Raw genomic sequence first — 72089 nt, forward strand, 5'->3', positions numbered from 1 at the left:
AAAAAGGAGGAGAAGCTGGTGTTGATTTCAGCCTAGTATTCGGAAATTGCACAGGTGCGAATTCTTAGCGCAGTCTCAGGAAATGAAAGGAGAGGGACAACGACGGCGAATCTTGATGACTGGCCATTTACTTGGACAATTTGCACGACGGAATTTGCACGGACTCAATAGGATCCATATGGAAGCAGAGGCAGAAAACAGTTCGTGGCTTTGATAAGGAGTCTTACGGAGAGGAAAGGCAATACCAGATGGCTTAATCTTTAGATGCGTTGAGCAGCAGGAATTCTTAGTGTAACGGAGTTCTTGGTAATCAGTGGCTCAGAGTATCAGCCCACTAAAAAGGGCTTCTTTTCCCTGGATACTTTAAAAAAAGGAGGACGGGGAGGTTTCAACAAGGCTAAAGAGATATGCCTGTTTCTGGCCTCAATGCATACCTGCCAAGTCCCGGACTGCAGAATCCGGGACGGGAAGCCGCGTGACACCGGAAGTTGCGTCTACGCATGTCTGGAAGTGCGTAGAAGCAACTTCCGGTGTCACTCTGCCCATCTATGGGCACCAAAAATGGCTGCCGCCGACACAGGAAGACGCATATATGCACTTCTGGACATGCGTAGACGCGACTTTCGACACCATTTTTGGTGCCTATAGATGGGCAAAGCAGGAAAAAATGGCCGCCGGCAGGAGAATATAAGGGAGAAAAACGGGAGACGAAGAGATACGGGGGACCGCCGGGAAACGGTATGAAAAACCGGGGGTTTCCCGGGAGCAACAGGGTACTTGGCAGCTATGCCTCAATGGCAGGATCCAACAGAGGTAGGAAGGAAGGGCAATAGAGTGACCAGGTGCAAATGGAAGATGGCACAGATGGGGATAGGAGAGAGACTCAATTTCAGTTCACATCTAAAGGCTAACCTACCCCAGTGTTTCCCAACCTTGTGCCTCCAGATGTTTTGGGACTACAACTCCCATCATCCCTAGCTAGCAAGACCAGTGGTCAGGAATGATGGGAATTGTAGTCTGAAAACAGCTGGAGGCACAAGGTTGGGAAACACTGACCTACCCAGTTCACATTTTGTGAAACAGAATGTGATCAGAAACACGGGCACAGTTAGTTCAAAACGTGCACTTCTCTACATTTTGCAATGCAAAATTCTCCAGCCAAGTAAGTGGTGTGCAAAAGTGCATATACTAGGGCAAAGAGTACATAAAAATTCATATCTTAGTGAAAAATGATGTAGAAAATATTTTGGGAAATCAGTTTGCAAATGTGTGCATTTCAAAAATACATTCAGAGACATTTGCACCAAAATGTGGAAGACTTTTAACTGGGGCCTGCTCCAAGTGGGCTGTCAGAAAGGTGGCATATAAATGCAATAAAGGGAAAGATAACTAGATCAGATAGATGTTGATGTTGTTGTTGTTGTTGATGATGATGATGATGATGAAAGATAGCTAGATGACAGATAGCTAGATGATAGATAGATAGATAGATAGATAGATAGATAGATAGATAGATAGATATAGATAGATAGATATAGATAGATATAGATAGATAGATAGATAGATAGATAGATAGATAGATAGATAGACAGACACTTCCTGCTCCGAACAATACACAAACATACAAAATGAGAACCCAAAACACATAACAAAAACAAACCAATATATCCCACCCCACCCCGCATGAACACAGCATTTATCTTTCAAAATCTGCATTCCTCCAAATTTGATACGCAGCTCTTTTTTTAAAAAAAAGGGTGCAAACATTCATAACTTAGAGGACAGTGTGCATAAATTCCATATATTTACAAAAATAACATACAATCATGCATTATATTAGGGAACATTATTTGTAAAAACGTGTATATTAAAGCAGAGTTGCATACAAAAAATATGTACATATATTTGGGGAAAAGCGCAGCAAAATGCTGGTGCATTTTTGTGGAGACTGTTTTTTAAAAAAACAACGACAACAACCCAACAATAACTAATCGATGCAGAAACGTGGTGAGCTAAGATGGAAAACAAAGAAATCAAATCTGACAATGAATCCTGTCTTCCTGTACGCTAAGTTACTCTTGAAAAGCTCCAAGTGCAAATAGAATTGTAGAATCATAGAACTGTAGAGTTGGAAGGGACCCTGAAAGTTATCTAGTCAAACCCCCTGCGATGCAGGAATCTCAGCTAAAGCATCCATGACAGATGGCCATCCAAAATCTGCTTAAAAACCTCCAAGGAACCTCCTGAGAGAGACCATTCCACTGTCAAACAGAAATAGACTACAGTACAGTTAAATTCACTGCTGTTGACGTCAACCTTATAGAGAGTTGGGTGGGTGGGGGGCTTCAGTAGTGAAACCATTTAAATTACTGCCTGGGTTCAATATTCCCTGAAGGCCTAGTAAGCCACATACTAAATAATTTTCTTGGTAGGTAGCTGGAAGAACAGCCTTGGTGAGTTAGATCTTTTCTCTAAGCCCAGATCTGCTGGGCAAGCATGTAGACACATGAAGGAGCTATGATGGGAAGCCGGAACTGCCTGCAACTTCCTGGAGCACAAAGTCCCCTCTCGCTCATGGAATTGACCCCCAGAACTAGATGTGAACCTCCACCCCACATCCACAAATATAAATTTCCCCAAAGCCTATGGGAAATAACACTGGACAACTTTGGCAGCCATTATGTGGTTTGACGGAAAGCAGAGATGCCCCGAGCTGTGAAGGCTGGAACCGGGACAGGTCCTCCCAATGAGTTCAGCTCTGCTCTTTCAACGGAGGTTTGCTTCTAATTGGATGTGACACGTCATCTTCCAACGGCCGGCGGATGTACGGTTCACACAACAGAGGGGCCCCCTACCTCGCTCTCGTACACAGCACACGCAAAAATCACCCAATTATCCTAAGTGTTTTTTGAACTCCATAGGGCTGTGCGGATGGGATTTGTTTGGGGTACTTTGTCTCGGGCCAGACACACCGTTGCAAATAACTTTTTGGAGGGTTTCAGTTCGCTCTGCTTCCAGGGGAAAGAATTCTAGAAACTGGCCTGAAGCAAGCAAAGGAGAGCATCATGCGCAGCACACATGGATGTGCATGCAGGTGTGGACGTGAATCTGCACTGTGAGGTGCTTAATTGGCGTCCATTTAATTTGATGGAGGAGGCATGTGATGATGGACCTTGATAGGGATGTCTCTCTCTCCCATCCAGGGCCATAAGCTACAGGCAACGTAACACCTTGAACTGAAGCAAAGAGAAAAACCATAGCTCAGTAGCAGAGCAGCTGCCTTGCATGTAGAAGGTCCCCTGCCGTCTCACGCATCCATTTCCTTCCTTCCTCTCGTATTCTAGACTGTATGCCTTTCCAGACAGGAACTGCACAGGCACACATTAATTGCAGCTTCAGCTGGGTGTGGAGAAATAACCTTTTGAAATGTGTTTCAATTTAGGTGCTTATTATACATATATATGCAATGTATATGAGATGACCTTACATGTGTAACAAAGACTTAATTTAACACACAGAGTATCCATCCGTGGCCGGCTGTTGGGTGTTACTTAGGTCTGGTGTTGGGAAAGCAAAGTTCTTTTTATACTGAGCTAGAGGATTGTAAAATTACACTTCTGATTGGCTTGTTGGATAGAAATTATTTGCCACTCATTGACCAATGGGGCAGTTTGATTTTCTGACAAAATGTGTCTGGCTGGTTCTGCACTGCGTCTAAAGTGCCTCAGCTACTGGGTTATAGTTAAATGTGCTGGTGAGCAGTATAGTGCAGATATTTGGTGGCTGCAGTTAGAAAGGGAATCAGCAGCAATTAAAAAAAAACCTAAATCTCCATATACTAAAGAGCAGAATGACACATGGGTTGAAAGTTTGAATGCTCCTTCCCTGCATGTAGAAAAACAGTGCACAAAAATAAGCTGAACGTTTCCCGCTGACATGCTCCTTTTTATATGCACACGCACAAACACACTGTGCCAGCTTGGACTGAGGAAAGGCATAGTCATGTCTTGATTCTGCCAAATGCATCTTTATTTACCTATAACATTTATACCCCACCTTTTGGCCAAGGTATCCTCACAACATCCCTATGAGGTAGGTTAGATTGAGAATGAGCCACTGGCCCAAGGTCACACAGCATGGCGATTGGAGCATTGGTCTTCCAGGTTCTAGTCCAACACTCTGACCCTTATGCTACCTACACACACACACCCGTCGCACTATACTGGCTTTGCAAGGATTGTCTATCTTTTTCTGTGTGTGTGGATGCAGAATGCATACAAATAGCATCACGGGGGAAAGAGAGCTCTACTAAACGTTAGTATTTAGGAGACATTTGCCCACCCCTCCAGGTGGCTCACAAACAATTAGACCATTTAAAAACAACAAGATATTCCTTGTCAGCCTGGAAAGAAATCTGCTAAAGACATGGCCGAACCATACAGTCTTTATTTAGCCCAAAGCTTATAGTTTGTTCTGCTTAATTACAGGATATTTAGTTCCCTCTTATAATTTATTAGCAAGGCAGGCAATGATAAATTCAAGCTAGCTTTTTCATATATATCTATTTGGGTTTCGGCACTAACTGTCTCCAGATTGTCAGGCATTATCTATGGAAGTGGAGAGCAGCAATTTATAGCTATTTATTTGTAAGTTGTAGCCATTGTAAATAAACGAGTGAGTGAAGGCAGAATCGCAGGGGAGAAAATAGCTTGAGGAAAGCCAAGGGAATTTGGGATGGATTATATTGAAGATGGGAAGCAGGTGGTCTTTGATTTAGATAAGCAAGGATGGAGGATGCAAACACAGTGAGTTTCCATCTTGTCTCACTGTTCCCAAGCCTTAAAGGGGCCTCCTTAGGGAAGCACTGGCAATTGCCTTTCCAAATTCTTCCACCCACTATCTTGGGTGTTGTTTGTCTTTTACACACATCATGATTGGCCATTGCCCATTCTACAAGTTGCCATGTATAGAAGAAAAAAAACCCTACTCCTGCGGTTTCAGAGTTATTGCATGCCTGGGTACTGGGTGGCTGCTTATGCATGCCTAAAGAGTGACCTGTTAAGTATAATTGTTTAATTGACACTGAAATGGACAATGCCTGTGTGTATTGCTGGAAGGGTTTAACTGGGAAATTCCACTGAAGCTGAAGCAGAGCAAGAACTGCTCTCTAAGCACCTAGATGGGTTGGTAATTAACTGTTATTGTTCTCTGCTAGCTAGTACGTGAGTGTTTAACCTTAGATCACATGAGAGGTATTGAATGGCAAATCGCCATCTTGGGTAATTGGTCTTTGGTCTTTTGTTCCCAGGCTCCATGGGAAAAGGATGTGATAAAGATGCCTCTCCAGGAAACACACAGACTTGAGGCTGCACTGCAGGCTAATGGGGGGGGGGGGAGGAGATGTGTCTGTCAGCTCTGTTTATAAGTTATTTCAAAGAGAAGACTATCCCCTGCAAAGTAGGGTAGTAATGGTTGAAGGCAGTAATAAGGTAAAGGAACCCCTGACCATTAGGTCCAGTCGTGACTGACTCTGGGGTTGCGGTGCTCATCTTGAGTTATTGGCCAAGGGAGCCGGTGTACAACTTCCAGGTCATGTGGCCAGCATGACAAAGCCGCTTCTGGTGAACCAGAGCAGCGCACGGAAACGCTGTTTACCTTCCCGCCAGAGCGGTACCTATTTATCTACCTGCACTTTGATGTGCTTTTGAACTGCTAGGTTGGCAGGAGCTAGGACCGAGCAACGGGAGCTCACCCCGTCGTGGGGATACGAACCGCCAACCTTCTGATCGGCAAACCCTAGGCTCTGTGGTTTAACCCACAGCGCCACCCACGTCCCGAAGGCAGTAATAGTTGCTTCCAAATATCAGTTGCTGGAAACTGCAGAAGGGGAGAGAACTTCTGTGCTTGTAGGATTCCTACAGGCATTGGTTTGGGCCTTATGAATCACAGAATAATAGAATTGGAAGGGACCCTATGGATTATCTAATCCAACCCCCTGCAATGCAGGTAAATGCAGCTGTCCCATATGGGGCTCAAACCTGCAACCTTGGTGTTATCAGCACCCCACTCTAATTAACTGAGCTATCCAGTTAGTTATAACATTCTTAGCACCTGTGAGTTCTTTGTTAGCCAACTGAACTTTGCATCTTGTCTTGCCTGGTAAGTCAAATGCCAGATCAAAGCAGCACATGCACAGAACAGGATGCTGAACTAGATGGGTCCTACTCCTGCTGCAGCAGCAGCCTCTTCTTATGTTCTCTAAGCAAAATCTTGTGGAAGAAGCACATAGTTCAACTATGGAACTTGCTTCCACAGGAGACATTGATGGCCACTAACTCGAACGCCTCTAAAAGAAGATTAGACAAATTCATGGAGGAGAAGTCTACCAGTGGCTAGTAGCCATAACGGCTATGTTCTCCCTCCATTGTCAGAGGCACTAGGCCTCTGAATACCAGTGCTGTGGCACTCAGGTCCTCTCCTTTTGGGCTTCTCATGGGCATCTGGTTGGCCACTGTGAGAACAGGACGCTGGACCAGATGGGCTCCTGACCTAATCCAACAGGCTCTTCTTATTATTCAAAGGCACACAGCCACCCCAGCTGGGCAGGTTTTTCATCATGCAATGGTTTAAGGACTTTTAATTGATGAAAGAATGGAAAGAAGGAGTATCCCAGGCCAAGAGCCTGGGGAAAGAGTTTCCAAGTTTCAAATCCTGAGGCTAAGAGCTGGTCTAGACAAACAGCTCATTGTGTGGTAAGCTGGAATCTGCCACTTCAGACCACAGGTTGGGGGAAACTGCATTTCTTGAATGTTTCTCCCGCATAGAAAGAAAAGAAATTTGCTGCATAGGAAACCAGGACATCAGGGAGAAAGCTTCTCTAGAATCATACTCCCTGGTATCTAGCTTTCGCTTCACAGTGCAGTTTTTCTAAAGGGGAGCACCAACTACATAATTCCCCATGACTGCTTCCAGCCAGCTGTTTATGATGGGATTGGTACCCCTCATGCTTGGAAATAGACTGTAGCAACCATACAACATCATTGGCATCAAAATGCCAGCCCATATTCCCTCCCATCACCAAGGAAAAAAATATGGAAAGCAAAGAAACAATAGCCCCACTGGAGGGCAGTGAAAGATTTTACTTTCTTGGGCTCCATGATCACTGCAGATGGTGACATCAGTCATGAAATTAAAAGATGCCTGCTTCCTGGGAGAAAAGCAATGGCAAATCTAGGACAGCATCTTAAAAAGCAGAGGCATCACCTTGCCTACAAAGGTCTGTATAGTTAAAGCTATGGTTTCCCCAGTAGTGATGTATGTAAGTGAGAGCTGGACCACAAAGAAGGCTGATCGCCGAAGAATTGATGCTTTTGAATTATGGTGCTGGAGGAGACTCTTGAGAGTCCCATGGACTGCAAGAAGATCAAACCTATCCATTCTTAAGGAAATCAGCCCTGAGTGCTCACTGGAAGGACAGATCCTGAAGCTGAGGCTCCAATACTTTGGCCACATCATGAGAAAACTCCCTGGAAAAGACCCGGATGTTGGGAAAGATTGAGGTCACAAGGATAAGAGGACGACAGAGGACGAGATGGTTGGACAGTGTTCTCCAAACTACGGACATGAGTTTGACAAAGCTGCGGGAGGCAGTGCAAGACAGGAGTGCCTGGTGTGCTCTGGTCCATGCGGTCACGAAGAGTCGGACACCACTAAACACCAACAACAAATTATCCATTTGCAGTATTAAGCCCCTGTCTGAAAGCATCTGTAGCTCAAGAATAGGCTCACCACATTATGAGCTATGACCTTGGCCATGAGCCTTGCTTGCAGCAACCTAAAAGCTACTGATCTCCAGATCAGCCCAAGCACTGGTTTAAGAAATGAGCCATGCATGGAAGCACTGGGTGCAACAGCCTTATCAAACAATGTCTGCTTGGTTTCCCGTGTGTGTGTGTTCTTGTCTTGTCATTTAATTTTTACAGCACCCTTGATCTCTGCTTGTGGGTACCACCATGGCTTACCCCTGTGCAGTAAAGTTGGCTGTCTCACAAGATCACTTCATCCTCAGCCACATGAAAGGCACGGCAGAGGCTTCCAGGCTCCTGGAGCCAGCTGGAACGCCCGGATGGGGCTGCTGAGTTCAGCATCACGTAGACATACTTTTGTGCAATCCGTTTACACAAAGGGCTTCTTCTTTGGCATGGCAGATGAAGTCAGCACTTTCAGGGGGAGGGCAGAGATCTGCTTACTTCTGAAAACAAGATGCACTCTGTCCGTTTACTGTCCTGGGTGTTCTAAGTATCAGCAGGAGTCTTCTTTTCAGCGACCAAATGTGAACTTCGTATAGCAGCCACCTATTTCGGTTGAAAGTAAGTCCCACACTGAACTAAATTAAACCTAGGCTCCATCTGCACTATATATTGAACACAGTCATTGAACCATCATGGCTCCCCCCAATGAATCCTGGGAACTGCAGTTTGCTAAGTGTGCTGAGAGACCCCTATTCCTTTCACAGAGCTACAATTTCCAGAGTGGTTTAACAATTACTCTCTCTTCTCAGGGGGGTCCTGAGTCTCTTAGCAACTCTCAGCCCCCTTAACAAACCACAGTTCCCATAATTCAGGGGTGGCCAACTCCCAAGAGACTGCAATCTACTAACAGAGTTAAAAACTGGCAGTGATCTACCCCCTTTGGGGGGGGGGGTTCAGGTCAAAGTTGGTGAGCTTTTTTTAGGGAGGAGGAAAGCCCCGTTTATAAGGGGTTCAGGTATTCAGGTAAAAGTTGCTGTGCTTCTTTAGGAGGGAAAGCCCTTTGGTACAAGTCCAGGTACAAGTTGTTGAGCTTTTAATAGGGGAGCAAAAGTTGTTGAGCTGCTTTGGGGGGAGCCTGTGATCTACCAGTGATCTACCACAGATGTCCAGTGATCTACCAGTAGATCACGATCTACCTGTTGGACTTGCCTGCCATAATTCTTTGGGGGAAGCCCTGACTGTTCAGAGTGGCATGACCTTGCTTTATGTGCATTGTGCAGATGGCCTTACTTCAGAGCAGATATGGCTGTCCTGCGCCACATGGTCAAAGAATAATAGAACTGTAGAGTTGGAAGGGACTGTGAGGGTCACCTAGGCTACTTCGGGAATCTTTTGCCCAACGTGAGGCTTGAACCCACGGCCCTTAGATTAAGAGTCTCATGCTCTACCGACTGAGCTATCTTGAATGTGCTGAAGGAAGCGAGCCTCTTGCCAGAAACCTCCAGTCCGCTTTTGCTACTCTGTGTGAAATGGAAGTAGGAGTGCCAGCCCACCTTCTCCTCATGCAGCAAAATATGTTGGGCTGCCCTCAACTGCTAGACCAAATCATCTCCTTCTTGATACACAGAAAAAGCACCACACAATTATCGAAAGACTCTTTGTTGGAAAGGCTAAGTTGTTGGTTTCTTTCAACGTAATTCCCCGCCGCAAAAATTATATTTGCATACAGTTGCACACACCCTCAGTCTTGGGGGGGGGGCAGAGGAACCTAGAATTAGTTCTCTATTATTATTTTGTTTAGATCAGTTTTTTTTATTGCATTATGAAAAGTCTTTAAAGTATTTTATTACACACACAAAAAAAGAATAAATGCTTTAGTACTCGTTTGGCCTGGGGAGAAAACCTGCCCTGGTTCATACATAAACTTTTCTTCTACAGCGGTAAAGAACTATGCTTTTAGATGAAGGCAGTCTTATTTTATACCACTTAATTAAAAACAACAATATGAGTAATGCTCACATACAGATGTGCCACAGTTCAAACCGCTGGTGAAAAACATTTTCAAAAAACCAACCCTGTGAAAAAAAAACCCCACAAAAGTTCCACTAGATGGAGGATCACTTTGAAATATCTCTTTTATATTCTCCCTCTTTAAAGCAGAGGTAAGGAACCTCTGCCCCTCCAAATGTTGCTGGACTACAACTCCCATCATGCCATGCAAGATGGGGCTGATGGAAGTTGGGACTCCAGCTACATCTCGAGAGCCGCAGACTCCCCACCACTGCTTCAAATAAATATTTAACTTTATAACCATATTTTGAACTTAATATGATTACCAAAGTCCAAAGGATGCAGGGTGTTTGTTTAAATGAAACTCTAGTCCCCTCTACCAAACAAATCACAAAATATGGCTTAGGGTTGGTGATTCTGTTCATTTTGGTTTCTCTTCGTTTTCCATGTTCCACATTTCTAAATTGGCTTGCTATTATTATTTTTAAGTCCTTGTGAAAGTTCGCCAGCATTTCAGCACACATTTACCCTAACAGTCACAATTTCGCACATACTTTTGCCTGAAAGACACACTTTTGCAAATCAATTTACCTTCAAATAAGTGCAGTTTTCTGTGTAGCTTTCGCCAATATATGCATTCTGATGCACACCTAGTTTGCCCTGAAATGTCCTCCCTCAAATGGACTAGATAAAAAACCCCCGAAATGAAACAAAGAAAAAAAATAAGCTCTAATTCAAACCTCATGTTTCCCACCCCCATTAGCTTTTAGAACATGCAGTGTTCAAAATACATACATTAAAATGAGCTAAGTGCAAATGAGGAAGGGCTCAGTTAGTTCCTTTCCCTTTGCTTGGTTGGAGATTACGATCCTGACTCATGGACTTGGAGAAAGAGGAAAAACAGGACCAAGCTGAACTGTTGTGGTCAAACTGTGACATCTGGCAGGCCTAATTATCCTCCAGGTGTTTTGGTCACAGTTAATTAAGTCCTAGACTGGTGAGTATATCCACACTAACAGACCTTGCCATGGAGGGTCATTTGCAAATTACATTCACAGCCCTTTTGTGCTGGATACTTAGGAGATTGAGGAGGGGCAAAGGGGGGTGGAGAAAGGAGAGGACTGGGCTTTGCAAATTTGCAAGCACCAAAAAAGGAGAGAAAAATGCAAAGTGTTTACAAACACAGGGATGGAGAGAAACAGTTTTTGTTACATGCCTTAGGGGTTGGTTCACAGATTGCCTATGAGAACAGCCTCAGGTCAAACACCATCAACTCAACAGAGTTTTCTTATTGCTCCCCATTACCTGGGCTAACAGCAATGTGTGGTGTTTGCTGGTGCAAGGGAAAAAAATATAGAAAGGGGAATTCCTTGAAGCCAAGATCCAAATTTGGGGAAGGTACTCTTTGGTGACGGGGTGCAGGTGGCGCTGTGGTCTAAAGCACTGAGGTTACCGATTGGAAGGTCGGCGGTTCGAATCCCCGCGATGGGGTGAGCTCCCGTGGCTCGGTCCCAGCTCCTGCCAACCTAGCAGTTTGAAACCACGTCAAAGTGCAAGTAGATAAATAGGTACTGCTCCGGCGGGAAGGTAAACGGTGTTTCTGTGCGCTGCTCTGGTTCGCCAGAAGCAGCTTAGTCATGCTGGCCACATGACCTGGAAGCTGTCTGCGGACAAATGCTGGCTCCCTCGGCCTGTAAAGGGAGATGAGCACTGGACTTAACTGTCAAGAGTTCCCTTTACCCTTACCTTTACTCTTTGGTGAGAAAACTCCAGCAGAGATTTAAAATCATGAAATATCCAGCAAATTAAAGCATAGAAATATCCAGCAAATTAAAGCATAGAAATATAGGCTATTAGATGTTTAAAGTAGATGCCCTTTAAAGTGAGTTCCAAAATGTCCCCTTTAAAAGTTTCTTCCCAAAGCTCCCCACTCTCCCCAGCATAGCAAGACATCTGGCAAGTTAAAAAATGGTTTACTTACAAACTCTCCAAAGGTCAGATGCATGTGCTTCAGAAAGTTGCACAGGCCGTAAAACTTGTTTTAGTTACAAAATTGTGAAGGTTCTTAGATTATTGGTATAGGAACTTGAGAGGCTCAAAAGAGTCGTGTGGTTTGAGTGCAGCAAGCAGCTCAAACATCTTCACATCATTGCATTCACATGTAGAGGGGGTGGGGGAGAAAACAAAGACTAGTTCCTCCCAAGGTGAGGGGAAGTGGATATAGCTAAGCCTAGGACAGCTTGCTCTATGGTATTAACCCCTTCAGGTATTGATTGGACTTAAGCATGTTGGTTAAATGAGGCTGGTTACCTCACAACATCCCCCTTCCCTTCTCTAAGTGGCACCAGTGTGAAGGACACAAATATGTGATTAAACTCTTTCCAGGAAACCCCCTACAGTATAGCTATGTTAGACTGCTCCTTTAGGATAGCTTCTCCAGGTGATTGCAATACAAAATTCCAAATTTGGGAGTTCCTCTCTAGGCTGAAGTAAAACACTGAAATATTTTCTCTCTCTCTCCCAACCGTCATACCCGGTTTAAGTACGCCTCGGTTTGAGTATTTTCAGTTTAAGTACTCCACGGACCTGTCTGGAACAGATTAATCCACTTTTCATTACTTTCAATGGGAAAGTTCGCTTCAGGTTAAGTACGCTTCAGGTTAAGTACAGACGTCCGGAACCAATTGTGTTGGTAAACCGAGATACCACTGTATGGGCAACAACTGTGTACAATTAGGGTTGCCTCACATGAAAAAGGATATTGTGGAGCTGGAAAAAGTTCAGAAAAGGGCAACCCAAATGATCCTGGTGTGGAGCAATACATCTATGAAGAAGTTGCAGTGTTTGGGTCTTTTTAGTAAGATGTGACTTGATAGAGGTTTGTAAAATTAGGTATGGCATGGAGAAGGTGGATAGAGAAAAGTTTTTCTCCCTGTTTCATAGCACTATCAGATAGTCATCTAATGAAGCTGAATGTTGGAAGATTCACGACATATCAATGAAAATACTTCTTCACACAGCACTATTAAACTTGCTCCCACAGGAGGCAGTAATGGCCACTAACCTAGATGGCTTTAAATAAGAATTGGACAAAGTCATGGAGGATAAGGCTTTCAATGCTGGCTATGCTCTATCTCCACAGCTAGAGGTAGTAATGCTTGTGAACAGCAGTTGCTGGAGAGTTGCTTTGTGGTCCGATCCTGCTTGCAGATTTCCCACACGCATCTAGCTGGCCACTGTGAGATCTGGATGTTGGAATAGATGGGCCATTGGCCTGATCCAGCAGGCTCTTCTTATGTCCTTATGGCAAGGGGCCATATCTATTGAGCAGAGGCTTACGAAATTGTTTGTATCCAACGTTCTCTGCCCACTTGTGCTCTTGCAAATGAGTGAGCCTCAATACTGTGTGCAGCAGAGGGAATCCCACACAGGCGAGCGGAAACTCACTGCGCAACTGCTGGTGCACTTTATTATTGTGCTCCAATGTCACCAGCAACATATTTATGCATTGCCCTGTGCGACAGCACTCTTCTGGTGCAAAACATTTCACCTGCAGTACAAGTTGAAGGCCAAGTGACTTTAATTTAGTGCTGCATTGGATAAAGGTAAAGGGGACCCCTGACCATTAGGTCCAGTCGTGACCGACTCTGGGGTTGCGCGCTCATCTCGCATTATTGGCCGAGGGAGCCGGCGTATAGCTTCCAGGTCATGTGACCAGCGTGACAAAGCCGCTTCTGGCAAACTAGAGCAGCACATGGAAACGCCGTTTACCTTCCCGCTGTAGCGGTTCCTATTTATCTACTTGCATTTTGACATGCTTTCGAACTGCTAGGTTGGCAGGAGCTGGGACCAAGCAACAGGAGCTCACCCCGTCGGGCTGGATTTTTCTTTAAAAAGGACGGAAGTTCACTAAGTTCATGCTCATACTAACATTTCCAAACAGTGAAGCAAACAAGTTGAATGGGATAAATGCTCTCAGTTTCTGTAGGCTAATGGCAAACGTCTTAGATGTTTCCAGAAGGAGGCCTTTCACCTTAGAGTTGCAGTTGGTGCTTTTCTTCACTGTTTATCTTGTCTCGAGTAGAGGCTGGAGGTCCTTAGCCATGTGCTCCATCTTCTCTGTTTCCTCCAGCGTCTCTCCCCAGGGGCTGACGTGAACAGCAAAAGAACTCTGTACACAATAGATTTCGCCCTCCTATATTTCCTCCTCTAAGACGTTGGGCCATTCCTCCCACATAAGCTCTCAGGAGGTTTGACTTCCAGAGGCTGTTGGACAGGTGGCAGTTTGAATTGTGACAATGGCCACAAAGTATTTGCATCTGAGCAGGTTTCCTGTTCAGGAATATGTGCATTATGTAAACTCGTCTCCAATGCTTAAAAAAGAGTTTAAACCAGGCATCCCCAAACTGCGGCCCTACAGATGTTTTGGCCTACAACTCCCATGATCCCTAGCTAACAGGACCAGTGGTCGGGGAAGATGCAAATTGTAGTCCAAAACATCTTGAGGGCCGAAGTTTGGGGATGCCTGGTTTAAACCCAAAGTTCTTGACAAACAGAAAGAAGAAATTTCAGCTGTGAGGTAAAATACATTTGACTGCAGCAAGTGTCAGTGTATATATCAACCCCACCTAAATAAGCAATCAAGATTGCCTGTTCTCCCTGTATCAATGTAATAATGAAGGTAATCACAATAACAGTAGAAGGAAATGAAACAATTCTTGCAAGGTAGCAGAGATTTGAATCTACCCACTGCCACCGTGTACAAGAAAAGTAGCAGTGTTCAAAGAAATTCTAGCTCAGAGCCAGAATACTGGCCCTGTTCAGGTGTGCTATTGCTGTGTTGCAGTGGTGTAATCCACTAGACGAATGCCCTGTAAGGCGAATTTTTTGCTTAACGAAGAGATTTTTCGAGCGGAGGTTGCCTCGCAAGACGAACTCGTTTTGTGAAAAATTTGTCTAGCGAATCGCGGTTTCCCATACGAATGCATTGAAATTCAATTAATGCGTTCCTATGGACAAAAAATAAAATAAAATAAAATTCAATGCATTCCTATGGGATTCGCTAGACAAATTTTTTGTTATACGAATTGACCCGTGGAACGAATTAAATTCGTCTAGCGAGGCACCACTGTACTTTAAAGATTTCTAGACCATTAAAATAGCCCCAGAGCAGAGTACCATATAAGAGACATAATATAAGAGACATAAACCTGAGGAAAATTAAAACACCAGCAAGAACAGCAATCAGAGAAGAGGGGAGGATGAGTGACACATGAGGGAACAGTGCTAAGGTGAATGATTTTTCTTGCATTTTCCCTGTCTCCTCTCCCTTGCACCTCTAAATCTCTTCTGGGCTCCCCCCTAAAAAAAAACCCAGAGCAGATTTGGGGATGGTGTGGGTCAGAGGGGGGGGGGGGAATTCCCCTTGTGCTAGTGGGAATCCTTGCTCTGGTTCTCACTAGCACAACAATTTAGCTGAATATTTGCTGTTTGTTGTTTTATGCAGCCCATCCTGGGATCGCTTGCTTGATGAAGGGTGGGATAAAAATGAAATAGGAAAGAGAGCAGGAGGAAGGGATATAGCGCCATCATGATTTGCTGCCATTGGTAGACTTACGTGGAGCTGGCTGGCGATCACAGCTGAGGAGCTAACAATAACATCTCTGATGAAAGGAACAGCAGCAAGCATCTTTCGCTACCTTTGATTTCACAGGGCGTGCTAAGCTCATGTTCAATGGGGATTAAAAGGTGCTTAACTTCCCCTGGATCCCCCTGCCAAAACAATGAGCCAGCATCACAAAGCCTTCTGCTGCTCTTGCCCTTCTGTGAACTAGGGCAGGTTCCACATACACAACCCCACGGGCTGAGCATGCACACAGTGTGTTTGCTTGTTTGCTTCACCTGGACCATGGACCTGGAGAGGGCGGGGCTAACTGTGCTGATGTGCCCTGATGCAAATTAAGTGTATTGTCTTCTCACCTGCCCATGCAGTTGAGCTGCCTTGGAGCTCCATGAACACAGGAGCCAGGTAAATGGCTGGGGTTCCATTTAGAACTCACACATCACCTGTTCTTAAAAAGTTACATTGGTTGCTCCTTTCTGGTCCAACTAAAGGTGCTCACACTAGTGTTAAGTAGTAGTAGTAGTAGTAGTAGTAGTAGTAGTAGTAGTAGTAAATTTATTATTTATACCCCACCCATCTGGCAGGGTTTCTGCAGCCACCCTGGGTGGCTCCCAACAGAATATTAAAAACACAATAAAACATCAAACATTTAAAACTTCCCTAAACAGGGCTGCCTTCAGATGTCTTCTAAAAGTCAGGTACTTGTTTATTTCTTTGACATCTGATGGAAGGGCATTCCACAGGGCAAGCACCACTACCGAGAAGGCCATCTGCCTGGTTCTGTGCAACCTCACTTCTCGCAGTGAGGGAACTGCCAGAAGGCCCTCTGCGCTGGACCTCAGTGTCTGGGCTGGACGATGGGGGTGGAGACACTCCTTCAGGTATACTGGGCTGAGGCCGTTTATGGCTTTAAAGGTCAGCACCAACACTTTGAATTGTGCTCAGAAATGTACTGGGAGCCAATGTAGGTCTTTCAGGACCGGTGTTATATGGTCTCAGCGGCCGCTCCCAGTGACCAGTTAAGGTCCTAGTTTATTTATATCTGAAAGTTCCCTCCTTCCCTACAGAACCTCTTGGGTGTTAAGATCAGCAGAGGGGACCCTCCTGGTAGTTCCACCACCTTCAGAAGATTGTGGGAGAAGGATCTCTCTGTGGCAGCCCCTAAATTGTGGAATTCCCTCCCCACAGAGGCGTGTCTGGCACCTTCTTCATATGCTGAAGGCTCACCTCTTTTCCTTGGTCTTTAGCACTAGGGTTGAATATTTTTTTTAGCATCCATCTGTCCTGAGTGCACCCAAGGATTGGGTGTTTGGAACTGTTTGGAAGTTTAGTTCTTTATTGGCACAACACTTGATTACGCCAGTTACTAATGTGCAATGGTGATGCACGCCACTCCTCCTTATCCTTCTTCAGACTTATGCTCTGACGCAGACTGTTGGCGCAACAGTGCAACCATGCCCCTCTCAGCTCTCTTAAACCCCCTTGTCTGGTGTGATGTGTGCAAGCAACTGGCATCTTCTCCTGCACAGCAGCTCCTGTCCCTTTAAGCCCCTCCTTTTACTTGAAGACAGCAGGGGAGTGGATGGAGGAAAGTCTAAGGCAGGCACCCCCAAACCGGCCCTCCGGATGTTTTGGACTACAATCCCCATCTTCCCCAACCACTGGTCCTGATAGCTAGGGATCATGGGAGTTGTAGGCCAAAACATCTAGAGGACCGAAGTTTGGGGGTGCCTGATCTAAGGGCCCAACTCTCTCTGGTACTGATACTTCCACCTCTGCACCCTAGTCTTATGATTTCAATTTGTTTCAAACTGTTCTTAATGTTGTATTTTAAATCATAGTGCCCCCCCCCTGTCCTGGGGCCTTAGGGTGAAGGGCTGTTAATAAATCGCAATCAAAATGCTCGCAATCAAAATGATCACAATCTTCCTTTTTCTATCACATGCCACATGACGGTGTGGGATTCCCTACGGTGCTCTAGAATGAAGTTTACTTGTGAGGTGGGAGTTGACCGTGCACAGAAACTGGCTTTGCCCTTGCTGGATTGGGGCAGTCATGTTTAAAACCTCACCATCGGCAATTTGATCTCTTTTTAGATCGCTTAATTTGCAGTTTCTTAGCGATGATTGTCACCAGCTTCGAGCAACAGGAAGTATTGTGTGTCCCTCCCCCACCCCTGTGGCTTCCTTGCCAAGGTAGTGTTAAATTAAAATGTTATAAAGCCATTCAGATGCATTAGTGCCATGTACTTAATTTTATTGGTAACATGCTCTTCTGCTTTTGATCATGCATGCTCATCTGAGACTGACCGTAAATCACTGCCTGCTAATCCGGGCTTGCTATAATTAAATTCTTCCATTCACATTTCTCTCGGAAGAATCACTGAGAACAGAAATAATAATAATAATAATAATAATAATAATAATAATAATAATAATAATATCTGTCAGTGCCAGGCTCATGTGACTGGTTTTATTTTCCTGGCCATTTTGCTTCGTTCGAAATCGAGTGTGCTCACTTTTCATCTGTGACATGACCTTGGGCATGGTGGTGACATGCTAGGGGGAAAGCACTTTGAAAGAGATCCATCCTTGGGTCCTGTGCAAAAATTTTCCAGGAAAACAAAATTAATTTAAGTTTGCACCACCATGCATAGATTTTCTACATTATTATTTATATTATTATTTGAATAGCTTTAGCATATACAGTACAGAAATCAAGGGTTTTGTGTTACTTTTGTAGGCAATGTATACTTTTTGTGCATTCTGCAATTTCCTATTATTATTTTTATCATCATTATTATTAGCTATTATTCTCCGCCCTTTGATTTAATGTGAAATTGGCTTCAATCAGACAGATGCTCATAAGACTCAAACACACACCCTTAACACTGGTGTGGTAGAAAAGAGTGAGTGCGAGAGAAAGCCTTTAATAAGGGTTTAGTTGTGGGTTTCTCAATAAGCCATGAGTCAGGAGAGGTTCATGTTAGCACAGGCTCCGGAATATTATTGCATGCACGAAGAATACCATCTGGTCCTTGACTGGTATAGGCGGGGACTGCAGAGGAGTTGTCCCAGCCACCCCTTCTGCAGATCCTCTTTTCCTGGAGTAAATAACAATATAATAGGACCCATTATGTTACAAGAGAGGACGCGAGTGGCGCTGTGGTCTAAACCACTGAGCCTCTTGGGCTTGCCAACCTAGCAGTTCGAAAGCACACCAGTGCAAGTAGATAAATAGGTACTGCTGTGGCAGAAAAGGTAAATGGCATTTCCGTGCACTCTGGCTTCTGTCACGGTCTTCTGTTGGACCAGGAGCAGTTTAGTCCTGCTGGCCACATGGCCCGGAAAGCTGTCTGTGGACAAACGGTGGCTCCCTCAGCCTGAAAGTGAGATGAGTGCCGCAACCCCAGTTGCCTTTGACTGGACTTCACCATCCAGGGGTCCTTTACCTTTACCTTTTACCTACAAGAGAGGAAGCCAATGTGCCGCCCATCGATTGGGCGGGCAAGTCAGCTGAATACTGTAGGATGGGATTAGGAGACTGAGCCTGCCTTCCCATCATCTGGCCAGTAACTAGTTTTGCTGTAGAACAGGGATGGTATATATGTGGCCCTCCAGATGCTGTTTGACAACAACTCTCCTCATCCTTGGTTATTGGCCATGCTGGCTTGAGCTAATGCAAGTTAGAGTCCAATAACATCTGGAGGGTGCCATGTTGACTACTCGTGTGTTACAACAACACGTATGTCTTTGTTTGCTGCATTTGATGCCAAGTCTGGCAGTGATGGCTGTACAGATGTTCCAGGTTCAGGTGCACAATGCCTCCAAACAGCAGGAAGTTGGCTGCCCTTGTCCCCTGCTCCTGGTCTTTCCTCAAAGCTGCATGGCTAGCTCAGTTGACTAGAGCAAGATGCTGATAGCACCAAGGTTGTAGGTTCGATTCCCCATATGGGACAGCTGCATACAGTATTCCTGCATTGTACTGGGTTGGACTAAATGGTCCCCAAGGTCCCTTGCAGCACTATGATTTGGCTGGCCATTGTGGGAAACAAGATGAGACTTGTGAAGCAAGGTGGTTTCCACTTACAGAAGAGCTGCGGCATAAGGGGACTTTCTCATTCACGGAGAGCCAACTTACAGATGAAGAAGGATCATGTGTTATAGCTGTTAAAAGTGTGCCACTTCAGGGGACGGATGAGAAAATGTGGGTTTGAATCTTTCTCCCCGCATGAAAATATCCCCTGGACATAGAAAACTATCGACCTAGAGGACAGGTTTCTAACCTTAAACCCGTTTCCCTAATGTGTCTGTTATTTCAGTCCAGGATGTGTGTTTTGAAACAGGGATTCCCGACCTTTTGGGACCTAAGAGCACATTTGGAATGGGGCCGGTGTGTGTGTGTGTGGGGGGGCATCACTCATTATGGCTGTCATGAGCTGTGGACAGATGGATTCGGTAAGTGAAAAATATAGAAACTTGAAACAGCACAATTTTTGCACAGGATTCCCTGAACCACCATCAAATTAAGGCTTGCCTTGCAGTCTATAGACTGCACAGTAATAATAATAATAATATGCTGCCCATCTGACTGTGTTGCCCCAGCCACTCTGGGCAGCTTCCAACAATACACACACAGACACACACACAGTGGTACCTTGGTTCTCAAACTTAATCCATTCTGGGAGTCCATTTGACTCCTGGAATGGTTCAAAAACCAAGGCATTGCTTCTGATTGGCTGCAGGAGCTTCCTGCACTCAATTGGAAGCCACAGAAGCCACATTGGACATTTGGCTTCCGAAAAACATTCGCAAACTGGAACACTCACTTCCAGGTTTGTGGCATCCAGGAGCCAATTTGTTCAGGAGCCAAGCCATTTGGGAACCAAGGTACCACTGTATATATAAAAATCAACCATTAAAACTTCCCTGAAAAATGACTGGAAATGCCCTTGAGAGTGGAAGAAATCTGGGGCTGTATATACACTATAACACCTCTAAAGCACATCCGAAGCACCTTCTTTCCCTCAAAGGATCCTGGGCATTGCAGTTCATTAAGGGATGCTGGGAACTCTAACTCTGTGAGGGGTAGACTACACTGCCCAGAATTCTTTGGGGGAAAGATGGTGCTTTAAAGCTATAGTGTGCCTCACAAAGCACTTCTAGGTCCAGGTGATTTTTCCCTTCCCCCTCAAATTCCTCAGCTGCTTGTTAGTTCATGTTCAGCTCCCCTAATTTATGGATGTCCTCGTCAGCATATAGCTCGATTGTGTTATTGTTATCTAGTCCTTTTGTTCTCCCTTTTAACAACACACACAAACACATCCATTTGGAGAATACTTGGGTGGTGGGGAGAGGGTTGGCATTGTTGATTTTTGTTTTGTGTTTTCCAGCCTGCCTTGCTGGCTGAGCATTTTGGGTACACTTTTAATAACGCGCGCCAGCAAATAGAAGTGGTACCTGTGCCATATCTCCATGGCGACAACTCCAAAAAAGCCTGGGTAGCAAACAGCTGAAAGAGGCTTAACTGTTGTTGCAGTCCTTTGAAGATCCTGAGCAGATAATAATGCAATGAATCTTCGCTGCTGCTGCTGCTGCTGTTGCTGCCACCTCCCTGGAAGGCTGCTTGTTTGGAAGGGAATCAGCCAACATCCTTGGCTGCTTTGATGTGCCCTGCAATGGCAAGTGGAGGTAGCTCCGGCAGGGGGTAACCAGGCCCCGCTGTGTAATGCATGCTGATGTAATTGCAGACCAGGGAAAGAGACAGAGGCAGAGCTATACAGATCCGAATAGCTCACCCAGGCTGCTGCATTACACCACTGTCTCTCAGTAGGAATGGTGTAAACACTGGTAAAAGAGCTGATGGAGAGGCACTTGGCTGGAGAGGCCCAGAATAAACAGCCTGCATGTGGTTTCTGACGAAGCTGATGCATACTGTTAAGATGATTCCCCCTCTCCCCAAGCAGCGAGAGAACTTCCAGGGTAGTTCTGCAGGGAATCTGCTTGCTTTAGGGTGATGGAAATAGCACTGGGGACTTATCGGAGGGCTGTGTTTTCTGTCAATTTGCAGCTCTATGCACTGAGCATGAAGGAGAAGACAGGCACAGGCAACAGTGGCCTGTAAAACAGCATCACTCTGCACCCAAAACCCTGATGCTCTTGCACGTAGCATCCATTTGATGTCCACACACACACGCCGACAACCCAGCCTCTTTCAGACAGCTGCAAACCTCAGACGAACCCTCTCCCCCAATCTCTTGGGCTGCATAAATTGCATCTGGCAAATGCTTATGTAGTCATTACTTGAGTATGTGGGGTTTGACCAACCTTAATGGGTTACTGGAGAAACATCTTTCAGACATTAGTGCCCATTGAGGAAACTTCTGTAGCCATTAGTTAAATATATAAGACTGGAGGAAAAGTCACCTCCTCCTCCTCCTCGCCTCACACAGCACAACAGCAGTCTTGTTACAAATGTTATGTGAGGCACCTGGTATAGGGACTTAATGGATCGTGCAAAGCAGTGGACCATTGGGAGAAAGGCATTCTTTACACACCTTCCTAGTTAGCTTTAGTTTTGCTCAGTGCCATTTTTCTAGAGAAAGAGGTGCTGGAACTTACCATGGTCTCTTGGGTCTCTTATAATGGCAATGGCACCAACCTGAGAGGTGCCGGAACTGAGTTTTAACTTACATTGATACTGTATTTCAATATTATTGCAGCTTGCCCTGGGACCTATACTGGGTGGTTAAGCTATCCAATAATGCCTAATACTAATCATATACTTTGGCCACCTCATGAGAAGAGAAGACTCCCTGGAAAATACCCCGATGTTGGGAAAGATTGAGGGCACTAGGAGAAGGGGACGACAGAGGATGAGATGGTTGGACAGTGTTCTCAAAGCTATGAACATGAGTTTGACCAAACTGCGGGAGGCAGTGGAAGACAGGAGTGCCTGGCGTGCTCTGGTCCATGGGGTCACGAAGATTCAGACACGACTAAATGACTAAACAACAACAACAACCTGTAACTGAACTGCATTTGCTCATTTTAAACTCCTTTTCCCCTTTAATCTCCCCATCCTTCTTCTTCCCCTGCCTCTTGCAGAAAGTGGTTGAGCTGTTTTTTAGGGAGCCCCCCAAACTGTGGAGCTTTTCTTTACAAAAATGCCCCCCAAACCTTGTGGTTTTTTGATCCAGGACAAATCCCCCCCCCAAACATCAACTCCGCCTTTGAAATTCCAGCAATGCCAGCCCTATGAAAACACCAGTGACAACCTCTTTAAAAACTATAAGCTTCTAGCCCTCTTGATAACCCAGGGAAAGTGCTCAGTCAGAAACCAGACCAGGGAACACTGCTTCCCTGTAGGGAAGAAGAAAATCTTCCTTCTGCGCTGCTCCCATCCCTGAAATTTCCACCCATTTCCATTTCCTTCATTCCCACTACATGGAACGGACAAAACAATGAACTAGAACATTGGAGAATCGCACACCCAATACCTTTATACACATTAGCATTGAAATGACAGGGGAAGCTTTCGTTGCCAAAAGATACATACACAGAAATAGGCAAGCCAGCCATTTACTGCTGCAGGTGTTTTGATCCTAGGGCTGGTAATTTGCTAAATCTATTTTTGTCGCTGTTTCCCCCCCCTCCCTCTCTCTCTTTCCCCCCAATAGGCTGCAGTTTGCTAGCAGAGACATCCTGAGCAGAATGTAACCTTTGTTTTCTTTCCTCTTTGGGAATTTTTATTTTTTTTAAAAGGCTCAGGAAGCTGAAGCCAAGGCAGGCAAGATAGATAAATAGTCTGAAAAGCATGGGTAAACATATAGGGTGAATGACAGACAATATCCCCAGGCAAGTCATTTGCTGTAGTGTTACCTATTAAAGACAGTCTGGTAGTAACTTAGTAGTGGTAGATAGGGGCTGAGTTGGCCCGGGTTCCAATTAGCAGCCAAATATGGGAGGTTGGCTCCTGCTTCCATTCCAAAGGTCAAGGGAAAAGCCATCTTGAATTAGGACAATAGCCCTTTCCATCCACACACCTGGAACCATTAAAATTCTCATTTGTTTCGACCAAACTCAAAATGTGGATCCACTGGCAGTTCATTCCTGTCTCTGAAAATGCAAGGCCAGTCAAATCCAGGAGGGGAAAAAAATGGAAGGACATGGAAGCCCATGAGCCACCACCCACAAGATGCCAGGGAAGTCAGAACAGTTGTGTAATGTGAGGAATTATTTCTCCTGCTGCCCCGAAGCAGCAGCAAAACAACTTCTGCATGGAACCATGCACACACACACACACACATGCACACGCATGTGCGCTCACACACAATGATGGGATATCATCTACACTGACCTTTTTTAACGTTGTTAGAACAATATTAGATCTATTGTTCTAAAACATCACAGGGCATACTGGTAAAATAAAGAAGTTCCATACCTTGTTTCCTCTGCAACAACACAGTTTCCCTTACTGTCAGTTCCTGGTTGCTCTGCAGTGTCACATTTTAATAACACATTATTAACATTACAAGCGAAACGCAATGTGTCCAAATACGTTACGGTAACCCTTCCTTAACATTATAAACAATGAGTGTAGATTCTCCCCATGACTCAGCCAAGAATGTAGCTTTCATAATAAAAAACCACGTGAAAACAACCGGAGTCACAAAACACTGGCTAAATGTGGACAAAGAACGCTTTCCCTTTGTCTGCATGAGCCCAGTGGCATGAAAAGGTTTTCAGCAAAAGTCTAAAAGTTAGTTCTGGGGGCACATGCTGAATCTCTATCAGACGGGCATTCCACAAGATTGGGCCAATGGCACTGGAGGCTTGATTTAGTGTTGGCATCAGGTGAGCAGCCTCACCACTCATGAGACAAAGATGCTCCTGCAGATGATCTCAGTGGCTAAGTTGGGATCTAAGCTAAGCTGGAACGTGTCCAGAGGAGGGCAACCAAAATGGTCAAAGGCCTGGAAACAATGCCTTATGAGGAACGGCTTGGGGAGCTGGGTATGTTTAGCCTGGAGAAGAGAAGGTTAAGGGGTGATATGATAGCCATGTTCAAATATATAAAAGGATGTCATATAGAGGAGGGAGAAAGGTTGTTATCTCCTGCTCCAGAGAAGCGGACACGGAGCAATGGATTCAAACTACAAGAAAGAAGATTCCACCTAAACATTAGGAAGAACTTCCTGACAGTAAGAGCTGTTCGGCAGTGGAATTTGCTGCCAAGAAGTGTGGTGGAGTCTCCTTCTTCGGAGGTCTTTAAGCAGAGGCTTGACAGAAATATGTCAAGAATGCTTTGATGGTGTTTCCTGCTTGGCAGGGGGTTGGACTGGATGGCCCTTGTGGTCTCTTCCAACTCTATGATTCTATGATTCTAAGGGTTCCCTAAGGTACCCTGGACCATAGCTGCCAAGTTTTCCCTTTTCTCGCGAGGAAGCCTATTCAACATAAGGGAAAATCCCTTAAAAAAAGGGATAACTTGGCAGCTATGCCCTGGACCCCAGTTATTTGCCGTTTTGTAAGTTGATACAAAAACCTTGAACCTGGCTTGGTAGCAGATGGGCAGTGAGTCTCATCACTATAATCTCAGCACAAATACTATACATCCCACCATGGTGGGAAGAACCTGTGTGTCTGCTCAGTCATTGCCCGGGTGCTGTTGGTGGGCAACTTCTAGGCCTCTCCTGCTTTCCGTTCTTAGTGCTCTTGTGTTCAAACCAGATTTGGACTCGGCAGCTCTTCAAATGAGAGACACCTTCAAAGAGAGGACTGCTCTCTGTAAAAGAAGGTGCATGGCCACTCTAGCAGGGGCTGGGATGTCAACGGGGCATAAAATCAAATGGAAATATCTTTTTTCTTTTTCTTTTTTACAAGATCAACAAGAACAAGCAAGTGTTTGTGCCAAATGAGAATAAACATCTCCGCTTATTTTCACCCAAAGCCCACGGAGAGCTTCGTGAACATTATATTAATGGATGAGAACTGGGACTCCTGCCAAATGTGGGGATGTGGCCCCAACCCAACTCTTTCTCAAATTCCTCCTCTTCTTGTCTACATCGCTGCACACCTATTGAGCTATTCTGGGCTAAATTCAGAAATTGGATAAAAGACGTCTTTATAGACTCCAGTCACACTGCATGTCAAAATGAAGTCAGGAACATGGTAAACTTTAGATCTAATATTCTAATTTGTGCTGTCAACTGATTTCAGTCACGCAAGTGGATTTGCCTGCAGATTTGATCATTAAATCAATCAATTATTCTCTGATCCTCAATTATTTGCTTCTTAATTAAAAAATAATTTTAGCCTACTCCCCACCTTTAAAGGCTCAGTGCAAAGAAGGGAAATTAATAAAGTTAAAACACATAAAAGTGAGAAGCGGCCTTTAGGGATAACGTTCAAAGATAAAACATAGTTCTGTGCAGTAAAACTCTTGGCAAATTGCTGAGATCAAAGTAATCAAAGTAATCACCGTAAGACTAAAAGCCAATAGATAAACTTCACGGAGTCCCGTAGCCAACTATTGGGGGGGGGGAGGTTGGAGTTATTCTCCAAAATCATCCGAAGGGCAACAACCCTGCTTGATTCAAAAGACAAATAGATAAAATAATTTTGGAAAAACTGCAACAGGTGCTTATTTTGCCCTTGTCCAGTTCTAAAGGGATTTAAAAAAAAAATCCTCCAATAACCAATACTTATCCCCTATTTGTTCAAGGAGTGAAAGGGGCATGATAAACCTCTTGCTTCCATCCCAAATAGCTTCAAATTTATATAAAAAAGTACAAATTAAATGTGTAGAAGTAGCCAGCCCCAGTTTGGGAAATGCTGGGGGGAAATGTTTGGAATTACATACTTTGGGAGATTGGAACCTATTGTCATTTGAGCTGATGTGGAATGGAAGCATTTGAGGGCAACCTGATCCTTTGCTAGCAAATCGTGAAATGATATGACTTTTGCTTTACAGAACAGGTTGTTGCTGTTTCCCTGATTTATGGCATACAACCAATTAAAACCTGGAGATTGGATCAAAAGAGCTCAACAAAAAACTAAGGCATGAGCAGAAATTATGAGCTTAAAACTGTCATGTATATATACATATTGGATTTTCGCAGGTTTTTTAAAGGCTTCAAGAGAGCACTTGTTTCAAAACACTTTCCATGCACCAAATCTGGATAGCAGGGCAGGCTTCATCCTGCAGTGGTTTCTTCCCTGGCTGTGTTGGCTAGAAGCACCTCACTATGCTAGCTTCCCTGGAGGCGAGTCTCTGGTGGCAGGCAGGTCAGTGCAGTAGAAACGCAAGGGAAGGGGCATTGAATGGTCTCTGCCAGTGTGTTTGCACTGTGCATCAACCTACCTGCTACATTTGGCCCTCTCTTCCTCCCACAGCAATTACCGACTTGCTGAGCTAATGTAGCAGCCCTGCCCCATCCAGCAAGCCACTTCTGGGGCTGACTCAACCCTTTGCTTGGTACAGTCCCATGTGGAGCAAAGCTTTAAGGGACAAGGAGTTAAGGAGCAAGCTTGGAATGACAGCGAGACAAAGCAAATCTCAGCCACAGAATCAAACTTGAATGCAATGCACGAGGAGCTGCTGAGTCACCAATGAGACAACAGTGGGCATCGCCAGTGAAGATGCCAAGGCTGACTTTGTTATTATTTAACCTTGGGGGACCTCAAGGCCATTTGTCACAAGGGAAAGTCTGAGAACCACTGGCTTTTAGATTGGATTTAATAGGACAGGAATGCAGGATTAAAGGTGGAATGCAAAGCATTCCACTGCCTGTTTTAAAGTGAACGGCCCAGCTATGGAGATGGCGGGGCCTGCTTTTGGTCTGTCCCTGCTGCTTTCCCAATATATCTGTTGTTTCTGATCTTAACAGGCATATTATTAATAGAACCGAAACAACAACCTCCAGAATAGGCTGGTATGAATTCTTACGTAAGATTTTGTAGAAAATATTTGTAAGATTTTGGGATTTATTGATGCTCATCTTACTGAACAATATAGTGAGCACTGGGCATTCTTTTTGAGGACCGCTAAGCACAATTGCTCTAAGGGGCTGCATGTCAGAGCTGACGCACAGGAAGCTATCTTACACTGAGGGAGACCATTGGCTCATCTACGTAGCTCAGTCCTGTCTACACTGACAGAGGCTCTCTGAGATTTCAGGCAGGGAAGAGTCTCCCACAACACCACGTGGCAATGGGAGGGATTGAGCCTGGGACCTTCTGCATGCAAAGCAGGTGTTCTACTCCTGTGCCTGGTTACAACCCCCCTCCCCCCATATCCCCATATCCTATAGCATCTCTGGCAGGCTAGGGACAAAGGTGAGAGCTGTTTCGTAGTTCTGCTGGATCTCTCAGCGGCTTTTGATACCATCAACCATAACATCCTTCTGGACCATCTAGAGGGGTTGGGAGCTGGGGGCACTGTCATGCAGTGGTTCCGCTCCTTCCTCCTGGGCCATGTTCAGAAAGTGGTGGTGGGAGATAAGTGTTCAGACCCCTGGGCTCTCACTTGTAGAGTGCCTCAGGGTTCCGTCCTCTCCCCCATGCTTTTTAATATCTATATGAAACTGCTGGGAGAGATCAGGGGGTTTGGGCTGGGTGTTCACCAGTATGCAGATGATACCCAGCTCTACCTCTCTTTCAAATCAGAACCGGTGAAGGTGGTGAAGGTCCTGTGTGAGTGCCTGGAGGCGGTTGGAGGATGGATGGCGGCTAAGAGATTGAGGTTGAATTCTGACAAGAGAGAAGTAGTGTTTTGGGGGGACAGGGGGCGGACAGGTGTGGGGGACTACCTTTGAAGGTGACTCAGAAACTGCAATTAATCCAGAATGTGGCAGCTAGGCTGGTGACTTGGAGTGGCTGCCGAGACCATATAACACCCGTCCTGAGAGACCTGCATTGGCTCCCAGTACATTTCCAAGCATAATTCAAAGTGTTGGTGCTGACCTTTAAAGCCCTAAATGGCCTTGGTCCTGTATACCTGAAGGAGCATCTCCACTCCTATTGTTCAGCAGACACTGAGATCCAGCACCAAGGGCCTTCTGGCAGTTCCCTCCCTGCGAGAAGTGAGGTTACAGGGAACCAGGGAGAGGGCCTTCTCGGTAGCGGCACCTGCCCTGTGGAACGCCCTCCCATCAGATGTCAAGGAAATAAGCAACTATCCTACTTCTAAAAGACATCTGAAGGCAGCTCTATTTAGAGACATTTTTAATGCGTAATGCTGTATTGTGTTTTTAATATTCAATTGAGAGCCACCCAGATGTGCAGGGTATAAATGTTGTTGTTGTTGTTGTTGTTACTATTGTTTTCTGCCGTGTATTACCTAGTTGAGCTTCTTGCACTGCAGGGGGTTGGATTAGTTGACCCTCGGGATCCCCTCCAACTCTAAAATTCTTTAATTCTATGATTCTGACTTATTTTGCTGCCTGAGACCAGAGTAGCAAGAATGGGAGAAATGGATTTACTCAAGCATTTGGTTAAGTTGACTGGATCTTTGCCACTCCCGCAGTGCTGGGATACAAATTTGATTCATTGTTGTTGTGATTTGATTTTCCATGTTGTTTTACTTTATTATATCTATATAATACCTATATTATATCTATATTTATATATAGTGGTGCCTTGGTTTTCAGACGTCTCCGTTGCCAAACGTTTTCGAACACAGAAAACCCGGAAGTGAATGCCTCTGTCTTCCTGCTCGGCACGGGGTTGGACTGGATGGCCCTTGTGGTCTCTTCCAACTCTATGATTCTATGATTCTATGAATGGCTTCCATTGCATGTATCTGTTGTCTTTCACAATTTTCTCTATTGAATTGGCAGGCCGCCCTTTGGGCCTCGGTTTTCAAACATTTTGGAAGTTGAATGGTCTTCCAGAATGGATTACGTTTGAAAACCGAGGTTCCACTGTATATCCTGATAAGGTAAAGGATCCCTGGATGGTTAAGTCCAGTCAAAGGTGACTATGGGGTTGTGGCGCTCATCTCACTTTCAGGCTGAGGGAGCCGGCATTTGTCCATAGACAGCTTTTCTGGGTCATGTGGCAAGCATGACTAAACAGCTTCTGGTGCAATGGGCCACCATGACAGAACCCAGAGTGCACAATAGAAAGATAGACAGATAGACAGATAGATGATAGATAGATATAGACAGACAGACAGACAGACACATACATACATACGGTACATACATACATGCTATATCCTGCTCTGGGATTGATTTTAATGAAGAGCGGGTTATAAAATGACCAAACAAATGGAGTATTATTTTATTAAATTTCACAGTGAGTAGACCATATACAGCAAATATGATTTCATCCATCCCTTTATGCGCTTTTCACGTACGTCAAAAATCAAGAGCCATCAAAGAAGCCTTTGGATTAACATGCACATTCCTGAAGACCACAAACCTGATTCTGATTCGTGTATTTATTTCTAATATTTACATCCTGACTTCCCTTCAGGAGGAAACAGGTCTTGAAGCAGAGTGTTCTATATCACAAAACTATTCTGGTGCTTATCATGTTCAGCATCTAGGGTCTCTGTCAGGAAGGCAGCTTATTATTCCAACCTTACAATCTATACATTTTGATTAAAAGCAATTAAAGCCAAGCTTTGCAGTTTCCTCATCGAGGCAAAACTCTTGATTCCCTGCATTGCAGCCTAATTCAATGGGAACCCACTTTGGGAAAGATTACTAACGTCTAAAAATAAATAAATTTCCTGGCAAGATCCGAGCCACCCACAGTCATACCACAAGAAACATTGGAATAGATGTATATCTCTGCCATAGAACATTCTTGAGGAGTAATATGGAAGTAGACAATAACAGATGTGTGTTAAGAAGCAAACTTCCTTAGGTATCTTTCGTATTGCTGCTAAACAGGGAAAAATACGACCCGACTCTTCTGCTCGTATACCATGCTGCCATCTAGTGTGAACAGAAGGTTATGATTTCATGTAAAGGTAGTTTAAATAACAGTGGGGAGTTTCTCCAAAAGCTTCAAAGGATGTCCCAAAGTGTGGGTTAAATTCCCCTTCTCACATCAGCTTCAGATGCCATGGTGATCAGGATAAACACACATCCAACATGTTAAACCAGCATGTTGAATGCAAAGATGGTCTTAATGTAGTTTGGTCACCAAAAAGAGAACATGCTACTGCTGTCGAGGGAATGGTGCCCCAAAAGGTCATAGACTCATAGAATTGTAGGGTTGGAAGGGACCCCGAGGGTCAAATAGTCCAACTCCCTGAAATACAAGAACCTCAATGAAAGCAACTGTGACAGATGGCCTTCCAACCTCTGCTTAAAAACCTCCAAGGAAGGAGAGCGCACAACCTCACTAGGGAGACTTTTCCACTGCTGGACAGCTCTTACTGTCAGGAGGTTCTTCCTGATGTTTAGTCAGAATCTTCTTTCTTGTAACTTGAATCCCTTTGTTCCGAGTCCTACCCTCCAGAGCAGGAGAAAGCAAGCTTGCTCCATCTTCCGTGTGGCAGCCCTTAAGATATTGGAAGATGGCCATCATATCTCCTCTTTCCCAGGCTAAACGTACCTAGCTCATTCTACCATTCCTCATAAGGATTTGTTACCAGACCCTTGATCATCTTGGTTGCCCTCCTCTGCACACATTCTGCTTAAATTGTGGTGCCCAGAATTGGACACAGTATTCCAGGTGTGGTCTGACCAAGGCAGAGTAGAGTGGTACTGTCCCTTCCCTTGATCTGGACACTATACTTCTGTTGATGCAGCCTAGAATAGCATTAGCCTTTTTTGCTGCTGCATCACACTGACAACTCATGTTAAGCTTGTGGTCCACTTAAGACCCATAGATCCCTTTTACATCTACTACTGGTAAGTCAGGTGACCCACATTTTATATTTCTGCAGCTGGTTCTTCCTGCCTAAGTGCAGAACCTTACATTTGTCCCTATTGAAATTCATTTTGTTAGCTTGTGTCCAGTTCTGCAATCTGTTAAGGTCATTTTGAATTCTGATTCTGTCTTCTGCAGCATTAGCTACCCTTCCCAGTTTGGTGTCATCTGCGAATTTGATAAGCATCCCCTCAATTCCTTCATCCAAGTTGTTTATAAAGATGTAGAACAACAATGGGCCCAAGACAGAACCCTGCATTCTCCCCTTTAGAGGTAATCTCTGTCCAAGCCATAGCACCTGCAAGTACTATCTGTAATGCCTGGGGGCGTGATTTATGCCAAATATGCTCCAACAATTTTATAAGCCCTAAAACACACCAACTCTTCCCCACCGTCAATGTTAGATGATTTGTGGAGGTGTTTGCACAAGGCCTAAAAAGTGGAGTTAACCCCAAACAATTAGAGGTTGACTACAATTCATGAGAGCAGTACATGTGAAAAGGATCTAGGAGTCTTGGTAGACCACAAACTTGACATGAGTCAGCAGTGTGATGCAGCAGCTAAAAAAGCCAATGTAATTCTGGGCTGCATCAATAGGAGTATAGCATCTAGATCAAGGGAAGTAATAGTACCACTATAGTACCACTGGTCAGACCCTCACCTGGAGTACTGTGTCCAGTTCTGGGCACCACAGTTCAAGAAGGATACTGACAAGCTGGAACGTGTCCAGAAGAGGGCAACCAAAATGGTCAAAGGCCTGGAAACGATGCCTTATGAGGAACGGCTTAGGGAGCTGGGTATGTTTAGCCTGGAGAAGAGAAGGTTAAGGGGTGATATGATAGCCATGTTCAAATATATGAAAGGATGTCATATGGAGGAGGGAGAAAGGTTGTTTTCTGCTGCTCCAGAGAAGCGGACACAGAGCAATGGATTCAAGCTACAAGAAAGAAGATCCCACCTAAACATTAGGAAGAACTTCCTGACAGTAAGAGCTGTTCGACAGTGGAACTTGCTACCAAGGAATGTGGTGGAGTCTCCCTTTTTGGAGGTCTTTAAGTGGAGGCTTGACAGCCATCTGTCAAGAATGCTTTGATGGTGTTTCCTGCTTGGCAGGGGGTTGGACTGGATGGCCCTTGTGGTCTCTTCCAACTCTGATTCTATGAATTCTCAGATGTATCTTGTATTTCCACTTGATGAGCTTAGTTTAAAATGGCTGCTTATTTATTGCATTTTTATCTCACATTTCTTTCATGGAATGTTTGCTTATGTCACTCTGCAAAGTGCCATGTACACTGAGAGTGCTATTTGTTAGCAAAATCATTTAAATAACGCAGATAAGAGTTCAGGGAGAAAATAAATCTCGCTAACACCTTACCGAGAAAACTGAACAAAACAGTGTATCATTTTAGAAGAAACAAACAAACCCTGTACATAGCAGGAAGACATTAAACCAAACATACAGATGAAAAAACCTCCCACAGAACTACATAGCCAATCAGAGCACGTGCTACCTCACTCTGCTTGGTTGCTAAGCAACACCTCCATCACCCTTGATTAGTGGACCAATGGATAACAGAATTACCCCTTAAGTAACAGATGGAATGCAATTTTAACACTCTGTACATGAATCACAATCACAATGTATTTCAATTTGGAAAGGTTCGGGTAAACATACCCCTGGAATCTCTGTCCCACTGAAAAATGTGGAAAGCTCTGAAATCTAAAGACCTTATGTATCGCAGGGATAGGGAACCTCTGTTCCTCTGTATATCGTAGACTACATCTCTCATCTTCCCTGACTGTTGGCCATTGGGGTCTGATGGGAGTTGGAATTCCACCAGTCCCACAAGAGGGATTTTTCTGTGGCCTAAGAGAGACACAGGTTGCAAGGTTTGGTGTTTATTATTATTATTATTAGGTTCGTCATAAGGCTTGTATTGCAATGAAGCCAGCTCCCTTTCAAAGGCTCTGGCCACCACAACACACACCTCGTATGGTACCATGGGCTTTTTGAATGCTTACCCCTCTCCTACAAAGTACCACAGGGGGAGAGCCTCTTTGATCAGGCACACCATGGCTGACTCGGCAGTAGACTAATCTGCAGAAAGACCTTGGAGGGTGAGTACTTTAATGACCTCTTTCTGGGAAGAAGAGCCTGTTTTAAAGTTCTAAATGGCCCCATAAATGTAGTCAGGCATATATTTCCTTACTGATACTAGGCAATAAAAACAGTGGGATGTTCAAGTACCTTGAGGGACCCCCCACTGTGCTTATTACCCTATACTTCTCCACTAGCTACTAGAGCTTAAATTTTAATACTCATGTGTTTGTTTACCTTGTCTTGCTCCCTCTCAGCTGTGGTGCTTCAATTTCTTTAGATCTTTTATTTCAATAACTGAATTCACTCTTACTTATTCTTTTTCCTCATTGCATGAACTGATGGAGAAGGAAAACAGTATTCAGAGAAACTTGGTGTGTGTGTGTGTGTGTGTGTGTCGTTGCTATTGTAAAGCAGTGTTCACTACCTGGGTCATTCAGGGTGCTTTGGACTTCAACATCCATCAGTCCCAGCCAGAAGCCTGCTGGGGTTGATGGGAGTGGAAGTCCAAGACTTCTAGAGGGCATCAGTTTAGTGAACACTGCCATAGAAAATAAGGGTGGCTGCCTCCTTCCTCTCCGTTCTCAGTGCACATTCTCAGGACTGAGCAGTAGGAGGGTAACCGCCTGACTTGAGGAGGTCCTCAGCGTAGCGCTGGTAAGTTTCTACATACTTGTCAGGAACTGTGCTGAGGAGGGCTACAATGAGGAGGCATGGTGGGAGCCTCCTCCTCCCCCAGATCCTGAATCTCCCCATGAGCAGGAGGAAAGTATAGATTTAGAACAGTGGTTTGCAGAGGGGCATGTTTCAGAGAGCAGAAGCTGGGAAATGCTGGATGGAGAACAGCTAGGAGAAGAAACACTGGAAGAGAGAGGGTTAACAGATTCACAGTCTCTGGATAGCATTCCTCTGCCGCCCCGCCCCCCCCTCTAGAAGAGCTCAGAAAGTCTCCAAACAAAAAGCACAGAGAGTACAAGCTCAGGTTACAAGATGTAGGAGAGATGTAAATTAATAGGGACGGAAGGGGAGTAAGCCTTAATTGGGAGCACTGCCATTCTAGAGATATGCGTTCTGTTGTCTCTCGCTGTGATTATTAAAGATTCTAAGTGGTAAGAAGGTTCATTTTCCTTTGTTCTACTTATCTACTGCCATGGGGGAGGAAGCCGAATCCCCAAAAAGACACAATTATTGAAACCATAAACAACTCCCACCTAAACGCCTGAGCCCTTATACTTACATTCTTCGCGACAATATTAACTGCCACCTACGCCATATGGATAAAATAAAAAAAGAATACTTACAATGCTTGAAGAAGGTCAAATGGAGGGGGCCTGATTTCACTCGGGAGGGAGTTCTGCAGAATTGGGCCCACAATATGGCTCCTGGTGAGTACAAGTTGTGCACCCAAACCATTGTTGTTGTTGATTAGTCATTTAATCGTGCCCGACTCTTCGTGACCCCCATGGACCAGAGTACGCCAGGCACTTCTGTCTTCCGCTGCCTCCCGCAGTTTGGTCAAACTCATGTTAGTAGCAATCCATGGGGGACCACTAACACCAACTCCCTTAAAGACTCTAGTGATCAGGTAGAGATCACAGACAAACCACAGACAGTAAGCCAATAACACATCCTGGCTAGTGCTCATGGTTCGTTTGGGACGAACCACAAGCCCAGGCTTGTACGAGACTTGTGTTGTTCGTGGCATGGCAACAGTAGTAGTAGTAGTGCCATGGGAATCTCTTGCATACCACGTACTATCATGCTGTTCATCCTCATCAAACCAGAGCTTTAAATTATGGTGTATTGTGGGGGGTTGGGAACTGCTTTCAGCCCAAGGGCCACATTCCCTCATGGGAAACCTTTTGAGGGCCACATACCTCTGCATGTTACCTCTGTGCAGTAGGTCACATTTCAGGCATGCAAATGGCAGAGATTTCTGCAGCGCATATCCACACCCAACACACATTTCTCCATCCTCCTTCCAGAGCAGCAAAAGGAATTAGCAAAGTTCAAGGGCACATTCCAGGCAGGCCAAAGCACTCAAGGAGGGTGTGGCCTCTGGGAGGGGGTGTGGCCCGAGGAGAGCCCCAAAATCCAAACAGAGGAGAGGAGGGCGCCTCTGGCCCCCAGGCCTAGTATGATGGGCACCCTAGGCCAATATCAAAAGTATTCAAAGGAAAGCTGAATAAAGGATTATCCATTTGGCAATTTTTGAGTGGTACTTTTAACTCATTGTCCTTTAGCTGGCCGGCTCTGTTCCTAAGCACCTAATAATGTTAATTTAGCTGACAACATTCTAAGTATTCAAGTCCAATAAATTGGATTATCACCCTTTGGTTGGATTAAGATGAATGAGCTTCCAGATTCCTGGCCCGTTCACTCTAACTGTACTTGGATCCTGTGTACTCTACTTCTGATAACCAAGATTCCCCCCTCCCCCATATTTAATAAGTAGGATCTGCGGAAAAGAGATGGAAACTAGATCAACAACATTGCTTTCTGGCTCATTTCCTTTTGCTTCAGAAGTCAGAATCCCTCAGTAATTGCCTTCATTAGCCTTGACCCAAGAAACTAATTCAAAAGGCATTTTTGGAAGGGGAAAAAAAGAGATTAATAGGAGGATTTGAGAGGAAGAGAAGGCATTACAAAAATAATATTCATGTCTGCCCTGCAAAATTCAATAAAGTTTTCCATGATGCATGCAGGCTCATACTAAGACTGTGACTAGCATTTGGCTAGACTAGTGTGCATTGCTGAGTTGCCTTTGTAAGGAAACAAGGAGGGTCTGGTTATTGTTGCTCTAACTCAGGGGTCCCCAGACTACGGCCCGGGGGCCGGATGCGGCCCAATTAGCCTGCCAATCCGGCCCGCGACGACGCCCGCCGCTGCCGCCCGCTCTTACGGTGCGCAGCGCGGCAGCGCTCTTCCGGGTTGGGAAAAAAGCGCCGAAAATCCTTTGTGCACATGCGTATGGGCCTCTCCCGACCTGGAAGAAGTCATTTCTGGTGCACTTCCGGGTCGGGGGAGGCCCACGCGCATGCGCACAACGGATTTTCGGCGCTTTTCCCACCCTGGAAGTGCGCCGCCGCGCCAGTAAGTGCCCGTGCGCATGCGCACGGGCGCGCACTCCCCCGCCCGCCCGCACAGGCGCGCGCTCCCCCGCCCTCCGGCCCGCCACGCGATCGGCGCGGTGGGAACCGGCCCAAACGCCGGTAAGTCTGGGGACCCCTGCTCTAACTGCAGTAATAATAATCTCTATTTTTAAAAGAGATTGTTGGTTTTTCAAATCCCATCATTGCTCTTTGGGCTTGTAGTGGGAAGAATATGCTTCCAAATGCTTGTCTTAAATCACTCACGGGTATTGCAAAACAATAAAAACATCAGCTGCCGTCCAAAATTATTGCAAGCACATGGAACCTCTCTACACTAACTCTGTATGCATGCATGCAGTTTCCTGGATCACAATCACATACACAATCTCATAAGGGCCCGTGGGTTTCAAGGTGCCTGCAGCACTCTTGCACATAGGTGTTGCTACATTCACACCTGTAAAGCAGGAAATAATAATTTTGCAGATATTAATATTGCACAGCTTGAAGCGACTGGATGTATAAAAATGGACTCCTTTTGGAATAAAACGTTGTCCAGACCCCTAAGTTTGATTGAAAGCTTTACTTGCAGAAGTTTCCTCAAAACAGAACAAAAATAAATAAATGATACATCCAAATAGTTCCATAATACTTCGAGCATGTCCAGCATAGGCTCAGCATCTTAGAAATAACTTTAAACAGGGCTGGGATCAAAACTCTGTGTCTTCCTCATTCCAGCCTCCCTTGCGGCCTGAGGCTATGCAACTCCTGGAGTGAGCTTCATTATCACATCTTACTTCCACTCTGGCTGGGAACAAAAGACCGAAGGAAACTCCCTTTCAAGATGGAGATTTGCAACCAAACACCTTTTTCACGTGATCAAAGGCACACACTCAGTTTAAGAGCAGAGAACATTCTCAGTTCATGATCAAATGGTTAGAGCTCAGAGTCCAATAGTATGCTGCTATGGAAAAAACCCAATGTTAGCAATACACATTTAGCTATTCTCCATTTCAACAGCAATTAAACTACTGTATTATACTTAACGATGCAGAGCCCTGCTGGATCAGACCAAAGTCCCACCTAGCTGAGCATCCTGCTATCACAGTGGCCGACCAAATGCCATGGGGAATTTCACAATGGTAGCATTCTGCCTGTGACCGTGAAGGTAGACCACAACCATCATTGCGAGTAGCTGTTGGGGCATCTAGTCCAACCCCCTGCAATGCAGGAGTGATTCAGTTTATGTGTAAAGGCGATCTGACCTAGGACTCGCCCAAACTTCCGCTTGTCGCTTGCCTAGAAAGCACAGTGGTTTTCTGCTTGATCCATGCTTTCTATACAATGGTCCGAGTGGTTTTGCCTTTGCCCCACTGCTTTCATTTGGAAAACTCACTCTTTAGTGCTAAACCAGAACAAATAGCAATCTGAAGAAAACCCGACAGCTGTTTGTTCTGAGTCAGTGCTAAAGACTGAGATTCCTGGGGGAAAGCAGCAGGGCAAGTGGAGGTTTATTCTGAATAAATACAAGAACCAAACCCAGCCAACCATTGAAATTTACACTTCATCAAATTTGCAATGCAGTTCTCCAGCCAAGTACAAAAAAATAAAAAAATAATAATCATATTCTAGGGTAAAGTGTGCATAAAGATGCACATATTCGTCAAAAACAACATGTCAAAGAAAGCACTATTTTCAGGAAAGCTGCTTTGCAAAAATGGATATATTGGGCAAAATTGCAAAACGTGGGTACTAGGAGACAGTCACACTAAAATACGGGTGAAACCTGCTGAGCGCTTAAAAAAAACCAGATCATAAACTGATGTTTTGTATTGTAAACTGCCCTGTGATCCTTGGATGAAGGGCAGTATAGAAACTTAATTATTATAATACAGTATATAATATATATATAAATAATATAATGTGGAAATGTGCAGAACTGAAGAACTTAAGAAAGATGAATAACTGAGAAAACTACATCAGCAGATTTGCCAGTTTCTATTTGAAATCATCCCTAAGAATGCATTTGCATGTTCCATATTTATCTCATTTCCCATCCCTCTGTTGAAATTTAGATTTGGCAGCTCTCCTATATCCATGCATGCATGTATACGCAGTCCCGTAAAGCGCCATGTATATGAATGTCTATAAATAATGTGTAATGTAGTGAATAGTTCCTGTTATTTTTAACCAACACATTCCCTACAGACTTCTGATGGGGCGGACTAGTGCAAAATTTAAATGAAACTTAAGCTTGGAAACTGCATGTAAAAAAAGGTCTACGTAAAGCACAACTAACCATCTGCTCATATCTGGCCTAGCATTTGTTTTAGGATTATCCAGCATATGTGGTTTTTTGGGAACCTGGCTAACGTCTAGGACATGTAAATAAAGCACAGGGAAGAGCCTTTAGGCCTCGGAAAGGGAGCATTTAAAAGGTTAACCCGATTCTGTGTGTTTCTGCAAAGGCAAACCCAATGTAGGGATAATTAGGCAAGGAAGAAATGGGTAATAAAGTAGCAAGCATTCTGTTGCCATTATATGGTCCAGAGAAAGGTCTGATCATGCATTTCTATTGCTGATGCTACGCAGGGCTAGCACTGTAAAATGTTTGGACCACCTGGGTACCATATGCAAGCTGCTCTCAAAGGAAAAGCAGTGCATAAGTGCAATTAAAAAATTGAAATAAAATTAGATAAATGGATTGGTTGTTCGCGTTTGGAATGTTGTGCAGAGGCCTGTTCATCTCACCTCCAAGCAAACCTGGAGAGTATGCCTGGGGAAAGCTTGAATGGTGTGGAGCGAGATACGTTTCTTTCCCTCTCCCTCTGCCATATAATAGAAGAACTCGGGGGAATCACCCAGTACATTCGACTGACAGTAGGCTTAGGGCAGGCAAAAGAAAATGCTTCTTAGCTTTGCTTATAAAACCCCTTGCCACAAGATGGCCATCATCCTAGATTTGCTTTCAAGAGAGAGGGAAGGTGGGAGGAGAGACAAAATTAATGGTGGACAGGTCTATTATCCATGACAATTAGGTAGAACCTCCATAGTCAGAAGCTGCGTACCTTCCAATCTCTCAGCTGCAAATGCTGAGAGGATTGGGGTGCCTGTTTCTTATTACTCAGCAGCACACTGCCCAAAACACTGTGCTGGAATAGATGGGCTGGGCTGAGAAAAGCTCTTCCTGTATTTCAGTATGTCTATTATGTGTCAGATTAATATGACCATTCAGGCTTCAGTCCTGCACACATTTATCTGGGACTGAATCTCTTGCACCTAAGTGGGATTTACTTCTGAGTAGACATGCACAGGATTTTGTGTTTAGTCACCCATAACTAGATATCTTTGATGTTCTACAGAAGCCTTTGCCAATCTGATGTCCTCCAGATGTTCTGGACATCAACTCCCATCAGCCCTTGCTAACTGAGGCTGATGGGAGTTATAGTCCAGAACACCTGAAGGCCAGGAAGCTGGGAATCGTCTCGCGTGTCTGAACCCCAGCTTTGCATTCATTCCCAGAACCAGACTGTGTCTTCTGTCCCTCGTGGCAATGTAATAAAAGCCTGCTGGAACAGGCCAATGACCCATCTACTCCAGCGTCCTGTTTTCACTGTGGCCAAACAGATGCCTGTGGGAAACCCTCAGGATGGAGCATGGCACAAAAGCACTCTCATCCCTTCTGGTTTCCAGCAACTGGTATTCCAACTGGGCAGGCAGATCACAGCCCTCATGGTTAGTAGCCATGGATAGTCTTCTCCGTCTCCTCCTTCATGAATTTGCCCATGTAAACTGGTGGCCATCATTGCTTCCTGAGGGAGGGAGTTCCATAATTTCACTATGTGTTGTAGAAGCACCATCTTCTTAGGGGGTTTGAGGGGGGACTCTGCATGACGCTGCATGACATCATGAGGTCATGCATGTGATGCCAGGAGGCAGAGCCAAACACCCCCTGAATATTGACTCCCTCAAAAAGTACTTGGGGTGGGGCAAAACTGCTTCTGCCCCTAAGAGTTGGCGCACCTGATGTGTTGCATGAAGCCTGTTCTTTCACCTGTTGTGAATCTTCCAAAATTCACCTCAGCTCCCTTCCCCTTCCTCTCAATCAAAAAAGTCATTCCCCCCGCATTTTCAACTTTGCTCCTCTAACAGACTCCTGCGAGGGCTATTTTAAATCCATTGACGCCCATGCCTTAGACTTAGAGGGAAACGTTTTTCATTATGATATTCTGCATAAGCAAATGCCACAGCTATTATTAGCTCTTTCAACAATAGCAGAAACATCATCTTGTCTTTGTGTCATTTTCCCTTCACTCAGCATAATTTTGGAAAGTGTCTTTGAGAGCCAATAGCATAAGACTCTGAGCTTTGCATTTGCTAACCCTTTTATCTTCTGCCACCCTCGTTTGGTTCCTGATATAGCAAACAAGAGACAGAGTCTGAGACTGCAAAGGAAACACTTCAGAATTTTAAAGTCAGGGCTGTCCTTTCACACCAGTTTTTAGTAAGGAGCAGTCGCCACAAGCTGACTTCACTGCCATCCATTTCGCACAGTGAATACATCAGACTTACACTTGTTGCGAAAGATAGTATTTACCTTGTTAGGGAAACTCTCATTTTTCCAATTTTCCACCTTTTCCAAATCATTTGCTATGCATCCAAAGTGTTTTTAGATCAATAAGAATTTGGAGTGGGAAGTTGCTTTTTTGGGTGGGGAGATCTGGTTTATGGGATTGTTTATTACTTTTAATTTTATTGTTATTATAGTTAAATTTCTATATTGCCTTTCATCTGAGGATCACGGGACAGTTTACAATATAAAAACACAAAAATACGTAACATTCAATATGCCGTATATAGAAAGTATTTGGGGAAAATAAATTGGGTAACCAAAGAGTAATTTAATCGACTTGGAGTCAGAATTGATTAGGGGTACAGTCGGCTTAAGTACGCTTCAGTTGTGAGTACTTTCAGTTTAAGTACTCTGCGGACCCGTCTGGAACGGATTAATCCACTTTCCATTACTTTCAATGGGAAAGTTCGCTTAAAGATAAGTACGCTTCAGGTTAAGTACAGACTTCCGGAACCAATTGTGTACTTAAACCAAGGCACCACTGTAAATGAATGGAAAAGAAATTGATTTGGGGTGATCTGGAATAAAAGTACTGTACACTAAAAAACAAAAAACAAAACTGCAGTGATTTGGAAACTAAATTAGTAGGTTTGCCTACTGTGACATTTAAATTCTAAATTTGCTTATGTACAAATCAACCAATCAAATTTATTCTGATTTATGTCTACGGTCCTAAGTGCTGAAATTTTTAAGTACCCTGCATCACCTATGCAGTTGTTGAAATCCATGGGTTTAAAATTGAATAAATTTGGCTTGATAGTCTCTCACGCAAGTTTGCATGTATGACTTGCTTGCTTAATATTAAGCAATGTCCATTTAAAGACCAGAAGTGTCATGTATCACTCATGACTTCTAACACATAGGAGTATGTCATGTCAAAGTGCACAAATACGGCAACCTAACGCTGAGCAGGACAAATCCAGAAATCCAAATCTTTGGAACCTCCTAGTTAATGAAATCTCAAATGGTTTAGCAACCTGGGGCAGGGAAGGGTAAGCAAGCAGAGTTACCGATGCAGGGTGGCTTAATGGAAAGATAACGGGTAGAATGAAATCTTTGCGGCATGCTGCGCTTAACCCAAACTTGCTAAGTGACTAGAGCATTAATGAGTGAGAGATCTTAATTAAATTGTAAGCAATTAACTTTCCTGAGCGCAACATGGTTAAAACTAGCGAGGGCAGAGTTGTATCTCTAGAAGTCAACCTGGAGTCTGCTATTCAGACAAACCATTTCTGCTCTTTTTAAAAGCAGTGCTGGAGCCTGCTCATGCTAAAACTGGAGATGGGCAATGGCTTTTAAGATATATGGCAATGCTGTGATGAAGGCCACATTGTCCTTGGTATACACACATCTCACAATTGTCTCTGAGGTTCTGCGTGCAGGAAACTGCATACTGAACATGGTGGGATAAGCAGAGAGACCTCAGTCATCATATCACTTCCAGTGCTCTGAAAAAGGGCTGTGGACAGCTTGATGCATAATGTATATTTATTTTACTTTTGACAGCGCAATCCCCATACACGTTTCCTTGGAAGGGTAAAGGGACCCCTGACAATTAGGTCCAGTCGTGACCGACTCTGGGGTTGCGCACTCATCTCACATTATTGGCCGAGGGAGCTGGCGTATAGCTTCCAGGTCATGTGGCCAGCATGACAAAGCTGCTTCTGGCAAACCAGAGCAGCACATGGAAATGCCGTTTACCTTCCCGCTGTAGCGGTTCCTATTTATCTACTTGCACTTTTACGTGCTTTCGAACTGCTAGGTTGGCAGGAGCTGGGATCAAGCAACGGGAGCTCACCCTGTCACAGGGATTCGAACCGCCGACCTTCTGATCAGCAAGCCCTAGGCTCAGTGATTTAACCCACAGCACCACCTGGGTCCCAGCTTGGAAGGGATCCCCACTCAATTCATTGAGACCCGTCTCCAAGTTCACGGCTCTTGAAGTCAGTGAAAATACTAGAACTGCGTTTGACATCAAAATCTCACCCAGAAAAACCTTCCATTGCTCCACAATGACACCCATAACAGGGCTGCATAAGCTGCAACCCAAGAAGCCAAAATAGAGCTTCCCAGCCTGGCAGCATATCCCACCAGTGACTTTTTCAATCTCTTGCTTTTCTGCTTAGATGGGGTTGCCAACAACTTGGTAGCGCACAATATGCTGCTGGTGATTTGTATTCAGCTTGGTGGTTGACAAGTTACACAGTGTCAGGAGTTTGTGCAGGAGCCGGGCCCTGGGACCAGTAGGGCTTTGCAGGACTGGGATCCTCTTCGGCTTGTTCCGGAGAGGCAGGGTGCGGTCGCAGAAGTGAGGCCACTTGGTATTCACTGCACCTGGGGGCAAGAGCCGGCAGGGAATATAAGGCCAGCATTTCTCCTCAGCTCTTTGCCACAGCAACACACTCTCTGCCTCGCTGTGTGCCTCCTTACCTTTTGACCGTGACTTTGTGCTTTGACCCTTGGACTGTGACTTTGACTTTGTGCTTTGACCTTCGGACTGTGACTTCTTCCCTTGTGCTTCTTGACCCTTGGGCCTCTGCTCTTCGGACGTTCGTGCCTACCATCTTGCCCCCGGTCCCGACGCTCCTTGCTGGGACTTCGCTCGTAAACAGCCCGGGCCGTGACACACAGGCCAGAAGTCACTGCGAGTCTTCAAGTGTGGAGAGACATCACCAACTTCCCACTTGGCTTATAAGTGGTTGTGGATAATACAATAAAATGCACATAGAGCTTCACAAACCAAGACAGCTCACACCTCCGTGGGAAAGGGATCTCCAGGCTAACAGTGTCTTTCCTGTTATAGACATATTATGAGTTCTGGAATATATTACTGAGGTCTCTGCCCTGCCTTTTATTTTCATTTTTGTCTCTGCCTTGATATTTTGAACCTGTCTTCTGTAATTATTTTGATTATCTTTCATGATAGAACATCTCTCCTTCAAGGACAACTTTGAAGGCACAGAACGAGATGACAGACAGCTGTACCAATCCATGCTCTCATCGACAAGGTGTAGATTAGTATATTGGGAAACACTGGCTTGCAAGCGCTCCAATTGGAGAACAGCCTTTACCAAAGGTGTCATGGGCTTTGAAGACGCTGAAACTCAGGACGAAAGGGAGAAATGTGCTAAGAGGAAGGCACCTTTGGCAAACCCTCACCGTGATCAACTCCCACCCGGAAACCTATGTCCCCACTGTGGAAAGACGTGTGGATTCAGAATTGGCCTCCACAGTCACTTACAGACTCACTGTTAAGACTGTGCATAGCTGCCAAGTTTTCCCTTTTCTCGCGAGGAAGCCTATTCAGCATAAGGGAATTTCCCTTAAAAAAAGGGAGAACTTGGCAGCTATGAGACTGTGTTCATGGAAGACAATCTTACTCGGCTACGAGTGATTGCCAAAGAAGCAGAAGATAGATTAGTATGGTTGTCAAACAGCTAATCTACACTTTCAGATGGGTTCCTTAGGTGGGAGGCTTCCCAGTGCTGGACCATGTCCTGCTGAGGAAGGGAAAGCTTTGAAGGCACAGATTGGGCAGTTTTCAGCCACCTATTCTGTATCTTCAAAACTCCCTTCAGGTAAATTGGATGAAATCAAGCCATGGGTTGAATCCAGCTGGTGGGCGGTAAGTTCTCAGCTTCTGTAGAGGTTTTATGGAATGTGGCATGCTACAAAATCAGTTCTCCATGTTGGGTCAACTTTATGTATGTTTGTTTTAGTGGTGGGAATGAGTTAATAAACAGAAAATCTCTGCATAATTTGTTGGGTTCCTTGGAGGCTCAATCTGTACTGTTCTGTTCTTTATTCCATGGGTTTTAAGCAAACGTCACATATCGCTATCTTTCAAAGCAGAGATGCTTGCTTTCCCAGCTGCTAGGCAAGGGGGGAAATGTACCCATAAATCATTAAAACCAGTCCCACAGTGAATATTTGGCCAAAGATATTCTGTCATGATCTAATGAAAAACTAAGCCACTCTAATATGTGGCAGAGTTTTCTTTTCATAACAATCACTTATAGGTTTTTAGACTTTGTAATCTTGTTCGGCATTGGCTTGGCAGCCATTGTATAATCAAATAAGTTGGGCAAATGTATGAGCAAAAATTGACCGCTGTCATCTATAATAACTGCATTGGGCTTTTCAGAGTTCTTCTAATACTGTCCATCTTATGAACTTCTTTGCCAGGTCCCCGAAATCCTTTAGGAAGGAGGCGCTCTTAATGTTATTACTGTCCTGAACTCATCTGTGTTATTGTTGTTTAGTCGTGTACGACTCTTTGTGACCCCATGGACCAGAGCATGCCAGGCACTCCTGTCTTCCACTGCCTCCCGCAGTTTGGTCAGATTCATGTTCGTAGCTTCAAGAACACTGTCCAACTATCTCGTCCTCTGTCGTCCCCTTCTCCTTGTGCCCTCCATCTTTCCCAACATCAGGGTCTTTTCCAGGGAGTCTTCAATTCTCATGATGTGGCCTCAGCTTCATGATCTGTCCTTCCAGTGACTCAGGGCTGATTTCCTTAAGAATGGATAGGTTTAATCTTCTTGCAGTCCATGGGACTCTCAAGAGTCTCCTCCAGCACCATATTTCAAAAGCATCAATTCTTTGGCGATCACCCACAGGGAAGGAAATCTTTCCACACACACCAAAAGGAGGGCAGGTTTTGCCTGGCACTAATTGCAGTTAAGAACATAAGAAAGGCCCTCCTAGATCAGACCAAAGGCCTATCTAGCTCCAGTCACTTCTGCTTGCCTCCTTACTAATCCAAAGAAAGAAAGAAAAAAGAGCTAAAGCAAAAGTTTGACAATTGGAATTTCAAATATCAGAAGGCTTTGGTTTTAGAGTAAGAACACTTGAAAAGTGCGGCAGATGTAGCACACTAGCTTTCCTCTGATTGTGCCTTCAAAGCTCTTCATGTTTTTGTCTCTGAATTCTGTAGCAGTCCTACCTAGAACTGTGTGGAATTGTTTTCATGCACTCATTTCTGTATAGAAACATACTCTTTCTTACAGGGGGAAACAGTTCTGCACAGTGTCATATTCTTTGCAATACTTAATAAAGGAAAGATGCTAAGGCCCTTCTCTCAGTCCTGGCGCAATTATTATTATTATTAGGCTTATATATTTGCCTCGGCTAGATGATGAAAAAGGTCTCTACTCCCTCCGCAAGGAGAGGTTTCCTGAAGAGAGCCAGCCTCTGTCTTCTCTGGTTGTACAAGCTACATGCAAAAAAACGTTCATTGCTCATTCAACTCACGTATATTCCACTGGGAAGCACATCATTTAAATAATATATATTTCCAAGTACTTTTATATTGTAAATCACCTCAATACTATTTTTAGTAGTAGGTATAGGTGTCTAAGAAAATAAATAAACAAACAAACCGCCTCCCCATCCTGTTTTCACAGTGGCCCCAAGCAGAACTTGAGTGCAATAGTTTGGAAGCATTTGTGTCTCGGCTTTCTCGGGGGATCTTGGGAGCAAATTCAGTCCCTGAGTGGGTGAATCTCTTCCTCTATCACAGCTACTCTATGGCTTGCTCCTGATGGCCACCAGCTTGAATGGTTTGAAAAGGGATTAGACAAATTACTGGAGGATAAGGCTATCAATGCCTACTGACCATGATGGCTATACTTTGCCTTCCCGGTCAGAGGCTGTAACGCTCCCCAGTGCCGGATTTACATACTGTATAAGCTAAACAAGCTATAACTTAGGGCCCTGCTCTCTTGGGGGCACCAAAAAAAATTAAAGGGAAAAAAACCCTGGATGTACATTTCCAAAATATAAGATAAAAAACAAAAACAAAACCTACATATAGCAACAGTGTTTTGTGTTGTGTAGGCTCCTATGATAGAAGTACCGTGTTTCCCCTTTTTTAAGACACCGTCTTATAACTTTTTTTCCTCAAAAAAACACAGGGTGGCTTAGTTTCGGTGGGGTGTCTTATTTTTTTTAATGCCGGTATGGTATTTATGGCTCAGGGCGCCGCTGGGCTCTCTTGAGTGCTCGGTGCTGCAGCAGCCACTGGTTCCGGGTGGCGGGGCGGCAGGCGTCTTTGACCAGGCCAGGCGGAGGCCGCTGGCTCAGGCGCTCCGCCCGCTGCTGCAGGGCGCTCCAAGCTCCTTGGCTGGGCCAGGCAAGGAAGAAGCAGTGAGCCCAGCGGTGGCGGCAAGCACGGAAGCAGTAGGGACGCTCTTGGAGCGCCGCTTCACAGCTGATCGCGCTCCTGCAGTGCCGGCCGCATGGAGTGACTCTGTGAGTGGAGGTGCCTGTGGGGGTTGGTTTCCGCGGCGTGGAAGTATGGCTTATTTTCGGGGTATGTCTTATATTTCTCAAATCCTTAAAAACCCTGCCATGGCTTACTTTATGACTATGTATTAAAAAAGGGGAAACAGGGTAATGGGCCCCGCCTGCTTCCTAAAATATCAGTGGTTTGCTCATTTCTATATATAGGGTGCCTACATTCTGCATGTGTGAATGGCTTAAGATACCTATTAGGTCCATAAATTACCATATAGCATATATTCAACACAAAAAACAGCGACAATTTGTTGTTGACAAAGGACAGCTGGACATATAAAGGGCCCCATTACCTTCAGTAGCTTAGGGCCTCATCCAACCTAGGGCCCTGATGCTCCCAAATACCTGACCTAGAAACACAGTTACTGGGTCTAAATGCAAACTACCACTGTTACCTTTCTCATAGTTTGTTGGCTTTTCATCCCAACATCTCTGACCAGAGGACAATCCCACCATATTTGCCCAGAAGCCCTTCTGGTCTTCCGACATCTTCCTCAAGGATCAGAAATGGTTGAAAACGTTTTTGCTAATTAAACGGGAGTATAATTCCATCTTAAATTCTCTCTTAAATTTAATTTAATCACACTTTCCACAGACTAATCACAAACAGATCTCACTGCTGATCCATTGCAACAATATTAATTTCTCTCTCCCAGTTCTCTTAATTGGATTTATAATGCTACATTCCTGTGCAATTAAGAACTTATAAACCCTTGGATATAATTGTGTAGCCCTGTTCATTAGATGGCTCCTCAACCTTATTGTGGGGTCCAAGAAATCTAACGCCATAATAAAGTTGATTGTCTTTAAGGTGCTGTGACAGACAGATCTTGGTTCAGCCTCTTTGTGACCCAGCAACCAGTAAGAGCTGGTTAGACCATTGTTCAACCAGAAGGGACTGGTGAGTCAAAAACTGAGAAGCTTTAACGGTCAGATAAGGACAGTGGATTGTCTAAGAGAACCAAGATAGGCAATGACTGTTAAGTTAGGGACCTGGAGGGAGTGGGAACTGGCCTGTTAGAAACAGGAGATTGCTAGGCAGGGCAACCCAGTTTGGCTCCCTGAGGGGAAAGTGAAATCCTAGAAAGGGTTGAGTGAGCGTTTCCAGTTAGAAACACCACTAGCCATTCCAGGTGGTTTGGAAAAGAGTTCTGTTTGAGGTTCTCTGTAAGGTAAGTGTGTTTTAAACTAAGTTTTGTGCCTCACTTGCATAACCATCATGCTTAGAACTGTCATTGAGTGTAAATAAATGAAAACAATTTAGTTTTGTTCCAGAGGTGCCTTCTCATCCTTGAACCTCTGGGTGGGAGGTTTATTCATAAACGCTACCTCAAATAGTTAATTCCAGACCTAAATAACAGGGAGAGTTATATCTTCTAACATGCCCACAGAACCGGTCACATTCAAGTCCCGAATTTGGTTCAGAACCCAAACCTACAAGCTCAGTATTCCACCCTCTGGACCGTTCACAGTGTTGGTGATTAACACACATTATTTTTGCAGTGATGTGTTTATTAATTTATTAGTTGTTTTCCTTTTAATTGTGCCAAGCAGTTTATCCTATGACGTCTTTAGGTGGTTTTAGATAGAACAATATATTATTTTTATTACATGGGAAAGTTCCATTTGAATGAAAACAGTGGCTGAGTCACTTTAAAAAAATAAAATACAGATATGTGTTGTGGCATGAAATCTGTGCACCTGGAACAACTCCTCCAGAAAAACAGTAATAACAAAGCTGAGTTTGAAAAGAGAAGATCATGATGACTCAGCTGCTGTTTTTGTTTGGGATTGTAATGGATCTGTAACATTCAACTGGAACATAATATTAACACAAGAAACAATTAGGCTATATTATATAGAAAGAAGTGCTACTAGTAAGAATGGATATGTGTGGATCAAGAGGCCAGTTAATAGTTTTGGTTTCTTTTGCTGATATATTCATATTTCTCCAATTCCTATAGGTCAGCCTTCCCTCCAGGGAGTTATAGCCCCAAACAGGTTGGGGAACGCTGCCACAGAGCTCCCCTAAAATACCTACTGCTAATCTACTTATCCCCTTCATGGATCAATGCCTTATCGTGGCAAAGGGGCTTGAATAACTCAGAGAAGCTATGAGCTATGCCATGCAGGGCCACCCAAGATGGACAGGTCATAGCAGAGAGCTTTGACTAAACGTGATCCACCTGGAGAAGGAACCGGCAAGCCACTCCAGTATCCCTGCCAAGAAAACCCCATGGACAAAGACAATGTTCTCGAAGCTACGAACATGAGTTTGACCAAGCTGCGGGAGGCAGTGGAAGACAGGAGTGCCTGGCGTGCTATGGTCCATGGGGTCACGAAGAGTCGGACACGACTAAACGACAACAATCTACTTATGTTTTTACAGCCATCCATTCTATTCTTTTCTTTGCCATCAGACTATCAAACACATCCTTCACCTAAAGCAAGCTATGAACATTGGGTTTGATCCATACTTAGTCATGCTTAGAGTGGGCCCACTGAAATCAGCTTAAGCAAGTACACACTAAAAGCATGACGAAGGCTGCAATTCTGGCCCCACTCACCTGGGAGGAAGTTCCATTGAATTCAACAGGACTAATTTATCGGTAGACATGATTAGGAGTGGTGCGTAAGTTTGGATCCAACACACCGGCTTTCCTTTCTATGATCACTCAGTCAAAATGCATTCCTTTAACAGACGATGGGAAAGAGACTCTACATGAGAGACTCTGGGGAGTTGCAGTTGGTCTTCAGTAGAGATCTTCTACATCATCTGCTGCCAAATTATTATAAGTGGGGATGCCAGGATTTGCACCTGTGACCTTCTGCATGCAGAGCATGTGCTCTGTTACTGAGCTACAGTCCCATCATTTCAATTTTTATGGAAAGCTGGGGGGCTGGGGGGATACTGGAAAATTGCAAGCTGGGGTGTTCTTTTTGGCATAGCATGCACCCTTTGAGCTGTTCTGGGTTGTAATTGGTGTGTGTCAATCTGAACTATGGGATGCGGGTGGCGCTGTGGTCTAAACCACTGAGCCTCTTGGGCTTGCCAATCAGAAGGTTGCCGGTTCAAATCCCTGTGACGGAGTGAGCTCCTGTTGCTCTGTCCCAGCTTCTGCCAACCCAACAGTTCGAAAGCACGCCAGTGCAAGCAAATCAATAGGTACCGCTGTGGCAGGAAGGTAGACGGCATTTCCGTGTGGTCTGGCTTCCATCACAGTGTTCCGTTACGCCAGAAGTGGTTTAGTCCTGCTGGCCACATGACCCAGAAAGCTGTCTGTGGACAAATGCCAGCTCCCTCGATCTGAAAGCGAGATGAGCGCCACAACCCCATAGTTGCCTTTGACTGGACAATGTAGATCATGACAGGAGACCCTCCATGATAAACTTTGGTGACCCTGGTACAAGCCAGATTCCAGCCTCGCCTCCTGAAAGGCATTCAGACATAGTCTGAGTTTAGCTACACCTGAGCTAAATATTAACACATGCAAATTTGGTTGTCAAATAATCAACTCCCCAATGGGAGCCATCCACACGATGGTAAGGTGATTTGAAGGCAGATAGCAGACAAAAAGATGTCCAGGTTTGTCAATTGCTAGGATGACAGTCTTTCACCTTTTCGTTAAGCAAGATGGTTGAGGTGAGAACTGGGCAGGGAACTCTGGAACTCTGTAAACTGTAGAAATCACTCATTCACAACCCCCTTCCCTTCTCCATCTTCTCCATTGAGGAATGGACAGGACCTCTGGGAAAGACAACAGAATTGCTCAACTCAAGGCCCCATTCCCCACTGGCATGCCTTGACAGTAAGATATAAAGTCCCCCTTAGATTCAAAAGTTAGCTAGGCTTGTTATCTGTCCAACAGGACAGAACTTACCCAACGCACACTTCTGCTTTGCTTTAAAGACAGGTAGACTTTCTTCCCCCTCCTCTTTTTTGCTTCTAGTGGAAAAATTGTCATGCCCTTGTTTCCGTAGGTTTTTTTATTATTAAAAAAAAAAGCTAGGGATTCTCTCACTCTTTCCGCTGTGTTGTAGGAATTGCTGCCTGCTTAAATTGTAATTTTGCATGTGTGAGACAACATTTATCTCTTCTGTCACTCCTGTTTAGTATAATAATAAACTAAGTTTTCTTTATTCCTCTGTGTGAGAGCTTCTTGTGGGCACAGCATCGAGGGTAAAGCACATACTCATAGCCAAAGATCCTAAACCTCTCTTGAGTGCTCGTTGCATACATGTGAGCCCAGGTAAACACTTGCAAGAAGCTCAGGCCGCTGCCTGTCTGCCTAGATATCATGCACTATGTTCACACTCACAAACTTTTCAGTGGAAACTTGTCTCCCGCATGCTAGGAAATCAGATGCGTTTCCCACAACTTAGGGGAGGAACGTTGCAAGAGAGCGTCAGCAAAACCACTTGATAGGTCTTCGCGGATAGATTTCAAGAAGGGTTAATTCAATTCTGCAGAAATGTTGACTGCATTACAGGCAAAATGAATGCAAGTTGCTACACAACTTGATTATCCTCGTATCTGTCTATATATAATAAAGGAGAACAATATGTTGGGAAAACATGCCTAGGGATTTACCAAATGCAATCACGGTGCAGAAGGCAAAATAGATATTCAGAGAATCACCTGCAGCCTTGCTTGGAAAATCAGAGCTAACGTTATATTTTTCCCCTATTTAATTATCCCTTCCATAACATCACTTAGACTTAGTCTCCTATCTCTGCAAATTAGTAGCACCATTATTATTAAAACCTGCTTAAGAATCTCAATCAGGGAAAACTACCACTTTGGTGCTGAATACATATAGGCATATATAATTGTGTGTGTGTGAGAGAGGGGGGGGGACAGCAAAATATGATATAAATCAACCATACGGCTCTACGGCAAATATGTGGTTCAGCATTCAGTTTATCCAAGTGGGGCAAAACTGCATTAAACTAGCAGCCACAGTTGTGAGCTTAGAGCCAGTTATTTACCCACACTTGCTTTGGTGGGGGAAAGAAAAGCATGATCTGCGGCAAGGTGAAAACACAAGTTCTACAGTGGGAATGTTCATCCCATCAGGAAAAACACCTGTGTGGCTTCAACCTTACCATGTCGCATTATCCCACAGCATCATCCTATGGGAGTCTGCAAAGAGCCGCCAACACACAAGTACTGGTTGCAAGCCTGTTTGCAGGTGACCCCCAAACTGCAGGAGGTTTTATGACACCATCCTGTTTGTCGAGCATTCGTCCTAATGTGTTCATGTGGAGGTTAGACGACATTGCCAGCTAGTGGCTGTTTCCTCGCACTTTCCGGTGCAATTTCCCTTCCCTTTTCTTATCAGGCCCAGCTGCCCTGTAAGCAAAGTAAAAGAAAAGAGAAAGGCAGATAAATGTTTATGCATCAGCTAACAGCTGCCCGCACGTGACAATCAGTTATAATTGAGGGTGGGGGCACTAATGTACCATCATTGGAGAATTAGATATTAAGGGTTTGGGAAGTAGTTCAAATGATAAAATTAGTTAACATAATCAGGGTAAGCAAACTGCATAATCGCTTTATTGAAAAATGGAGGGGTGGGTTGTTGTGGTTTTTTAATAAACAAAAGCCATGTATCGGAACAATGAGATGCAAGATAATATAGAACCATGTACTTAATTGAGAACATAATAGTATTCATATATATGGAGTAAATGTGCAAACATTTCTCCTCTTTCCTCTTATTCAATTATATACTTATGCCGATGTACTGTATGCAATGAAGTTTGCTACTTATTTTTACTTAATGCACTATTATTTACCTTCTGCATTATTGCTGTTATTGAATAATAAAGTGCAAATGAGAGGAGGGGGCTGTTTTGGGGGAGAAGGGCAGGAGATCTGGGGCCCAGGGCAAATGCCCCAGGTGTCTCCCTCAACTCACCCCCACAAAACAGAAAGTCCTGGTCAAGGATAAAGATTTTCAAGTGCTAGCAGCAGCTAGGCAGCTGGTGTTTTGCACGGGATGTACGTATTTCCATGGTACTCAGACTAGGAGGTTCCTCCCCTCCCCCCCAGCATGGCATGAGATGATCACAGCTTCAAAATACTGGAGAAGACCTGAGTAAGAGGACGTCTCTATGTCTCTCATTCTCTTCCGAAACAAGCGTTATTTACAGGGACCCTTCTCTGTGTAATTACACAATTATTAAAAAAACACAGTCATGAAGTGAGGGCTTTTATCAAGTCATTCAAATTAGAGCCGTTTCATCTTAATCACTATCTACATGAATATGCATTTGCTTGGCTCTCTAACTGGGGGGGGGGGGAGAAAGCTCATTAAATAATTTCTTTCTTTAAAATTTAACTACTGGGAACTTCTTCAGAGAATAATTGTTGTGGGTATAATTAAGGTCTTTGTTTCTCTTTTGTTTCTAGACGAAGAGGTATAAAGACCGACTGAGAAAGAGGGAGAAATTGCGAGTCCAACATTTGGTAGAGAGCAGCCAGAACAGAAGACGGGGCAGCATGTTAAGAAGCCAGAATGGCAGAGCAAAATGGCGGCACTTAGAAGGCAGATACTCAGTTCCTGCCTCTGTATCTGTGGGAGGAAATCAGAGAGCAAAGATAGCTCTGCTCCTGAGCCCTTTAAAGAAGACTGGCACACAGAAATGGGAACTGAAGCTGCCCCCTGCGCTTATTTACTCATTCACCTTCTTGGCCAGCTTTACTGAAAGGGCTGCTGCCATGCTGCTTCTATTGTAATTCCCCGTATATTCTGTACCAGTGTTTCCCAAAGTGGGTGATATAACACCCCTGGGAGGCGCTGGAAAGATCCAGGGGGCAGTAGTAGCCTCGGGTGCAATGGGGAGGGCATTAAATAAAAATAAGGGGGTGGTGGAAGCATAAAGAAGAGAGGAGGGTGGAAAATGGAAAAACCATTTGTATTTGTTTCTCTTGTTGTGTAATGACACTGACCGCCAGGTCGGGTCGGTGCCGTTGCGGGACAGCAACAACGCCTCCCCTGGATCTGGCAATCATTTTCCTGGGCTTGGGTGAACCCTTTTTGGCTTCACCCAGGTCTGGGAAGTGAATTGCAGCTTCCCTGCCTATTTGGCCAATGGCAGGTGAAATACACTCTTGTTGTAGCAAAAGGAGAAGGAATGGCTCTTTCCCCAAAACGTCTGCTTATATACATTATTTACACAATGGGCCTTGCGTGATTGGCTACTTCAAGGCTACACCTGTGGGCCAATCAGGTTGCAGATTGACTTCTGCCAGCAGCCTGATTGGCTGCTCCTGCAGGCCAATCAGGTTGCTGATTCACTTCCACCTGGAGCTGGATTGGATGCCTCCTGCGGACCAATCAGACTGCTGCATTCAGGATCCTATTGTTCTAGGATTCAGCTCAGTACATAACACCAGGCGGGCTGCAGAACTGGCCCCATCCCTTCATTTAAAGAAGGTAGATTTCCAGGGGGCACTGAGTATTAATCCCCCCCCCCTGAAAAGGGAGAGGTCGGCCTAATAAGTTTGGGAACCTCTGTTCTAGACAGATTTTATAGATGCATATAATTTTAATTGTATCCATGTTTGATGATTGTTTTTTCTATGTTTTCAGTGAGAATTGTTTTTATATGTAAGCCGCCGAGTCCCATCACAGGGGTGGTGTATATGAATTTATAACAATAACAGTGGCACGGCGTGACATTTTTCATAGGCGAACAGCTAGGGCCAGAGGTGCCAGCTTGCAATTGGGGGGGGGGGCGATGCACACATGATATCGCAATGTCGCATGTGTGAGCATCACACCTCTCTCCCTAGGAACCAATAGCAGGACTGTCCTATACATATCTTCTCAGAAGTAAGTCCCCAAATATCTGAAATGTTGCCTCCTTCCACACAAACCCTCTTGGGTGTTCAGATTAGCAGAGAGGCCCTTCTTTGTAGTTCTACCGCCTTCGGAAGTTTCTGTGTGTGTGGCCCAGGGAAGGGCCTTCTCAGTGGCAGCCCCTAAGCTGTAGAACTCCCTCCTGACAGAGGTGGGATTAGCACCTTCATTATATAATTTCCATCCTGTGCTGAAGACACATCTCTCAACTCTGGGGATAATAATAATATTTCACAGACAGCTCTTGTGAAAAAGGATTGTTTGAGGCAAGACTGATGCTCTGTGAGAAACACAAGTCCAAAAACTTCTTTTTATTAGGTGTAAAGAAATGCAAGTGTCTTGAAAATGCATTTAAAAAGAAAGTTTCTAGTCCTATAGGTTGAACGATGAACAAGCATCGTTCAGATTGTTACTCCAAAAATACAGGGAAGCAGGATCTTTGTGATGTTAATGCTAACACTCAATAAAATAAAAGCTAAGGATTTTTAAATATATATTTCTTTTTAAAAAATCAAGAATAGGGATAAATGGATTACTTGTACTGCTCGATGCAGCTTTTGAATCAGCAACAAGCAAAATCAGACGTGATTATGCTTCCCCTCAGTCACATTTTGCCAATCAACCAGATTATTTTAAAAAATAAAAAAATGAGAGACTAAAAACCATCTTTTGAAGAAGAAGGGAAAAGATTAAGAAAATGAAGCAGAACAGAAATCTGGCAATCATTTGCAAATAATCTACTGGACTAGATGTAGGGTAAATTTAAATTACTGGAGATGGCACATTGAAAAATATATGTGCTGCTTCTACCATCCAATATCGACCATTCTGAAATTTTACTTCTCAGTATTAAACAGTGAAAGGGGACTGATTGCCAAATCCATAGAAGATGTTGACAGCACAGCACTGGCCTAAAAAATAAAAAAGGTGGAAAAATAATAATCTCTGGGGTTGTTGCACTTTAAAATCTGGAGCAATATTCAGACATTATTCAGAATGTTCTAGAACTCTTTGTTTTCTTAATATTCTGCAGTCAGCACCTCAGAGTAAGGCCTAATTCACACTGTACATTTAAAATGCTATTACAGTTGTACCTTGATTCTCGAATGCCTTGTGACTCAAACGTTTTGGCTCCCGAACGCCGCAAACCCAGAGCTAAGTGTTCCGGTTTGTGAACGTTTTTCAGAAGCTGAACGTCTGATGCAGCTTCCGAGGTTTCGGATTGAGTGCAGGAAGCTCCTGCAGCCAATCGGAAGCTGCGCCTGGGTTTTCAAATGTTTTCGGAAGTCGACAGGACTTCTGGAATGGATTTTCTTCGAGAACCAAGGAACAACTGTATGCTTTCCCCAAAGACTGTATGGCTTCCCCCAAAGAATCCTGGGAGCTGTAGTTTGTTAAGGGTGCTGAGAGTTGTTAGGAGGTCACCTGCTGGAGATACAATCATTCCCAGGGAAACATTCCCAAGCATTCCCAGGGAAGAGAGATTGATTGTTAAACCACTCTGGATCTAGATAACTACACAAGTAACACAACACATTCAGGAGCAGACCTAAAGTTTTTGTTTCAAGAGTTCAGCAATCAGACGAGAAATTCAGAATCTGATGGAAGGAACGAAGATGTCCCAACAGTTTCCACACCCTGCTCGCCAAGCACTTTAAGGTAAGGCGTGATGGGAACACTCCTGAGACTTTCTCACTTTGCGGAATGTTGGGATTGCAACAGTGTGCTCCTTTCCAGTGGTTTGGTCTGCTTCCACCTACAGTTGCGACACCTGGTTCTAGGCAACAAGACTGTATCCTCCTGTTCTGGCCGCTTAGCAGCGCTGCCTCCTCCTGAGGTGCCTCCCCCTTGGCTCCCCACAGTCTCCACTAAGGCTCTTCATCCCACCAGAAGATGAGGGAAGGAGCTGACACCCCTTCTTTCTCTTCAGAGAGACACAACAGGGAGGTTTCCTCCTCCACCAGCTCTGATTCCTACTATTCAAACCCCACTCTGTTCCCCCGCCTCCTCCTCTGGCGCCAGGGCTCGCCAATCCAGACCTGATCCTGACCACACACTGCAGGGCTTGCAGCAAGAGGACACATTCCGTTGTGCGAGCGGAAGTCGTTCCACTTGTGCAATGACTTCGTTAGGTCCATTCTTGTGTCTCTAAGAAGCTTGGCCTGTTTTTGTATCTCAGACACAGCCCTGCGTAACCCTTGAAATCTCCGAAGCAAATTAGGAACCTAATGGCAAATCCTGTATCATAAATCTGCTTTAAAATCCTCTCATTTGCTATTTGGAAACAAATTCTGCGGCTGAGAAGGGGGTGGGCAGGAATAGAGCTTAAAGCAACAAAACCACAAAGCCCCTATCAAAGCTGGATAATCTTCCATCACCATCAAGAATTTTCTGTTAGCAACAATAGATGTTAAATTTAGCCACGGAATAGCTAGTTAATCAACCTGCTAATGCACACTTATTTCTGACACATCTAGTTGAACCAAACATTTTTCACCTAAGCAGTGTCAAGCTGTATTCAAAGATTATGTGTTATAAACAATGTCTGTTTGCATTTTATTTTGTGTGACAGTATGGTCTATTCTTTGCACAGGTGCTCAGCTGAGGAGTGGTACATGGAAGGGGAAATTAATTAACAGATTGAGGAATATGTAAAGAGCCAGATATTCTCACTGTGGTACGATATTGACGTCCGCACCCACCAAACTCCCTCTCTCCAGGTTCAGAAATGTTATAATCATCTCTGAATGTGTCGGGAGTGTGGAGGCTTACTGGGAAAAACCCAGCTTAGTGTTCAAAACATGGATTTAAGCATGGTCTGTTGGCTTATTGAGGGGGAACCCAGGCCACTGTCCAAAAAACAGGATTTAGGTATATGGTCTGGTGGCTCCACTCTGCTGTTAATTCTAACAGGGGGATTGATCACTTCTGGAATGTGGCCAAGCGTCACAAGAGGTGATATCCACTGCTCAAGGTTATAGCGCTGGGAAGGGTGGAGAACAGACACAAGAAGATGGAGAAGCTGGACTGGTTGAGGAGCAACAGGGTGAGTCCTTAGTCAGAGTCAGCCAGATGAAAGAGAGAATGGAACCTGGGCAGGCGTATTCAGATCAAGGAAACTGGACTTCCCTCCTCTGTGTGCAAATGAGGTCCTTCCCTTGCACCAATGGGCATAGCTGCCAAGTTATCCCTTTTTTTAAGGGATTTTCCCTTATGCTGAATAGGCTTCCTCCTGAGAAAAGGGAAAACTTGGCAGCTATGCCAATGGGCAAGGGAGCTATATAACATGGTATGATCAGAGCCTGAAATCAGCTTGGATTGTTTGTTTGTTTTATCTATTGTAAGCTACGTCAGCAGAGGATAAGGGAGTGCATGCCAATTATGAAAGATGTAAGCATAATCCACAAAGGATATTGAAAGAAAACCAAAGGAACATTAATCTTACAGAAGGCAAAATATAAGAACAGTGAATGCAAAGGCAGCGGCGTTGACGGGGGGGGGGGAATTAGGATGCCCTGGTTACGTGGGAAAACAAAATGTGAAACATTCTGCATTAAAGCATCAGGTAAAACGCTTTTTACGGGCTTGGCATACACAAGGTAGGGATGGAAGAATCCGTCAAATTCAGTTTCTTTCCGTTTCTCATTTCCCAATCTTATATTCAGTTCTCTGTATTTCTGCAGCAATTTGTAGGTTTGGTGTGTGTGTGTGTGTGTGTGTGTGTGTGTGTGTGTGTGTGTATATATATATATATATATATATATATATATATATATAAAGATCTGTGTAAAAATTCATCAATTTAGTGCAACCTTCTTTTAAATAACACTAAATGCAGTTTTGACCGATACTGACATTTTTGCAAAGCACTTTGCCGAAGCAGAAATTCATTTTTCTGTATTATTTTCACTAATATATGCCCAGCATATGCATGCACACACTCTCCTAACTCATGCATTTTTGTACACATTATTGGTTGAAGGTTTGGAGAAGTGTGAATTTCAAAGGGTAGCTTTGTTTCCATTTGCATATTGCTTTGAGAAGTATAGGGACGCAGGTGGCCTAGAGCTAGCTGATCAGAAGGCCGGCGGTTCGAATCCCTGCGATGGGGTGAGCTCCCGTTGCTCGGTCCCAGCTCCTGCCAACCTAGCAGTTCAAAAGCACATCAAAGTGCAAGTAGATAAATAGGGATACAGATAAATAGTAGATACAGCGGGAAGGTAAACGGCGTTTTCGTGCGCTGCTCTGGTTCGCTAGAAGCGGCTTAGTCATGCTGGCCACATGACCTGGAAGCTGTACGCTGGCTCCCTCGGCCAGTAATGCGAGATGAGCGCGCAACCCCAGAGTCGGTCACGACTGGACCTAATGGTCAGGGGTCCCTTTACCTTTACCGTTGAGAAGTATAAATCAGGTTGTTTATAATTGAAACACAAATTTAATTGAATTTCTCCTCCATCCCTAGCTGAAAATCCCAGGTTGAACCCCTGGTGTCTCCAGATAGGGCTAAGAAAGACCTGTGTGTCTGGAACCCTGGGAAGCCACTGCCAGTCAGTGTAGACAGTTGTGAGCCAGGTGGACTAGCAGTTCCTCTGCTTCTATTGGTTAAAAGAGTCTCCTCTTCCCTTGCATTAGTGGGCAACTCCAATGGATTCCAAGAGGAGAATGGCAATAATGAATTTCATCCTTATATTCAGGTAAATATAAACATAAAGGACCCCTGGATGGTTAAGTCCAGTCAAATTCAACTATAGGGTGTGAAGTGTAGGTGGTTCCCACAAGGCAAGACATAGTGATAACAGCAAGAACCTTTATTGACAGAACTGAACAACAGGGACAAAGCAACTGTTTATATACATTTCTGAAGGCATGGGCCACTCCCACTCCCAAGGTGATTGTCTGTCTAAACTTCCAAGCTCCAAATCATAACTCAGAGTTTAAGAGCCAATGGCAGAGGCTCAAATCCTGAAATGTTCTGTGATTGGATATCATGTATCGAATCAGAACACAGGAGCTCACAATCCTTAGTCCAGACTCAAGCTCAGGCAAACCCAGACCACCGAATGCATAACACGGTGTGGCACTCATCTCCGTTTTCAGGCCAAAGGAGCCAGCATTTGTCCACAGCTTTCCGGATCCTGTGGCCAGCATGATTAAACCGCTTCTGGCACAAGGAGCACGATGATGAGTGCCAGAGTGCACGGAAATGCCATTTACCTTCCCGCTGCAGTGGTACCTATTTATCTACTTGCGCTGGTGTGCTCTCGAACTGTTAGGACATAGCATGAAGCTGATCAGTGCGATGATTTTTCCTTGCTCAGTGAACAATCTCTCCCTCTCTTCTCCCCATACACCTCCTGGATCTGGAAGTTTCCTAACCCTCCAGAGCAGATTTGAGGAATAGCATAGGGTGATGTCCCCTTGGACTTTGCTAGGACAACTATTTAGTTTAACGCCACAGCTTGTCTTTGTTTTTAATATCTTGTCAGCCACTTTGGGCAAGTCATTTGGAGAGGAGAGGTGGGATGTAAATTTTTGCACTGGCAAACTTTGATTAGGATGTGTATGTGTGTACTATATTGCATTGGGGAGGAAGAACACCCCCTCCCCAGAAAGGTCTTCTACATATATATTTTTTTAATCTGGGGATGAATCATAGGCAATTAACAGGAGCAATTCTAATTAACTGAAATAATTAAAAAACTAATAATGTTTAACATTATTGTTTTATGCAACAGCATTAAGCTTTAACAGCCTAGCAACACATCAGTGCTTCATTTGTAGAGCCACCAAGTACATTATTTATACTTGGTTTCTTTGGTAACCAAATTGACAAAAAAGAACAGCAATGAGGGCTCCTAAATTGTGGCACCATATAGCTTCATCACTTATGCCATTGGCAGTAAATGTAATGTCTGTATAATTTCCTTTTAATTATCAGCTAATGAAATTTACATTCATCAGGGTAAAACTGAAGTACGCTCATTCAGCTTCCAATCACCTGTCCAGACTCCCATTCAGTTAGCTATTTGTTGGTTTCTTTTATGTCTTTGTCTAATATAAATGTCAAACTGAGAAAGATGGTATTCATATTGCTTTGATTATTAATATGCAGATGAATATTGATTATTGTTCTCCACCTTTCCAGAACCTTTCGTATGTGTGTGTGTGTGTGTGTGTGTGTGTGTGTGAGAGAGAGAGAGAGAGAGAGAGAGAGAGAGAGAGAGAGAGAGAATATCCAAACAGGCATCTTGCAGAGACTTGGCTACTGGGTTTTTAATTTTTGGCATTAAGCTCTAAGGATTTCAAACGGAATTAATTTTGTAAACTTTAATTGCAGAATAATCTCTGCCATTCCCTTATCTCCTGATTTATTACAGGCATTTATTCCTAGTTTGAAAAATCCTCATCAGTTTCCTAGGGAATTAATTTAGATTTCCAAAAAAGAAAAGTAACGAAAAAGAGAGAAAAATGGGAAAGGAGAAAAAGGAAATTGCTTCTGGATTCAAATTAAGAGGCTAATTACAATAATTATCTCATGAAACGATAGAGAAACTTTGTGCATATGAGCTTAATCATTTTGGGAAGGAAGAAGAAGAAGAGCCATCTTTCACATTAAACTTCATGGAGGAGCAAAAGGTTTTTTTTTGCAGTTTACCATAAATCATGATCTTCCCCCTTCTGTGTTCCAAAACACATGGGGAGTCATGAGTGTAGGAGGCTTCAGAAGATAACCCTTCAACTCCTGACGGATGATCAAGGATGAAAGTACAGTAATAGCAATACCTACAATTCATATGGCAGTTTCTATGCTGCAGTTCTCACAACAACCTTGCAAGGTACTGTTTGAAGTGTAGGTGGGTTCTCATGAGGCAAGAAACAGTGGTAACAACAAGAATCTTTATTGAACTAACAGAACTGGACAACAGGGGCAAAGCAACTGCTTATATACATTTCTGAAGGCCTGGGCCACTCCCTTTCCCAACGTGATTGGCTGTCTAAACTTCCAAGCTGTGAATCGTAACTCAGAGTTCAAGGGCCAATGGTAGAGACCCAAATCCTGAAATGTTCTGTGGTTGGATATCATGTATCGAATCAGAATACAGGAGCTCAGAGTCCTTAGTCCAGACTTGAGTTCAGGCAAACACAGACCACTGAACCCATAACACCATTATTCCCCATATTGCTGATTCCTAGCAGCAGCCACTGGTAACCATATTTCGGCTCAATTATTGCTCAGATATAGTAGTTTATTCCGCTCACACATAAGCTGCCTCTGGGCTTGCCACTCACAAACATTTCTTGAGCTTCTTCGGGGAGACATATGCTCCGCACGCTTGGAGAAGCATGGCCTTAAAGGAATTAACATTTGTTTTGTTGCACTTGCTCCGAATGCAGTATCTGCTATGTGTGTTCAGGCCCGCTAAGCAGCATTTTCTATCGCAACCTGAAATTCATTTCATGTGGCTATCAGAACTATTTCAGCTCCACGGTCTGGACCATGGAAGTTACAAGCCTGCAGAGAAACTCATTTTATTCCTGCTGAGGCACCTGCTCCCATTACTGAACTAAGGCAACGTTCTTAGATGTTCTGACAAACATACATCTCGTGCTCAGTGAAAGGGAGAGGGCTATTTGCTGCTAGTTTCCCCTGGCTGTTTTATTTGGACTTGTGACAAGGCTACCGCTTTTGTTACAAATACTATGCTATATCAAAAGAAAGAGATGGGCTAGGAAGTAGAGTCGTGCAACCATACGCCAAGGTCATGGATCCAAATGAATATGATGCTCCTAGTTAGAATAAATTACACATCGGTCAGAATAAAAATGGGCTGGGGACCTGGTACCACTTGACCAAAAACCTGGTTCCAATTCCAGAGAAGAGCTCGGATGGGGAAGGGAAAGAATGTCCAATTCATTACTATGAATGACTGACATTTATTTTACGAGTGCACGAAACAGAAGGCAAAAACTTTAACTGGCTGTGCAAGCAGAATTGGGTTGCTCACAAGTGCCTCACCTTTCATCCCAAAGGAATGAGTGCGTGGGCATTCTTTTGCATGCATGCATCCACCCACTCCTCCCATTGAAATCAATGGGGCAATGCAGTGGAGCATATGTTGGACTCTAGACCCGAAATATCTCGTTTTCATGATCTAAAAGTAAGCTCAAACATTAATATATCCATGCCTTTTGCAAAACCCACAAACCATCAATGCTATCTGCTATTGCGTTAGGTTCTGAGGCTTAAAAACAAGGCAAGGAAACAATCTTATATAAGGTCAGATCATTTGTTGTTTTAGACCACAACTGTCTACTCGGAATGGCGGCAAATCTCCAGGGTGTCTTTCTGGCTCCATTTAACTGGGAATGCTAGGGACTGACCTGAGACATTCTACCTGCAAAGCTTCTCTTCGGCACAAGTTGTTCTGCATTCCAGTGCACCTATGCTAGGACTGAACTGAAAGCACCCCTGCTGTATCAGCTCCATTCATGTTTAAAAGGGCTGCTGCTGCTGCAGCAAAGGTTAATAGATTGATCTATTATAGGCATCTCCAAACTTCGGCCCTCCAGATGTTTTGGACTACAGTTCCCATCATCCCTGACCATTGGTCCTGTTACCTAGGGATCGTGGGAGTTGTAGGCCAAAACATCTGGAGGGCCGCAGTTTGGGGGTGCCTGATCTATTATATAAACAAATTCTAAAACTTTTGATCAACAAAAAAGATGCCAGAATTAACTGGACAGCAGACTTGAACTAATAGTTTGAATCCATATTATTATAAGGGAGAATGCCTGTATCCAAGGTGATGCCTGCTACGGTGGGCGTCATCTCAAAGCAACAAGAGAGGGAACTTTTTGTTTTGACACTTTATTTATGCAATTTGATCATATGCAAATGCATGCAAATTTAATTGATCAATTAATTGAGCACACCACATATCAGCTAATATTGCTTTAATCAGGTGACAGCCTGTTATTTGTATGATCAGCTGCCCTGCGGCGAAGTTAAATTAGCTGGGAGCCCCTGAGCGTTTTAGGAGTTGCTGGCCCTCTTTCAACTCGCTTCATCCTTTGAACATTGGGGCAAATCAGAGAGTGAAATGGTTGTTATCCAATAGTAATAGGTTGCCATCTCTGTTCACAGCCGGGAAATAAAAAAGGCCGTGCATTCCTGTTTACTTTAAATTCCCCCTGCACTTCAGGAAAACCAGCATTAGGTGGCAGTGCATAGTCACATTATTTTCTGAGCAAGAGCAGTTCGCAGGTGCAGCTTTCATAAGGTAACCAGAGCAGTGATCGCTAATGTCTGTCCCTCACTGTTGCTTGACGTACAGGATCATTACAGGTACTTCAGAGACTGCCTGGCATGCTGAGTGTCCAGGAAAGCCTCCCACCCAGGCACAGAATTTTCAGAATAAAATATAATAATAATAAAAACCCAGCAGTGTTTCTTTCCCCGTACAATTCCCTCTGAGAGCAATGGAACACAATCAAGTCCTATAAATTCCAGGGGGCTTCTCAGTATTTGCATTCAAACTGGGTGCTGAATGACTAATTCAGGGGTCAGCAAACTTTTTCAGCAGGGGGCTGGTCCACTGTCCCTCAGAACTTCTGGGGGCGGGGGGCGGACTATATTTTTTGGGGGGGAATGAATGAATTCCTATGCCCCACAAGTAACCCAGAAATGCATTTTAAATAAAAGGACACATTCTACTCATGTAAAAACAGACTGATACCCGGACCGCCCACCGAATGAATGTTATATGATCCATATCTCCCCATTCCTTGGGGGTCAAAGCTGGGCAAGAGGTGCCAGGGTTCAAGAAGGAGGTGTGAGGGCTCTGTCAGGGGCCTAGAGCCCTCCCTCCCCTGCCCAAAGTCTGGTAAGTTGCTTGACCAGCTTTGGGAAGGAGGAAAGAGGACTTTAGGACCCTGTCAGAGCCCTCACACCTCCTCACCAAAGTCAGGCCACTGGGCTTTGAGAAGGTGGGTGGCCTTCCTCAGCTGCCCCCCCAGTGCAGCCACACTGCCCCCACTGCCTAAAAACCGCCTCTGGCAGTCTACACTAGAATTCTTCAGTCTTGGGCCCACAGATGTTGTTGGACTACAATTCTCATCATCCTTGACCACTGGCTAAGCTGGTTGTGGGTGATGGGAGTTGCAGTCCAACAGCATCTGGGGACCCAAAGTTGAAGACCACTGTGGCCTACGACTGTGGCCTACGCCTTGGAGATCCTATGACCCTCAAGATGCTGTTGGACTCCAAGTCCCATAAATTCCCACCAGCATTTTCCAGGATGATAGAAACTGTTGTCTGACAACATCTGGAGAGCTCAGGTTCCCCACCCCTGATTCTATATCTTATTGTGCTCAGATATGAAGTATATTTACAGAGTTTCATTTTGATCTTCAGAACTCTGCATCAGTAGGCTTTAATTTATTTGATCTGAATGAGTACCAAAGTACCAAGGTCTTTGTAGCCATGTTGCCATCAATGAAATCAAAGCAATATATGCAAACAGGTTAACAAAACCTGTACAACTGTATGCTACAAGAGATACAGAAGATTTGGGCTTTTAAAGCTGTACTATTTGAGCTTCTGCCCTACTGAAACCTAGAAGGCTATGATTCATGCTGGCTTTAAGCTACTTCGTCAAAGAGAACTACCATCATGCCATTTCGATAAATGGAGTTGTTTCAGTGAGAAGGAATTACAACAATTTCACAATTGAATTTATAGCAACTGGTGGTGCTCGATGACGAAAGACGATAATTATCACGGCTTTTGCTACGATTTTATGATTTTGGGAAGGCAGGGTGATTTAACAGCTTGTATTTTCAAATGTAGATTCTAAAAGAGCAGCTGTAGGAAGGGAAGAACAAAATTGATGTGCGCCACCGACTGGCCCAATGGGAAGGAGGCAGAATTGAACAGAAGGGAATCTAATGACTGTTTCCACATAGAAGTCATTGATTCGTGAAGCCATTCAAGTGCCAAATGATTGGCTTGGGGAATTTGTTATTCATGTATAGTTAATGTTTTCTGAAGCAAAACCGCAGCTTGCATCTAAAGACAGCCAATTAAATGGGCTTTAAAGATATAATACCTACGAAATCCTAACTGTTGAAGGCTACGCATACCTTAGAGATGACCTCCTTTCTTATTTCTCCAGTACAGGTAGAATTGCATCCTCAGACCCATTTTCAGTAGAGCAAGGCTTGAGGCTATCTTTCCTCTTAGCCTAGCCTCTCCCCCCCCCATTATTGTTGTCCTTGGCACCTGTCTGTCTCGAAAGCCGATTAACTGTGCCTCCAGCGCTGAAGTCAAACTGCTGTGTTTGCAGCACCGAAGTGATGTCCCTGGGACACAAGCCTGGGCAGTGTGGCCATGCATAAACTTTGATACTGCTATTCTCCTTTTATTTGCTGCAATTAATGGCTAGTTTTCTATGTAAGCAACACAACATGATTCACCAAGCTGAGTGCAGCCCACCAAGTTCCTGCAACCCACTCTCTCGCTCGCTGACCTCCACTGCCCAGCGCTTTCTCCTCACACTGTACTTTGCAGTGCCACCTACTGATGACACACGAACTGCAGCGTGATAACGTTTTTTTCCTTTCAAAAATATTATATAGCAAGATATAAGTAGATCTAGAAACAGAATAAGAAATAGAGATAGACGGCTGCAGCTGCAAAAGGGCACATGCCGATAATGGTCTTATGATGGCTTATTTTTATACAAAAACATAGTCCAGTCCAGCATCCTGTTCCTTGACCAATAAGATGCCTTTGGGAAGCCCACAAGCAGGACATGAGCAAAATTGCTTACTCCTGTTGTTTTTCCTCAGTGACTGGTATTCAGAGGCGTACTGCCTCTGATTTTGGAGTAGCGCATATCAACCATGACTAGTAGCCATCAATAGCCTTAACCACCATGCAGGTGTATAATTCCTCTTTAAAGCTATCTACCATCACCACAACATGTGGCTGTGAATTCCATAGTGTTGACTATGTGCTGTGTGAAGAAGCATCCCCCCCCCCCGGCCTTGAATCTTCTATCATTCTTCTCTTCCTTCCTTCCTTCCTTCCTTACAGACAGGATAATAATAATAATAATAATAATAATAATAATAATAATAATAATAATTTATTCTTTATACCCCGCCCATCTGGCTGGGTTTCTGATGGGAGGGCGTTCCACAGGGCAGGTACAACCACCGAGAAGGCCCTCTGCCTGATTCCCTGTAACCTCACTTCTCACAGGTAGGGAACCGTCAGAAGGCCCTCGGTACTGGACCTCAGTGTCCGGGCAGAATGATGGGGGTGGAGACGCTCCTTCAGGTATACTGGACCGAGGCCATTTAGGGCTTTAAAGGTCAGCACCAACACTTTGAACTGTGCTTGGAAACGTACTGGGAGCCAATGTAGATCTTTCAAGGATCTTCTCTGAAGTCTCACAAATCCTGGTGATTGGCCAAAATACCAATGGATGGAGGACCCTTCCCTATCACAGGATTCCTTGCATGCAGAGGAACTGTGTAAAGTCAACAGATTTCTCCTCCACCTGTATCTCAGCCATTCTGCCACTGTTACTGCAAATAAGAAAACCCAGAAGTTTAACCCTATCACAGTTGCACTAAGCTGGACAAGCAAATGAAAGGTCCATCGGTCATGTTTTCTTCCACTGACAAGCACGGGAATTAGTTTCAACAAGGCAGGCCGGGAAAGCAGATGGAATCTTCCTCACTTGAGGAAGAACAGGTGTCAAACAACATATAACTGCTATTTAGCACACCTTGTGTTTCTTTACTCATGCTATGCCCATAGCTACCAAGTTATCCCCTTTTTTAAGGGATTTTCCCTTATGCTGAATAGGCTTCCTCGCGAGAAAAGGGGAAACTTGGCAGCTATGGCTATGCCACAAACTATAGATATTTTTGTTCCAAGATTTTCTTCTCATAACGTTGCAAAACAGTCCTTTCTCCAATATACTCCAATTTGTTTCTCAGGTGGAAATGGAGTTAAATTATAGCGTTAGCTGTAGAGCTTATACTGTCACAATAGGTCAATCTGGCATCCTTTGGATGTGTTGAACTATAACTCCCATCCGCTCTAGACAGCTCACAGCTCTAATTTCATTGTTATAGGTTAATCCTCTGTATTTAACAGCTCTAGATTCACACTATCTACTTTTAAGGGTGTGGTGTTAACCTGTTTCCAATGCAGCAGTCAATATAAGGAATTAAGGCTGGTGCAAACTGAAACCTCTTATCTACCCTACTGGTTTTGCATACATGCATCCTTTTTGCATGCATGCATCCTGATAACAAGAGTTCAGCTTTTGTCAACACTCCTTCAGCTCTGCATGTGCTACTTACATGACAATTTTTTTTTATCTTATGCAAAAGGGGGGAAGCGAGACATTGTAAGGATCAAACTAACAGGCTGTATAATTATAACAATAAATTAATTACAAGGCTTCCCTGGTGACTTTTAAACACTTGAGGCAAATTAGTTGTCTCACGCCAATGCAATTTAAGCACCCAGTGTCCTGAATATGCAAACAGTGCAAGCCTACGCATGTCTACTCAGGAGTAAGTCCCACTTAGTTCAACTGGACTTACTCTGCATTCTGAGCACCTTTATTCCTCTCAAAGAATTCTAGGAACTGTAATCTCACAGGGTTACTATTCCCAGTAGCCCAAAACAAACTACAGTTTTTGAGGGAGGACATGTGCTTCAAAAGTACCGTGCGTATGTGGCCTTCATTTCTGCTGCTGGAACTCATGGGTTGAACTGGCAAGACGGCAAATTCCAAAAGAAATTTCCTAATGCTTAGGGCTGCTTTCAGTGGATCGGACCTACCTGAGGGGAGATGGATTCTGCTTCTCTGAGGATATTTAAGTAGAAGCTGATTGACTTTAGAAAAGGGAACGGCCAGAGAGAGCTATACAAACCAGAATAGCAGTGTTACAAGCTATCTATGCCTCAGGAAATTTCACATTAATTCTGATGGGTTTCTAAAAGCTCTGTAGTGGGTGGGAGGCAGGGGAACAGAAGCCAAACGGTAAAAATGAGAGCTGTTTGACAGTGGAACGGGGCTACCTCAGAAAGTGGTGGGCTCTCCCTCCCTGGTGGTTTTCAAACAGAGGTGGGGTGGTAATCTGTCAGGGATTCTTTAGCTGTGATTCCTGTGTTCGGCCCAAAGTCTGGTAAGTTGCTTGCCCAGCTTTGGGAAGGAGGAAAGAGGACTTTAGGACCCTGTCAGAGCCCTCATGCCTCCTTCCCAGTCTCAGGCAACTGGGGTTTGAGAAGGTGGCCCTCCTCAGCTGTACACCGAGTGCAGCCACACTGCCCCCACTGCCTTAAAACCGCCTCTGGCAGTCTACACTAGTGTTCTTCAGTCTTGGGCCCACAGATGTTGTTGGACTACAATTCTCATCATCCTTGACCACTGGCTAAGCTGGTTGTGGGTGATGGGAGTTGTAGTCCAACAGCATCTGGGGACCCAAAGTTGAAGAACACTGGCCTACTCCTTGGAGATCCTATGACCCTCAAGATGCTGTTGGACTCCAAGTCCCATAAATTCCCACCAGCATTTTCTGGGATGATGGAAACTGTTGTCTAACAACATCTGGAGAGCTCAGGTTCCCCATCCCTGATTCCATACCTTATTGTGCTCAGATATGAAGTATATTTACAGAGTTTTATTTTGATCTTCAGAACTCTACATCAGTAGGCTTTAGTTTATTTGATCCGAATGAGTACCAAAGTACCAAGGTGGGTCGAACTAGATGGCCTTGGGATGAGGAGGGTGCTTTGTTGGCGCAGTGTAGAAGCAGCCATTGCCTGGGACAGGTGTGGATACACACTCAGTTCAATATCCATTGGTCATGACTTTGTCAACGAGGTTCAACCACATGCAGGTTCTGACATAGGTTGTGGTGACAGGAAGGAAATTCCTCCCAGCTCAGATTGGCAGTGAGCATGTGGCTTATGTTGTTTTTGAGACTCACCTTGAACTATCTGCCACATAAGCACTTTTCTGAAGTGTGCCTCCTCCCAGTTTGAAAAAAGTCATCTGAATTATGTATGTAGGCTGCTGGGTGATGTTTTTCCATGCCATCGGCTTATCTCTGTTCAGCAGATTTAAACTGGTTTGACAAGCCATTCCCTCTTTCCAGAGAACCTTGGGAACTGTAGTACTGGGAGAAGGGAGGGATCTTTAGTACCCAATACCTCACCCAATTACCTCCCCTGATCTAGGAAATGAAAGGCAGCAGTTGAGAACCAATGGATTGCCCAAGGGTATAGATAAAACACAGCCTGAGGCTGTCAAAATGACCCAGAACTTTGGAATTGCCCACAAGATATTTATTTTTAATATATTAAAATTAAAAAAATAAAACTAAATATTAAACATTAACACCAGTTTTCAGTGTTTCATATATGTGCAGCAGGAGGACTAAGTGGAGGGCTGCTAAGTTACTAATTTCTACATGGAAACTTGATTAGATTAAACACCTGTGATAGATCCTTCTTATGATACAAATTCAAAGGTATTTAAAGGATAGCAGGGAACACAATAAGCTTGTTGCTGAATAATCACAATGTGAAGTACCTGTGTCCACTCCTTATTCTAAATTAATTAACAGAATGGATTGTTTCTGACGGCTTAAGAAAGGGTTATGAGTGGTAAGGAATCTTTTGCTTCAAAAAGTGAGCGGTTTCTGATTAAGTTATAATATGCTGTATTCAAGATGGTCAGCCTTTAAACACATCTTGGATACAACATCATGAATACAACATATTATAACCAAATCAGAAACCACTCCCTTTAAGTCTTATATTTGTATTTCCTTTGTCCAGCATTTAAGGCTGCTTTGATCTGCAATTTGTTAGTTTGATTTATCTTCTAGTGAACCTTAATTTGGGGATATACCTAAATTTGATTAATTTGGTTGTCAAACTAACCATTTGATTAATTTGGTTGTTGTCTAGCAAAGTTTGTTTCACAATGAACGTACGGGGGACGGATTCACATGTTGCTTTCCATCCTTTCCCCACAAACCTCCTTAATAGTTTAGGCCAGGCTTCCTCAAACTCGGCCCTCCAGATGTTTTGAGACCACAATTCCCATCATTCCTGACTACTGATCCTGCTAGCTAGGGATCATGGGAGTTGTAGGCCAAAAACAACTGGAGGGCCGAGTTTGAGGAAGCCTGGCTAAGGGAGGGATGGAGAACCTGTGGCCTTCCAGATGTTGGTGCACTACAGCTCTCTCATCAGCCCCAGCCAGCATGCCGAATGGTCAGGGATGATGGGAACTGTAGCCAAACAACATCTGGAGTACCACAGGCTCCCACCTCTGGTCTAAGTTTCAAAAACACAATTTATACACTGTTTATGTTTCCATGCTTGGGACTTGTTCTCCCTCCATGGTCTCCTTCCAGGACCTATGTTTTCCCTCCACTGTTGGAGACAGTATGCACCTGAACGTCAGCAGCTGGGAATTGCAGGTGGGGGTGGCATTGTTCCACTCAGGCATCTGATTGGTCACTGAGAATAGGATGCTGGGCTAGGCGGACCTTTGCAGAGGCTGACTTTGGTACTTTACAGAGGCTGACTTTGGCACCCTGAGCTCAGTCAAAATTTGCCCCCCCCCCCAGCTATTGCACTGCCTTCACAAAGGGCGGGGTCCTAGAGCCCTCCCACCTCCTTCCCAAAGCTGGGAAAGAATAAACTACAAAGCTGGGAAAGTACTATTCTACAACTATTCCAGAATGTGGCAGCTAGACTGGTGACTGGGAGTGGCTGCCGAGACCATA

This window comes from Zootoca vivipara, chromosome 11 (assembly GCF_963506605.1).
Source record: "Zootoca vivipara chromosome 11, rZooViv1.1, whole genome shotgun sequence".
NCBI lineage: Eukaryota > Metazoa > Chordata > Lepidosauria > Squamata > Lacertidae > Zootoca > Zootoca vivipara.